This window comes from Phoenix dactylifera, unplaced genomic scaffold (assembly GCF_009389715.1).
Source record: "Phoenix dactylifera cultivar Barhee BC4 unplaced genomic scaffold, palm_55x_up_171113_PBpolish2nd_filt_p 000800F, whole genome shotgun sequence".
Classification (NCBI taxonomy): Eukaryota; Viridiplantae; Streptophyta; class Magnoliopsida; order Arecales; family Arecaceae; genus Phoenix; species Phoenix dactylifera.
Genome location: NW_024068167.1, coordinates 110,310 through 176,365, shown reverse-complemented (window position 1 = coordinate 176,365; position 66,056 = coordinate 110,310). Strand labels below are relative to the sequence as shown.

The 66,056-nt window shown below is 37.4% G+C and overlaps 3 protein-coding genes across 4 annotated transcripts; 1 reads left to right on the top strand and 2 right to left on the bottom strand.

The window, feature by feature from the left end:
- Nucleotides 1-6,965: 6,965 nt before the first annotated feature.
- Nucleotides 6,966-8,333, bottom strand: LOC120107220 (glutathione transferase GST 23-like). The gene is made up of 2 exons (XM_039120402.1): nt 7,847-8,333; nt 6,966-7,750 (listed from the first exon to the last, which is right to left on the bottom strand). The coding sequence occupies exons 1-2, from the start codon at nt 8,165-8,167 to the stop codon at nt 7,286-7,288; spliced, it is 786 nt and encodes a 261-aa protein (XP_038976330.1). The 5' UTR covers nt 8,168-8,333; the 3' UTR covers nt 6,966-7,285.
- Nucleotides 8,334-32,071: 23,738 nt separating this feature from the next.
- LOC120107223 (ATP synthase mitochondrial F1 complex assembly factor 2-like) lies at nt 32,072-44,747 on the bottom strand. The gene is made up of 4 exons (XM_039120409.1): nt 44,112-44,747; nt 35,445-35,619; nt 32,482-32,759; nt 32,072-32,372 (listed from the first exon to the last, which is right to left on the bottom strand). The coding sequence occupies exons 1-4, from the start codon at nt 44,553-44,555 to the stop codon at nt 32,265-32,267; spliced, it is 1,005 nt and encodes a 334-aa protein (XP_038976337.1). The 5' UTR covers nt 44,556-44,747; the 3' UTR covers nt 32,072-32,264.
- Nucleotides 44,748-53,916: 9,169 nt separating this feature from the next.
- On the top strand, nt 53,917-62,230 carry LOC103721790 (transcription factor MYBC1-like). Of its 2 annotated transcripts, XR_606353.4 has the most exons (3): nt 53,918-55,220; nt 61,625-61,700; nt 61,787-62,230. XR_606353.4 is itself a non-coding variant. In XM_008812128.4 (2 exons), the coding sequence occupies exon 1, from the start codon at nt 54,232-54,234 to the stop codon at nt 55,213-55,215; it is 984 nt and encodes a 327-aa protein (XP_008810350.1). In that variant the 5' UTR covers nt 53,917-54,231; the 3' UTR covers nt 55,216-55,220; nt 60,779-61,172. The 2 variants fall into 2 exon arrangements, 1 of the variants encoding a protein (XP_008810350.1); XM_008812128.4 differs by lacking the exons at nt 61,625-61,700; nt 61,787-62,230 and adding an exon at nt 60,779-61,172 and having other exon boundaries at nt 53,917-55,220.
- Nucleotides 62,231-66,056: the final 3,826 nt, after the last annotated feature.

The following is a 66,056-nucleotide window of genomic DNA, read 5'->3' as shown; positions in this document are numbered from 1 at the left end:
GGAAAGATAAATGCATCAAGATCTAGAAAAAACATAGGGCTGGTTGGAGCTCACAGCCATGATCATTTTTTCGTCATAAGTTGGATCGATGTTTGGGGAGGCTGTTGGCAGTAGAGCTGTTGGAAGTAGAGCTGTTGAAAGTAGAGCTGTCTGAAGTAGAGCTGTTATAAAAAGCTGTTTGCTGTTTGGTAACTACATTCGTAAAGTGCTGTGGTACTTTGTTTTGTGTTTGGTAAACAAACTGAGAAAGTACTTTTATATGACAAAATTACCATAAAGGACATTGTATAGTATTATACAACACAACATAATAAAACATAACATAAATTAATACATAAATATACGATATAGTATAATATTATTGTAATATAAAATAATATTATGTTAATATAGCATAATAGTAATATAATTATTAGAGTAAATTAATATTTGGTAATATAACATAATATTAAATTATTTAACATAACATATTAATGTATTATGATATAATGTAATATATATTATATTTATAATATAATACAATAATAAAAGTATAAAATATTATAATTATTAGTATAAATTAATTTCTCATAATATAACATAATATTAAATTATTTAAAATAACATATTAATGTATTATAGTGTAATGTAATATAATACAATATTTATAGTATAATACAATAATAAAGGTATAAAATATTATAATTAATATTATAAATTAATTTTCCATAATATAACATAATATTAAATTATTTAAAATAACATATTAATGTATTATAATGTAATGTAATATAATACAATATTTATAGTATAATACAATAATAAAGGTATAAAATATTATAGTTATTAGTATAAATTAATTTTTCATAATATAACATAATATTAAATTATTTAACATAACATATTAATATATTATGATATAATATAATATGATATTATATTTATAGTTTAATACAAAAATAAAGGTATAAAATATTATAATTAATATTATAAATTAATTTTCCATAATATACCATAATATTAAATTATTTAAAATAACATATTAATGTATTATAATGTAATGTAATATAATACAATATTTATAGTATAATACAATAATAAAGGTATAAAATATTATAATTATTAGTATAAATTAATTTTTCATAATATAACATAATATTAAATTATTTAACATAACATATTAATGTATTATGATATAATATAATATGATATTATATTTATAGTATAATACAAAAATAAAGGTATAAAATATTATAATTATTAGTATAAATTAATTTTTCATAATATAACATAATATTAAATTATTTAACATAACATATTAATGTATTATGATATAATATAATATGATATTATATTTATAGTATAATACAAAAATAAAGGTATAAAATATTATAATTATTAGTATAAAATAATTTTTCATAATAATTTTTCATAAAATAATTTTTCACGATCCAGGGGCTCTTCGTCATGGTCCACGCTCGAGGAGGACCTCAGCGTGGGCCGCGAGGTTGATGATAAAAAAAAAACAATAGATTGATTTTGGAAGGTATGAAAAAGGATTATAATTTTTTTCTTCTAAAATGTGGTTCAAGAGATGCATACAAAAATTAAAAAGAAAAATACCTTTTCTTACGGAAGGGAGTCTGACGGCTTGGGTTCTTGGCTCTAGCAGATTTTTAGGTTTATACAGGGATAAACTATGTAATTATGTTATTTTAATATGGGCATTTTTGTCAAAAATATAGCTTTCCAAAAAAGCTGAAACAGCTTCCTCCCAAAAGCTTCAAATTGGAGCTTCCTCCCAAAAGCTGTTTTCAGCTTTCCGCAAAAGCTGAAACAGCTTTTGAAAAATTTACCAAACACAGTTTTTCATCTAAAAGTACTTTTGGAGGCCAGAAAGCCAGAAAGTGCTTTCTGGCCCTCCAAAAGCTCCCCCAAACAGGGCCTTACTCTCAGTAAACATCACTTGCTCCTCACTCCTTAACCCCTTCTTGCACTCTCCTTACTTCTCCGATTTCTCTCTTCACTTCTTTATATTTTTTTTGTCTCTTCTATTTTTTTGTGTTTTCTTTCATTGTTTCAATGAATATGGACCAAGTTTTCTGTTTCTTTAATTTCACTTAAATTTTGCTTGCCTAGATTAAGAACTGATAGATGAAAATCCAATCTCAAAAGAAAATAGAAAGGTAAAGATATGGTCTCATTCTGTAGACATGCTTCTCTGCTCGTGTGTGCATGCATGCATTTGTGTTAGCTGTGTGCAAGTGTGTGGGCAGGAAGGGTTTAAAAATGAGAAAAGAAAGAAACCATTTTCACCACTACTAGAAGTAGGCTTCTCCTCATACTAGTCTACTTCTTGCTAGGAGCTAAAGGTTTGATGTGGCATGGTCTTCTATACGAAAATTACCATATAGAATTCTTATTCCCATGTAATAGACGCCTGAAAGTTATGAAGCTATAAGTTCTAAACTCCAGTATCATTAAACATCCATGATACTTCTTCTATATACAAACATTAGTTTTCTTTTATTTTTTAAAAAAAATTATTCATAGGAGCCATCAAGACATTCTAGAGCACAAACCAATTGCTAGAAGGCCAATGCCATTATTAGCCTTAAGCCATACCCATCAGTTAGAGTAAGCAGTGATCCAAAGATCCAAGTCCATTAGGTTGGTTCTTGGGCCTATAAGACTAATTTAAGCTGTGCACATAGACTAGGGTTTGCCCTAATGTTCACCCCAATCTGCTTGGCATCCAGAGGTTTTGGGTTGAGTCCTGGATAGTGTATTTACAAATATTTGGCCTAAGGTTATTATAGTATGGGTAGGCCTCCCTCTCTTTCTCTCCGAAATTAAAAATTGATGAGCCTCTCCAATTTGGTGGTGGAAGGAAGCAATTGAATTAGTTCTAGCATTTCTCTTAAATAGATAATAGAGAAAAAGAAAATGGTCAAGAAAAAAAACTTAATTCAGATATAAATAAAGATGCATTTATTGGCGGTGTCTGATAACTTAGGTCATGGATTTTATAGCCCATTAATTACATCCTGTCGGGATTCATTTATTGTCAAGTCCTCATCTTATTAGGATTTTTATTATAATTTTAATAATTTTAGAATTTGGACCAATGTTAAATTAAATTGATTCTTAGATATAATGTATTTGAGTTTGCTTTTTAGTTGAAGTAAAATTTATTTTATCTTTTAGTGAAAGTTGCAAGTCGAGAGTAATCTAGCTTGTGAGGAGGGACGTCATTGAAGAAAAAAAAAGATATTTATTATCTTGGAGCTAAGACATTTTACCAACTAAGCAAGCAAAACATTTTTTTGAGAAAGTAGGAGTCTTGGCCACCCAGATGTTATTGATTGAAATTGTTTACACGAGATGATGAAGTATAATGTACAATAATCATGTTTAGTTTCAAAAATCAGTTGCAACGATGAGATAGGGACTTAGAACAACTTGGTACATCTAGGGACAGATCAAATAAACCAAATTTCGAATGAGATGCTCGGCCATAGCAGAAGAACAGGATGAGGCCTCTGAAACAGGATATGTCAGTGGACAGCTGAACCTAAGCAAGCACTACATAAAAGGAGAAAGAAACCAAGTCAACACTTGGTAAGAAGTAAAAGTTGTTGTATATATTACTACTAGCATCCAATTAACTCGTGCCGGACAGCATGGCCTTCTGGTCATCGGGATTGACTTTGTTGAACCTTTCAAGTATATGGCTTAGTGTATGCTGTCAGAAGGCCATATACCTGAAAGGTCAACAAAGTCAATCCCGATGACCAAATGACCGTGTTGTCAGACACGAGTTAATTGAATGCTAGTAGTAATATATACAACAACTTTTACTTCTTACCAAGTGTTGACTTGGTTTCTTTCTCCTTTTATATTGTGCTTGCTTAGGTTTAGCTATCCACTGACATATCCTGCTTCAGAGGCCTCATCTTATTCTTCTACTATAGCCAAGCATCTCATTCGAAAATCAGTTGATTTGAGCTGTCCCCAGATGTACCAAGTTGTTCTAAGTTCCTATCTCATCGTTGAACTCATTTTTGAAACTAAATATGATTATTGTACATTCTACTTCATCATCTCCCACTTTGTTAGAAAATGAGGAAGAACACTCAAGAAGATGGTAGAAACTCTAAAGAACAAAGTTTGAAGAGGGATAATTTTCATTCAACTCACCCCTCTACAAATGAATGCTTACAACCCTTCATATAGACTTAATGTGACTCTAAAAATTTCTACATATAACTCATAACTCTTGACCCTTAATATTTCTAACTCATGACTCTTGAAATATGCATGATCCATGAATCTTAAATCTCATATAACTCATGACTCTTCACATTCTACAACTCATGACTCTTGAAATACGCATGATCCATGAATCTTAAATCTCATATAACTCATGACTCTTCACATTCTACAACTCATGATGACTCTTGTGACCATTAGCTTTTTACCTTTTTGACCTTGGCTTGACTTTGACTTTGACTCTCCAACTAGAATGCTAGTTGGATGCCACATCATCTTAGGAATTAAGTTTATTATCCAACACCCCGCTTTTAAACTTAATTCTTCTCCTCCATCAATTGTTCTAAGCTTAATTTTAATCTCTAGAAGGTGTCAACTTTGAGATGCGGCGAGTATATCCGCCACTTGATCTTAAGATTTGATATGTACAAGCTCGATCTCCTTGTCCTCCACGTGCTCTCAAGATGGAAGATTGCAATCTGGTAAATATTCTAATGGAATGTGGCACAAAATTAACGAAGTATGGTGATACAAAAAAGATTGATCCTACGTACTATGTTCAAGAGTCTAGTTGAAAATCTTAATTACTTGACCTGCACAAGGCCGATTTTATTTTTTTAGTTTTTTTTTTTTGGTGTTTATTCTGAATGTTAGACCAAGGCGTCCGATCTATACCAACCAGCATGCCTTTTGTACATATCCCTCTTTGGTTTGGTAAAGAGATCTAAGTTCAAATTTTAGTAGTAATCCTAATGGGTGATGCTCTCAATATTAATTTTAAAAATAATAAATGTAAAGTACAGATTGATAGTAACAGTCATTAGATTTTAGAGTTGGACTCCAAGTCCTCCAAGAGAGCTTTAATTTCCGAGCCCCAAATTGGACCATAATATTTTTTTATTTAACCGTAGTGATTTTTTAAAAAATCTTTTTAAAGAAAAATGTTTTACTTTCCTTGCTCTCTTCCAAGAGGGGTTCTCTAGAATATAATGCTATAATAGCCAACATATTATTTTCTTGAGAGAAGCCACTTGAACATTAAACAGCTATTATTTTCAATTATGGGTAGGGTTGGAAGTGGGCCGGGCTGGGGCGGGCTATGCTTTTAGCCGAACCTAGCCTGAAATTTTTTTTGGAGCTTCGAGCTAGGCTTAGGCCTGAAAATTTTTTAAATAATCCAGGTTTGAGCCCAACCCGAGCTCGGTTCCGAGTCCAACTCGAACCCAATTGAACCAGCCTAAATCATCCATTTGGGACAAAAATAGGTCTAGCCTGAATCAATTGAAGTTTAATATTTTATACTGCTGCTTCACAAGTAAAGGTGTTAGCCAAAAATTGGGCTTTCTACTATAACATAAGTAAATGATATACGATACATCATTCTCAGCTAAACCCATTCTAATTTATTCTTTACTTCCTCATCGTTCTCTCCAAATAACAACATACGAAAACAAATGAGTTTAGGCTTAAATTCGGGCTTTGTTTCAGGCCTTGCTCAAGTTTGGACTCGCGTTGGGCTCGGGTCAGGCCAATAACATACCTAAGTCTAATTCGAAAAATAAATGAGCTCTACACTTAAGTTCAAATCCAATCTGAACTTTTTCGAGCTTAGCCCATAGCCTGATCCGAAGTCGGCTGGGCTCGAGCTCATTTCTAGCCCTTAATAATGTGGGCTAAGAGAAGCCCATGCACACGTGTGTACTGGCAATACAGCTAAAAATAGCCTAAATTTCAAAAGCAAAGAGGATTTTCCCTGGGTGTCTGGTCGGTCTCCAGCTGTTAGCACATACTTTTGTGAATTGGCTTTAAAGTCTAACTACGAAGTTCAAAGTAGTAAAGAAATAATACTTTATCATAAATTCTCAAAAGTCCAAAAAGAATAATCAGGAACTACCATAAATACCCATACATGCTGCCACCTTACCAAAATTTTCACCAACCACTGCCCCTCCTAACTTCTTCTCATATCAGCTTTTCCTACCTTTGTTTACTCAATTAGCGACTTGCTGCACATCTGCACCAGAGTCTAATTCAAATCAGCTCAGAGTTCAGGTTTCAGCCTTCAAGGAGTTGGGCAGGTAGACCTCTTAAAAGAGGAGTTTGTATGAGTGCCCACAAGGAGAAAAGTAATGATCTCTTGTAAGTTTATATGAAGAAAGCTTTCAATAGTCTTCTCTTTGTATCTCCCTCGCTCTTCTCCTCCATCCTCGAAGTCTTCAACCCTCCTCCATATATAGTTGTTCCAGCCATGGGAGCTCAAGAACTAGAGATGCCTAGAGAATTGGACAACAGCTCTAACAACAACAAAATGCTTTAGTAGCTCATAGTGTAACTCAAAAGAATCACTTGAGCTGGTCCGCTGTTTTCTTCTAGAGAAATTAATGTTACGGTTAACTCAGAAAAGTCCACCAGGTGCCTTATGCCAATGACTTACACCACACTAGAAAGTGACTTGTGAAGTGATATTTTTCAGTTTCTAAAGCATTTTGGTTTCTCATTTGCTTGCTTTGTATTTGACTGTGAACAATGCCAGACGAAGAATCAATGTAAATGGTGGAAGACAGCCGAGTGACTTTTTTGAGTCATTTTTCTTGGTACCACAGCGTTCCTCTTCTCTTGCCACTTGAGCATTTATTTCATTGGAGAAAGGAGATAATTTTCTAATAAACTCTTCAGTTCACCAATAACTGCTTATATGGAACTTAGGACAAGCATTTAAGAAACCCTCGGCATCAACTTCGGATGCACAGATTTTTTTAGCAAGCATCTGAATCATTTATAATAAGAAACGAGCTGTAGACCGTTGAATTCAACAAAGCAGTCCCGCATGCCCATGTCATCCAGCAGAAGATTCTCTAACCACCAACATAAGAAAACTTAGATCTACACTACCAGAAACCATATTTAAAGCAGCTAATCACATGACATAACACAAGAAACTATGACCATAATATAAAGAGTCTGCCTGCTAGACTTGTTGTGCTCCCATACTAAAATCAAACCCAAATCTTAGAAAGACCCTACTTGTACCCTTTTAAACACCACTACCACTTTCAACAGCTACATTGCTATTGTCGTTGGTGGTTGTGGTGGTGGTGGTGGTGGCAGCGGGGGCAGCGGCGGTGGGGGTGTCCTTGAGACTAAGCATCATCTGACGAATGCCTCTGGCGTACTCGAGCAACCTATCAATGGCCGGAATGATCTCCTTCACCTCCTCCTGCTCCTCAAAATCTCGGAGCCATGCATGGAAGAGAGGGAAAGCTTCGGGGTCGACGAGCTTCACCTCCATGACCTCATCAAACACTGCAAGCCAGTAGGAACCGCATCCGAGGACAATGTCCAAGATACCGATCTTATCACCTCCAAAGAACCTCCTCCCCTTGAAGGCTCCCTCCCGGAGCTCGGTCTCAATGAGCTTCAAATTCTCATGGACTTGTGCCACAGCGGCCTTCTGATCCTCGCCTGCCAATCCAAACACGGCGCCGACTGCAGGGCCAAGCTGCAATGCCATCCAAAGCCTCGGCTATGATCCCAAATAAGGAGAAATGGAAAGGCTAATCGCACAGCAAGTCTAATAGATGGGCAAGAAGATAACCTTATCGTCGGCGAAGTAGCACCAGAAGCGGGCGACGGCCCGCTCGTAGGGATCGGCGGGCATGATCGGGCGGTCGGTCCAGGTCTCGTCGATGTACTGGAGGATGATGACCGACTCGACGATGGGGCGGTCGAGGTGGAGGAGGACGGGGACCTTCTTGTAGACGGGGTTGTAGAGGAGGAGGGAGGGGCTCTTGTTGTTGAGGTCTTCCTCCATGTACTCAAAGTCCAGGCCCTTGAGCTTGAGGGCAAGTTGCACTCGATGGGTGTAGGAGCTCGCCCATGAGCCAAAGAGTTTGAGACCAGAGGGGGCCTGCTCCATGGCTGGTTTGTATTTAGGAAGGATTGGTTGCCTTCTCTTGTGGCTTGCAAGCCAAGGCTTATATAGAAGATTGAGGTGAGCTTTGGGGTTAATGAATAGGGTCTAATAGTGGGGTTCACGCGCTTGTGCATGCCATAGGGATAGAAACCCTAGGTTGATTGCTAAGGATGACAAGCTTCTTCACCAAGCCACTCTTGTCAGTTCTAGCTTTCACTTCAAAAGCTTAATTAGTACATAACCAAATGTAACTAAATAAGAAAGGCATGTGAAAAAAATTATGGCCATAGTTACTGACAGTGTGGCCCCCATCTTGTCGTATATACATAAATATACCAGGCATCTAAATAACAGCCGTGGTACGTAGATCATTACTTTGGATGTAATAGTCAGCTGTTATCTGATCGTTTTACTGGATCAGGACAAAGTGTTTCCAAAGAAATCACCTTAAGTTAAACATCAAATGACTCCATAAAGTTACTGGAATCTTCCTTTAGTTTACATTTGTTTTTTTGAATGGTTCCTTTGGTCTGCAGTTATTATTTTATTCAGGAAAATATGATCAAAATCTAATCCATTCATGGTGGGATTCTGTAACTAGATTGTAGAAATATTAAAACCTTGAGGGATAAGTTACAGACAGATTAATAAGTAAATATATGATGATGACTAAGCTAGTGGAAGGAATTAAAAAAAGGCTTACCGCATGAAGAGGGTGAAGTGGTGGAGGACAAAGGAATAGCCGTGCGGTGGAGGTCAGCCTCATGAGCTGGGAAGGCCCTAATGTATGTCTGTACGTAGTTCACATGAAGCCAAGTCCCCCATCTCCTTTTTATTACGTCATGTATTGGATGCTTACCCAAACGGCAAAATATTGGTCATCGTTTGCTCCTGACTTGGTCTTGGTCATTGTTTGCCTGCGTCCCCTTAGCCTTGAACTTTAATTCTCTCTCGGAAAAGAACCAGCTGCTTTAATTACAGAGGCTTGGCTTCAATATATTACAGCACCCCTTTGGATAGCTCAATGGGGAGTTGGAGAACCATGCATCCTGCATTTAACCAAATCAAGTTGTGTCAGAAGGCTGATTAGATTCTGAAAGAGAGAAAGAACTCGAATCTTGCAATAGAAGAGCAACAACAATAATGGATGCCAAGTGCCAGCGGAGTGGTCCAGATAATAATTAAGAATTCCACTGGTGATGATTTATACCTTAAGGACCAAAGGAACCAATTAAGGGACACTCTCAGTAAACCTCATGGACCAACCACTCTCCATCATTTAGCAACATATGTCACCATAATTATTATGAATTTATATACGTCCAACAGGAACAAGCCCAAAATTTTATTGAAATCTTCTTCAAAGCATGGCATTATGCTCGTTCTCCCTTCACTATTTAAGCAGCTTTCCAACAAGGAGACACGCAGAAGAGGTGAAGAAACATTAGTTCCGGGTACACATGGATCTGAAAACCAAATACAAGCTCCCATCTAATGGGCCCCCAACTCCATTAGCACAATCCCGACATGAAGGTGGTATGGGGTAGGGACTGGTGTCACCATCCCTTTGTCTTGGTGCAAACTCAAGTGGACTCCTTGGTCCCAAATCCACGCAAAATCCACGCACAGAGGGATTGGTGGTCACGTCTACAGCAAATAGCATGGCCATGTCTAGCTTTCCGTACAGATATTCTCTCCTTCCAAGAGTCCCCTCCCGTGTCTCCTCACTTCTTCCATTCATAATGGATATGGCATACTATTCATTTCCCTGAGGAAATGGTAACGTATACCAGTGAACAAGTAAAAGGGTATTTTAAACATGAACAACTGGGTTCAAACAAATGTGAAAGCTTGCAAAGAGGCATTCTACTTTTGCAAATAAAATGGTAACGTATACCACTCGTTGGTGGGTCCCCCTGTTTACTCGGTGGAAGGACTTTCAGAGAAGTTCTGAGGTTATTTGTGAGCATGCATGGCATTTCTTCTGCATTGCATTAATGACTTTGTGGCAGTGTGAAACTATTAAAGAGTTTGGTTTGCGGGGGGGAAGAAAGAAAGGGTAGTACTTTACTGGAGCCACTCACTCATAGTGCTCGTGTACCTCCATGAGACATTTTTACCCAGCACAAGACCTGGCGAGGTCTTCTCTCTTGAGACTTCCCAGATGAAAGGTGCAACCTGCTCTGTGAGAACGATACAGGCCATTTATTTTGTATGGGCATGGTCAGGGCTGAATGTCATCAGTAATTTGTTGGAGTAACTATGAACAAACTGGTAGGGAGTAAACAGGCGAGCACAACCAAGCCAGATCTAGCTTAAGCCCCGCTTATCATATAACCGATTCAAGCTCAAACCAGTTTGTTTAATTTGAAGTCAAACTCAAGTTGTTGCTCAACAGTTTATGTAAGAGATATAGAAAGAGTTTGACATTTCCTAAAATTTTTTGTCATAAACTAACTCTTTTGACTACGAGTAACTTTCTATTATGTTAGCTTACAATAGTAATTAATTTTCAGATAAATTTAATATAAAAAGGGATATTACATAATTTATTCAAGCTGAGCTCAAGCAATCTAAGTCCGACTCTTTTTCGACTCTTTTGTTAATTGAGCAACTTGATGTCAAACCAAATTTCAAGCCAAACATGAGCTCACTCAAGAACAGCTAGCTCGTTTCACAGCCCTAATAAATAATCTAGTTCAAATTTGGATTTTTAAGTGGTTCAAGAAACAAGTTAATAAACCTTTAATCTATCCTGTACCTCACCCTACCTCAATCTTGGCTGCATCTAGTTGAAAGGACCTCCACAGAACTGATATAATCGGATGGATTCCGCTTGAGGTCGGAATATTGCAGTGCGGTGCATGCTTGAATCCGTATGGTCTAAGGGTCTACAAAGAAATTTATATATGCAGTCAGTACAAGTGAGAATTCAGACCATTATTATTATAGTTATTAGATGTTTATAAAAGGCCAGAGGGGGCATCTCAGAGTAGATGTGGTGTGTAGGAAACACATGGGATCACGGGGCTCAAGGAGAGGCAAAGGACCCAGGCAACAAATGGATGCTCTATATAGGTCATAGCTTTACACACTTTATAGGAAGGCATTCCTTTTCCTGCTGGCTTTGCATGCATGGTATGTGTATGTCTCCTATGGTTCGCTCACAACACTGTTATGAGCTTTCTTTGAGGCAATGCATGATGACATCTCTCCATTGTGCTGCACAAAGAAGAACTGGAGACGGAGTTTTCCACAAGTTTTAGAGCAAAGTCGCATGGATGCATATAAAGGCACAAAGGCACACAAGGTCCAAACAGTAGCTGTCTAAAAAAGTTTAGCCATGTTGGATGTGGTATTGTTTGGTCTTACTCCTATGCTCACCTTGCACTTTTACCGCTTAAAGACACGTGACAATACACATATCCCTACCTCTAGGGTTTTTCTATGAACTCCCGAAGGTACTTTAGTCGTCTTACTGCTATTCTATCCTGGCCATCTGATTCAACATAGATGACTTGATTTATCCTCCGTCGATTGAATAACACTAATGACACCTCATAATCAAGTTCTTAATGTGAAATTTTACTTTGTGAGTAGACAAAACTTATGTCTATTCCTTCGTCTTTTTATCACATGGTAATTACTAATTAGCATAAAATGGAATAAATGGAACTTTATTATAAAACCAAATGTAATTATTTTTTTACATAGTGTCCAATACATATCATTCATAAAATGAGCTAATGAGTCCCATGTGAGCTACATGATTTCTGAAAATCCCGGGCGTGGGTCCTTTAGTCAGCGGATTTGCAATCATCAGCGTCGTATTAATATGTTCTACAGACACTACATCCTATTTTATTCTCTCACAAAGAGCAAAGTATTTAACACTAATATATTTGCAGGCACTTGTACTCTTCATACTATTGGCGAACCCTACAGTTGAATTATTATCACAATATATCTTGATCGGTCTGCTAATAGAGTCAATAACTCTAAATCCTGTGATAAAATTTTGCAACCAAATGGCTTGTAAGGAAGTCTCATAATAGGCTACATAGTCTGCTTTCATAGTGGATGTAGTGACAAGATTTTGTTTTGCACTCATCCATGATATAGCACCTTCTATAAGTAACAAAATATATATAGTGGTAGACTTCCTACTATCGATGCATCCAACAAAGTCCGAATCCGAATAGCCAATAACTTTAAGACGGTCTACTTATCTATTTGCGAGCATGTAGTCTTTTGTGCCCTATGGGTAATGCGGGACCTTCTTTGCAACTTTTCAAGGCTCCATTTCTGGATCATGTTGGTAACACCCAAGCATTGATACAAAAAAGGCAATGTTTGGGCGTGTATAAACCTAGGCATAGTTCAAACTCCCAACAATAGATGCATAGGGTTTGGACTTTATTTCCCCTCTCTCGATCTCAATTTTTGGAAATTACAATTTATTAAGTTTATCACCCTTTACAATAGGAGCAACCTTGAAGGAACAATTTTCCATCCCAAATTTCTCTAATACTCTAGAGATATAAGTCCTTTGAAATAGTCCAAGTAACCCTAAGGATCTACCTTTGTGAATCTTAATGTCGATAACATAAGTGGCTCCACCCATATCTTTCATCCCAAAATTTTCAGGTAGAAACTATTTGGTTTCCTTAAGTAGATCAAAATCACTACTGTCAAACAGAATATTATCCACGTATAATACCAAAATTATGAACCTACTCCCACTGACCTTTAGGGCTCGTTTGGTTCGCGGGAAAAGAAGGGGGGAAAGTGTGGTCAACGGGAAAGTAATGAGATGCCTCTTGTTTGGTTGGAGTTTTCAAAGGAGAGAGAAGGGAAAGTTGTATTCCCATGGGAATGTGATTCCCACATTTCATGGGAAAGTCTTTCCCATGAGAAACATGGGAAAGTTACTTTCCCATGAGGCAGGAATCACTCCATTTTTACTTTTTCCCAAAAAGTCCCTTCAGCATTAAAGAAGCATTAAAGAGGCATTAAAAACCTAATTTTTATTAAGGGCATAATAGGAATTATATATAACTTTCCTAGGAAAGTGGATGGCCAACCAAACATAAGCACCTTGGAAATTTGTCACTTTCCCATGGTCAACCAAACATGCCAAAAGTACTTTCCTAGGCATCCTCTTCCTAGGAATTTGTTTCCCAGGAATCATATTCCTAGGAAGGAAAATGCTTCCCGCGAACCAAACGAGCCCTTAGGTATATACATTGATCAATAATATTTTTTTCAAACCCAAAGAAAGTGATTATCTCATTAAATTTGAGATACCACTATCTAGAAGCCTGTTTAAGTCTATAAATGGATTTATTTAGTCTGAAAATCTTATGCTCTTGTCCACTAATAACAAAAATCTTGGGTTGTGCCATGTAAACCTCTTCCTCTAGATCACCATTGAGGAAGACCATTCTCATATCCATTTGATTCAGCTCTAAATCAAAATGAGCCATTAAGACTATGATAATCCTAAAAGAGTTCTTTGATGAAATTAGAGAATAGGTCTCTTTAAAGTCAATGTCTTCCTTTTGTGTGAACTCCTTTGCCACAAGTTTGGCTTTATACCGTTCAACCTTACTATTAGCATTCCTTTTGGTCTTATAGATCTATTTGCAACCTACTGCATGCACCCTTTCAGATAGGTCAACTAAATCACAGATATAGTTATAATCCATAAAGCTTAGCTCTTCTTTCATGCCATCCAACCATCATAACGAGTTCTCACTTTTCATAGCTTGTAAGAATGTCTCAGAGTCATCATCATTTTCATCCATGTCAGTCAAATACACTGCATAATTTGAAGGTATAGCAAATGTACTTATTCTAGTATATCTCCAGAGAGCCGTTCTTTGATAATTGCTTATTCAATAGTAAGAGCCTCATAGGATGGATCATGATGAAGTTGTGATCCCTCCTGAATGTAATCTCAAGGAATAGCAATAGGAATCCTCACTTCAGTTTACTTTAAGGTGAATAGACTGTTTCCTATATTTCTTTAAAGATAATGTCTTGAGGTTCTCCACTTACACTTAAAATATCATCCTCTAGCAATCTAGCTTTGCTAGTTTCTACTATTTGCGATGTACAAGATGGATAGTAGAATCTATATCCTTTTGACCTATCTGAATAACCAAGGAAAAAACCATTAGTCATTCTAAAGTTAATACCTTTTCTTGGGGGTTGTAAAGCTTGACTTTAGCTAGACATCCCTATATACGCATATATCCCAAACTAGGTTTCTTACCAGTCCACAACTCATAAGGAGTCTTTTGAACTACCTTAGTGGGAACCTTGTTTATCATACCTTGAACTATATCTTTAACTATTCGATTCCTTCTTTCAACTATACCATTTTGATTTGGTGTGCTTGGCATTATGTATTATGGTACAATGAATTCTCTATTCCTTTAAAAATTTTGCTAATAGTCTTAGCCTTTGTCCCATCTTTATGTGTGAACCATAGTATTCACCACCTCTATCCAATCTGACCACTTTAATCACTTTTCCTAATTGTCTCTTTACCTCTATTTTGAATTCCTAAAAGGCCTCAAAAACATCAGCCTTATCAAGCAAATATACATGCCATGAATAGTCATCAATGAGTGTGATAAAATATTTTTCACCTATTATATACAGGGAAAATGGTCCGCATATATCAGTGTGAATAATTTCCAAAGATCCTTCACTCTCGCCAACTTTCTTAGATGTGTATGTCTGCTTTCTCTTATGCAGTCAAGACTAGTCAGAAAATTAGTGAAGTTTAATGATCCTAAGACCCCATCCTTCGCTAACCTTTTGGCTCTTTCTTTAGAGATATGCTCTCCGATGCCATAACATAGAGGAGTTTTCATTAATTTCACCTCTCTTTTATTATCAACAAACGAGTTTGCAAAGAAAGATTGCTCAAACAAGATCCAAAAAAAGTTTGTAAAGACCATCACATAGCAAACAAGAACCAACAACTATAGACTCCTTTATTAAATCAGATCTAGAGTTTCCAAAAGAAACAAGAAAAGTTATTTTGTCCAAAGTAGGAACAAAAACTAAACTTTTGAAAAAAGAAGAAATATAAAAGTTTCTATCTAAACCTAACATAAATCCAGAGTCCAAGACTATCCTGTAGCATCCAACTGCCTTGACATATGAATGTGACTAATTTCTAGCGACAATGGATCGTTTACTTTTGGTCGGAGGCCTTCTTGATTGGAAGCCCTACAGTTATTAGCAATGTATACAGATGTACCAAAGTCAATCCACTAGATAGAATTTGAAACATTTATTAAATTGGACTCAGAACACATAGAAGAGTAAAGAGTAACTATTTTTGTAGCCATTTTTTATACTTGATGCAGTTTTTCTTTATATGTCCCTTCTTTCTGCAGAAGAAGCATTTGATAACCTTATTACTGGCTTCACCTGATGCCACAACTAATGCTTCTTTCATTTTGCTTTGGGTGCACCATTTCCTTTACATGCTCTCCACTAACTTGATATGAAGCAAAGTTCATATTATCTATATTCTCTCCTCTCAATCTCTCTTCCTCTTGCAATGCTTTCTTCTATTTTGCTTTGGGTGCACCATTTTCTTTACCTACTCTCCACTAACTTGATATGAAGCAAAGTTTATGTTCTTTATCTTCTCTCCTCCAATCTCCCCTCCTCTTGCATACATTTGGTTAGTAGTTTATTAACTACCCAATCCTCATTGCATGTTATAGGAGATCTTAAAGAGATCATACTCGCATGAGAAAGAAGTGAGAATAAAGTAGACTAACAATGTATCAGATATGGAAACTTTAATATTATTTAACTGTTAGAAGTATGCCCTAGAAGCCAATTTATCAGACGCATTGTATTTGTTCTGGGGGCATAAAATTTGTACTTGACCTTTTTATTAATTAATAAAATTAGGCATTTTGTTCATTCATGTTATTATGTGTCCATGAATTGTCCTAGAAATTAATAAGAAGATAATAAATATTTTCAAGAGTTGAGAATTTAAGACATATGTCATTAGATAGTTAATTTCTGAATTGCTCCTGATCGATGGATCATTACGAAGGACGGTGATCGAACCGATGAAATTAATGCACAGATCACTTTTCTTGATGGACGAGTCTTAAATTTATAGTGTGGGGACACTGAAGTGATTGTGCAAGTGCTTGTTAGAGAACAAGGATACTGAGTGTGACCAAAACAAGAAATCCCTTGGATATCTATCCACTCGTCAGTGACTTACTTGATGTTGCAGTTGTATGACTAGTACTTAGATCTGTGATGCCTCAGCTAATCACGATGAGGTTGCTATAGTTTGACGAGCACATAAACATGGGCCCTAAGGGTTCTTGTGGTGCATATTGGCTGCAGTAGGTTTACTGTCGGATTAGGGTTGCATCTAGATAGGATCTATCGACCTTGATAGATTAGGAGTGATCCTATATGATTTATGAGACTAAGTTCGAAAGACCCTAGCCAAGGCAGTTCTGGAAAAAAAAATTTCCAATCTCGAACTTAAAGTCAAATAAATTTAACATAAGACAGACGATGGAGTTTGACGAGTTATCCATAACCTCCGTCATGTCGGAATGTACAATAGAGGTATTGTATTATACGCTAACTACACCTAAAGGTTCATTCATTCCGTTCTGCTGGATTGCCACTATATGTTGCTAGGTGTCACTAGTGAATTGTGGGACTCGAAGGCATTCACTTGATGATCAATAAATCCTAAAGAGTACTAGAGTTGAAATTGTTTCAACCCATTGAAAGAAGTTTCAATGATATTGTAAAGGAGATCACAATATACCTCACTACCAGATAGAATAGAATTTATGGGGTCACACATATTAGAGATTTTGATTGTTCTGATTTAGAATCGCAGTAGATCTTGATTGTCAATTTGATTGATAATTGGTTAACCCACTAAGAGTTAGTGAGTTAAAAAAGAAGGATTTGCAATTGGATTGCAATTTGATTGATTCAATTAGACTTAATCAATTAGGCTTAAACCTTATTGGATAAGGATGAGAAGTCCTAATTAATTAGAACTCCTTATTAGATAAGGAACTGACTTCATGAAGTCCAATTTGGATCCTAATTGGATTAGGATTCATATGAATCAATTTGGAGACACATTGGGTCCTAATTAGATTAGGATTCAATTAATTAAGTGGGACCATATAATTCCTAATTAGATTAGAATATCCATGCATGAAATCATAACATGGAAGGAAGGAAAAAATTTCTTCCTTCATGCGTGTGAGGCAAAGAAGAAAAGAGGGAGGGGCGTTCGCCCCTCCTTGTCACACGCCCAAAGGAAGGAGGGGCGTCCTCCCCTCCTTTCCTTTTTGGTTCCACACGCCAAGAGGAGGGGCGCTCCTCCCCTCCTCTTCCTCCTCTTTTATGCAGATTGCCACATGGCGCAATGTGAGCCCATTGATTCTCTTCAATCCCTTTTAAGTAAGGGGTGTGATAGAATTAAGTAAGAAGTATGGCAGAATTTGGAGGGATGAATCAAGGAGTGATTTCTCATTAAAATTATTTCTTGTTTAGCTAGGCATGAGATGCTTATAAAAGGAGGGGTAGCATGGGGCATTACAGAGCATTGGATGCATTGGAGACTCCTCTCTTCCAGCCGCCCACCCCCTTCCTCCTTCTCCTTCCAAGCATGAGCAAGAAAAGGGAGAAGAAGGCCAACGTCATCTTCCTCTTCCTCCTCCTTCTTCATCCTCTCAAAGAAATCAAAGGAGTTAATTGAAGAGAGAGAAAATCAGCCATCAAAGGTGACCTCTGCAAGGGAGCTAGCACCCCGATGAGATCTTAGAGCGATCTGTACCTCGTGTGGATACTTGTAGAGGCCGGACGCTTGTGCGGCTTCAAGCGAACTAAATCCAACGCTCATCAGATGGCGGTGAAGATCTACCTGCTCAAAGGTAAAGATATAATCTTTATAATTCTGAATAGTAGATCTGAAATTAATCTAATCTTTAATTTTAATATTTTTTTAGATTTTATAATCTTCTCAGTTAGAGAACTCAGAATTTTTTTAAAATCTACGTTCCCTAGGACGTTCATGAGATGAACGACCCCACACATGTCTTTCCGCTGCGATCGTTGTAATGCGTGTGGGGGTAACCTGACATTAACTACACTGTAATATCCCTCATCTCTATCATATGCTCGCATATACCAACTTTCATGGAGCTAATCTCGTCATTAGGGTATTGGCCTTAGTCTTATTAGAGCTTACAAATTGCTGCTCCACAACATCCAAGAAATCACTTGCCTTATCACATGAAGGGATGGATATACTAATATGCCTAGACATGTTAGATTTCATTAGGAGCAAACTGAGACGATTAGAACACTCCCATTTCTTAGGAAAGCTCTTCTATTCGGGTGTACTTTCAACTATAAGTGATGAAAGTTCATCCATTTGGAACACTAAGTCAAGGTCAACATATTCTAATGTGAGCATTATTGTTTCTTTCTATTCCAAAAAATTTGAACCATTAAGAAAAATAAATTTTCTTACGTCGCTATCAATAATTATGAAAATTAATGCTGCTAATAATACATGCTTATGTTATCATCAAACAATGATACTAAGGTCCTGTTTGGGGAAACTGTTAGTAGTAGAGCTTTTGGAAGTAGAGCTGTTGGAAGTAGAGCTATCTGAAGCAGAACATTTATAAAAAGCTGTTTGCTGTTTGGTAACTACATTTCTAAAGTGCTATGGCACTTTAACATGTGTTTGGTAAATAAACTGAGAAAGTACTTTTGTGTGACAAAATGACCATAAAGGATATTACCAGTATTATATAACAGCGCATAATAAAATATAATATGTATTAATACATAAATATATGATATAGTATAATATTAATGTAATGTAATATAATATTATTATAATATAGTACTATAACATTATGTATTATAAAATAAAAATTTAATATAATATTAAATTATTTAACATAACATATCAATGTATTATGATATAATGTAATATAATATTATATTTATAGTATAATACAATAATAAATATATAAAATATTATAATTATAAATGTAAATTAATTTTTCATCATTCTAATTATATACAATAATACAATAATAAATATATAATTATATTATAGTTATTTTATTTATTTATTTATTTATTTATTATTTTATTTCATTGAAATATAGAGGGGTCGCCGGCCATGGGTGGTAGCCGGCATGGTGGCTGCCACCGTGGGCAGCCACGAGCTTCCAAAACAAAAAAAAGAAAAAAAAAGAAGAGGAAAAAGGAACATAGGCGGCGACGTTGAGAGGAAGAAGAAGATAGAGGTAGGGGGAGAGGATGGGAGAGAGAGGAAGAGGCGGGATGAGGGTTTTAGGGGAAAAAGTGTGGTTTAAATGGGGATATTTTGGTCCAAAAAATAGCTTTCCGACAAAGCTGAAAACAACATTTTCAGAAAGCTCCAAATTGGAGCTTCTCCCCTAAAGCTGTTTTCAGCTTCCCGCAAAAGCTGAAACAGCTTTCCAAAAATTTTACCAAATACCATTTTTATCTAAAAGTATTTTTGGAGGGCTAGAAAGTGCTTTTTGGCCCTCCAAAAGCTTCCCCAAACAGGGCCTAAATAATAATGATACTAAATAGCAATTAAACTTTATCCAAAGTAAATTAAATTTCTTTATATTTAACTTTGGCAGGCAACTAGATGCATCATTATGTTTCTCCTTTGGGTGAGTACAATAACATGCTAGTGGTTATACCCAATTAGTGAGATATCATCGTTTTTGTTGAACCTCACAGGACATGTACATCGGGTACAATCAAACATCATAACTTTGGGTATGAAAGTGCACTTGATCTAATGCACACTCCTGTCATCTCACCTGTCTAAGCATCAAACATAAAGATGCTTCTTTAGAAAAGGCTCAATATTTTAATAGCTTACATGCAATTATGGCACTACTAAAATTTTATTGGATCAATTTTATTTATAATATATATATTATAGAAAATTTCTGTTTTTCATGCCCAGGTTACTTTGGCAATCACACCAAGCAATTAAACCAAAAAATTTTCATTCTTTAAAAATAGTGGCAATCACTTTTACATGCAAAATATGGGATGAATATACAAATAATCGATCACCAATAACATGATATCCGGCTTACAACACTTTATTTGCACATAAACAAATTAAACAACACATTGTTATTCAGTCCATAACTAGAAAATCTGCAATGCATAGTTAAGGACTTTTATGCAATAAAACTATATTACAGGAATGATAACATAATTATCGGAGAACCACTACATAATAAAACTTTATTACAGGGACAAAATATTCATCTAGGAATCTTTATGTAATAAAGTTTTCTATAGGGACCAACATGGAATTTTCAGGGCTTTTTATGGACTAAAACACTTCAACAGAGACTAAATTGCAAATTTCCCTTTTCCGATCTAGAGCTACAGCGGGATCCGGCATCTCGTGCGCCGCCTAATCTCTACCGATGGCCCACCGCTGGGTCCTCAACCGGCGGCCGTCTCGCTGGATCGTCCTCTGGACCGCCAATTTGCCGACGATCGGGAGGTTCTATGGGAGATCGGTGGAGGAAAAAGAGGAACGAAGAAGCCGGAGGCGGATCGGTTTAAGTGCTTCCCTAGGAGCTGGCGCCGCCAGCCGACGTGCCTCGAGTTCAATCTCACCGCTAGTCGAAACGAGGTCGACCGAAGGAGAAGAGGGAGGACCGTCCGGCAAGAAGAATCGGGAGATCACACCATCGGCATGGATCTTAGAGGCCACATGACGGCTGGGAAGAGGACGCCGCCGGCTTACCTGGGTGGCTGCTGGAGGCGGAACGAAGGCCCGTCCCCAGCCATCTTGATCGGAGGAGGGGGGCTTGATGATGGGAGATCCATGGGCGCCGCTTCCTTAGATGCCTTCCCGCCGTCCGTCCTCGCTTCCCCTTTGCCTATTTATTTATTTATTTATTTATTTTATAATGATTTAGGCCCATTAGAAAAATGTAGTTTTTTTTTTTGTGCATATATACCCTCTAACATATATAAAATTATGTGGATATTCTTATAAAATTGCTATTTACATGTATACCCTCATCAATACTTATTTTGCATGCATACTTTTTTTTCTTTTTTATATATATATACGCATACCATCTAAAGTTGCAAGGGTATTCATGTAATTATGCATATTTAGGAGCGTATATACTTAAAAAAATCTAATAAAAAATGATCAAATTTTAGTAAAGATAATCTAGTTATTCTTATTAAAAAAAGATCAAAAAAAGATTAATATTATGATATCACATGCTCTCATGTTAATATCATCTCTTATAGAATGAATTATGTTGCTTTTATAAAATTCTTGCTTCAAAAACAAACAATAATACAACATTTACAAATCACTAAAAAAATATTTTACTAATCTAAGCATCTATAATTAATTTAAATTTGTATGTTTTAATCTTTTAAAAATAATGAAGAATATATAGATGTCATAAATTCAATAATGATAATTATAACATAATTAAATGGAGAATAGCATTACCAAAATAATCACCTAATATTCCAACCTGACCAAGTCATGATATTAAAAAAGAAAATTGATAATATGACTTAATCTTTCTTTGACTTGTCGATCCAACTGAATAATAAAAGACTCAGCTAATGAATTTTTTAATATATACCCTTCTAAATATGAGAAATTGCATGAATACCCTCATAAAATTATTATTTATGTATATACCCTTATAACTTTTTTTGCATATCTACCCATAAGGATATTTCAGTCATTTTAGTTTTAAGCCATTTATTTTTTAACGATATTAGATGGTACAGATACATATGCAAACAAGAAAAAAGAGAAGGATGTACATGCAAATAATAATTTTATGAGGGTATTCTTGCAATTTCATATATTTAGGAGGGTATACATGCAAAAAACACAAAAAATATCAAACACCTTCTTCACCATGGCCATGAGGTCCAAGTAAGGCTCCTTGGATGAGCTCCTTAGATGGACTATGAGGCTACGGCGACTGGTCACAGATTTATATCCATGAGATCTTAATGTTCAATATTTAAGTTGACAAAAAAAGGGCTTTAATCTTTCAAGCCTAATAACCCTAGGCTCTGATACAACAATGTTAATTAAATGAGGCAATAAAACTTACATGAAGACGAAGTGATTAATGTGTTGATCTTTCAAACCAGCGTGACTGTAATCATGAGAAGTAATCCGAATGTGCTTCTCGCCACCCATGAGTAGCACCTTGATTTCCTAAACCCATCTCCAAGTATTTCTAACGGATGACCCTCACAAGCACTCTCGGATGAGTTGGACACCAAATTTGTATGGTCTCTTTTTATAATGTACCTCACCCATCAGTATCAAAATTAGTTATGGAGACTAAGATGGATATCATCTCCCCTATGATTATGTAGAATTTAACTTTATCGCAACCACTACAAAATATATCCCATCACCATATCGGAGACTTATCTTGAATCAGAGTTTAGATAAAATTAAAACAACTAAAACAAATTAGGATATGTTAATGTGGGCAACATCCAGATGGGCTCAATTGGATAAACTTTCAACATGAGGACCTCACGATCGTTAGCTTCTTGATGTACAAGCAGATCCTCACCTGTTTCGTCCTCCACCACCTCTACTCCCTTCTCTCCTCCCTCACCAACACCGCTACTACTTCATCCTCGCCCTCTCTCTCCAGCACTATCGCCGCCCCTGGCCACCGCCCACCACCTATGCCTTGGGGGGCATGGCAGGGCAAAATGTCTCCCACCTATTTATTAAAAGCTATAAAAGAGGATCATAGCACCTCCCCCTCTTGTCTATGCGGGCAAAGTTGTTCTTGCTAAATTACACACGCAAACATGGCATTTGTTAATAGAGAGCGTGCTTATGCTAATGTAGCTCTACAAACTTTCTGTAAATGGCACCACTAATTGGAGACACGTCCACATGTTAGCCGACACACAAACATAGGAACATTGTAGTTCACTAGCATTTTGTTTATTGTGAAGCATTTGATTGCTAAGGGAGAAACACCGAGCCCCTATCCATCTTTGTCTCCATACATGAGTTGTCCAGATTGCGAAAATGGGTCAAATATTATCCTCTGTGCAGTCCCTCTACCTAAGGACCAGTTCTAAGACAACAAAACCTAGATATCTTTTCATTCTATATCTCTCTAGGTCATAGTTTTTATTTTTATTTTAATTTATTCTATTATTTTAGTAACCCCGAATATTGTAAAAACTTAACTAGGCAAGTTCATAATTAGCTCTCACTCCAAGGCGCTCATTGACTAACTTGGATTGATACATTCTACTCATTGAATCACATTGTTGCACCAAGCTCTATATTTTAGCCAATACATTAGCATCATATAGACTATATCTTCATCCTTGTTAAGCATATTTGCTATCTTGTTGTTGTACTAGTCCAAATATGATTGATGTTTCCTTATTATTCTAGATACACTTTCCTTTCTGACCACATTGATAGGCTATATATTCATGTACACATTACTGAAATTAGAACACTAAATACAAAGAATAAATATATTCTCTCTCACTTACATCATATCATTCAAGCCACCTTCGAAGGCCTTTTTTTCTTTTGGTACATCGGCAGCTCACAGACAATGGGTGTGAGTACAGTCCAAAAAGTTAGACAATAAAATACACTGCCATAGAGCTAAAACAGAAGTATGGTTTTCCTAGATAAAACTTTCGAAGTAATGAGCAGCATAAGACGCCACCCAATCCGTCGCACTGTTGGCCTCTCTGAGCACATGGGTAGCCCGAGAGGCTCCGCATTTGCCTAAGAGACAACGAATGTGATGGAGCAATCCCATCTCCCTTCATCCTTTGAAGGCCTCACTTCTTCATGACTGTGTCAATCTCTGCAACTTTCGGCAACGGTCACTAAAGCCCTATCAAGGACCTGTTGATCTCCTCTATTACTCACCTGAAATAGGAGTGTCTGCTCCCTCTTCACTATCCCCTGCTAGTCGCCTGAGGTAGGAGCCCCTGTTGATCTCCTCTCTCTCTCTCTCCACCACTAAATAATAGGTCTGGTGATTATGCCTACGACTAGAAGGACGTGCCCCAACCTATACTCTACAGTGAGAGCAATCGAGCCTTGTCGTCCCACCACTCCATCCTCGTCTTTGAGGGAGCATCATCCATAGCTGTCGTTGTGGTTGATCCAACCGCTGCCCTCGGGCCCAACCTGATCTACTTCTTGGAGGCCCCACTCGGTCCTCATCTTCGAGGAAGTATCATCCACCGCTATCACTGCGGTTGATTTGGCCACGGCTCTTGAGCCTTTCCTGACCTATTTCCTAGAGGTCCCACTAGGAGTTCAACGATTAGAGTTCGACAAGCTCTCAAAACCATGGCAAACCTTAGTGAGCCCTAGACACCCTGATTCTAAATGGGGTTCTCTTTGCAGTTGCCTCATGACTTGCCGTTGCCTTGCAATTAGGGCTTGGATCCAATTCTTCACAAAGAAGAAGGACTATACCCAAGAAGATCAGACTCGTCTCAAGCAAATCCAATTTCTGGATCTAACTCAAGACTGAATTCAATTAACTCAAGTAGGGCCTAGTTTAGATAGGTACCATGTTAACAACCATGTCAATTGACACATCAGCCTGTCAGGTCAGCTGACATGTCAGCCCGACACATCAGTTGACATGTCAGTCTGACATATCAACATCTGATCTACCATGTCACATGATTTGCTTCATTATCATTTGCTATTGATCGATTTAGTTAGTGTCGACCAGATAGATCTAGTTTCTTTGATCATCTAATTCACCCAATTTTGATCCAATTTTGAATCGGTTTAGATTGGTTCCCTACATTTTCAAGTACGCTTTTTCTGTTTGGCCTTTGTTTGCCATAATTTGGCCTTTACAATTGGTTTTTTGCATCTGCTTCATTTATTTTTCATTAGTTCATCATCGCATACTTGCAATTATGGATAAATTTGATGTCCCTCTATATATTTATACTATGTTAGATGGACCCAACTATATTTCTTAGGTACAAAGGATGTCTAGTTTCTTAAAAGGATGCAAACTTTAACAGTTTGTTGTTGGAGATATCCATTAGCCTATTTAAAAATCGGATGAGGATGAGGAATAATTTTATAATTGGCTTAAGGATTGGGATAATAAAAAAATACCAAATCATTACATGGTTCAGGAATACTTCGATTCCTTTTATTCATCTTCAATTTGGTCAATTTGGATAGCTAAGGAGGTTTGGGATTTCTTGGTCAAATAGTATTCCACCTTAGATATCACATCACTATTAACTGTTGTTTGACCTACATCACATGAAGCAAAAACCTAGGTAGTTTATCCTTGAGTTTCTTTCTCATATGCATACTATATGTGATTAGTTAACTTGGCCTAAGCCTCAATGAGACCATGACAATGATGCTAAGACATTTGCTTCTTATAGAGATCACATATGCTTGATACAGTTTTCCATGACTCTTTGAGATGATTTTAAACCACTAAGAGTATCACTTCTTCATCGTGGTACCTTACCATCTCTTAAGTCTAGTGTTTCTGAACTTATCTCTGAAGAAACATGATTTGCTTACTCAAATCCCAATGCACCGAGGTTATTCTTATTACACCCTCTCAAGCATTTGTACATGAAATAGTCTGCAAGTATTATCATAGGCCTAGTTACTACATGATCAACTATCCAAAAAGAAAATATAAAATATGTTAGAAGACTGGCCACTACCTTAATAACTATCCACAAAATCAAAATGAGCAAACCTAAATCCAGTCAACTAAGGGGTTCTCAATCTAAATCTGGCAATCAGTCATGACCCGCTTCTTGTTCTGCTACTGTTGTTGCTAAAGTTTTTGATACTGATAACTCTTCTTCCACACCTTCCACCTCAATCAATGACCTATCTATCAATGATCTCAAAAATCTAATCAAACAAATTCTATCTAAATCTAATACTTTCACTTTGAGTTCTTTTTTTGTTACTTCAGGTAATTCCTAGTATTTTGATTCAATCACATAACTTTAAATTCTACTCCTTTTTAATCAAAAACTCCCAATCCTCTTGCACCCTCGATTTATGCTACGGATGGTTCTATTATGCATGCTGGTCATATAGGTCATATTTCCATCTCTTCATTATCTCTAACTAACACTTATTTGATTCCTAAACTTATTTTAAAACTTATTTCTGTCATCAATTATGTGAACTTGGTCTTGATGTCCATTTTTCTAGTAATAGTTGTTGTGTGCAGTATCATCAGACAAGGTAACTTCTTGGGACCGGCCATAAGATTAGACGCATGTTTGAGCTCATCAATCTCCATATTTTGCCTCAGGTATCTTTTTGATTTCCTTTTCAATCAGCTACCTCCACCTCGTTTAATTTATCTTTGAGTCTTTGACACTCTCATTTGGGTCATATTTCTGTAAATAAATTGCGTACATGAGTCTCGAGTGGTCTATTAGGGTCTGTTAAGCATGAAAATTTTGATTGTTTATCTTGTTCACTTGCTAAACAAACTGCTTCATTCTTTAATAATAGTGATTTTGATTTTGTTTCTTCTGTACTATTTGATTTGGTCCATTCTGATGTATAGGGACCTTCACCCCATGCTACTATGTGAAGGTAAAATATTTTGTAATATTTATTGATGATTACTCTCATTTTGCATGGCTATATCTCGAGCATCATATGTCTAAGTTACTTAAAATTCACTATAATTTTGCTCAAATGGTTACAACTCAATTCTCTTGCTATATTAAGGGATTTTGTTCAGACAATGCTATGAAGTATAGGGAACTAGAATTTCTTAATTTTCTTCATCAACAAGGCTGAACATCCCAACAAAATAGGCATGCTGAGTGTAAACCGAAAGATATCATAGAGACTATTCGTGCATTGCTTGCATCCTCTTCTTGTTCTGAACGCTTCTGTGGTGAAGCAGCTCTTATTGTTGTTTATACAATTAGCTGTCTTCCCTCATCTATCCTTGACAACCAATCTCCATATGAACATCTGCACAGTATCCCTCCTAACTATAGTACCCTTAAAGTGTTTAGTTATGCATGTTTTGTTCTTCTTCAACCCCATAAATATACTAAACTAGAACCTCATACACAGTTATGTTGTTTCCTTGGGTATGGAATTGAACACAAAGGGTATATATGTTACGATCCCGTTTCAAATTGGCTTCATATCTCTTGCCATATTCTTTTCTAGGAACATAAAATATTCTCCACGACATCATAGTTTCAGACTCCTACATCTCATCTTCAATTTCTTACTAATTCTTCTGTTAAGTTGTTTCTAAAAGATTCTCCTGACAGCTCTTTTAATAAGCTCATTCATATCACTCCTACGCTTTTCCAAGCTGCCAGCTCCGTTGGTTGATTCTGACAACGATTTCCTTCCTCCAATACTGAGTCATCTTCACCATCTTGTTATGCTCGCCATCATTTCGATGCTCTTCTTGAATAAGAGAACTATATATTCATCTTTGTGATTGTCATTATTTTTCCATCCATAATTTCTTACATGAGCCTCAATCGTATTGTGAGACTAGTACTAATCCTATTTGGTAGTAAGCAATGGTGAAAAGAAATGTAGGCCTTACACAAAACTCATATATGAGATCTAGTTGATCTACCTCCTGGTAGGATTGCTATAGGTTGCAGATAGATTTATAAAATCAAACAAGGTTAGATGGGGATGTAGAGCGGTACAAAGCCCATCTTGTGGCCACAAGCTTTAAAGCTTTTATATGAGAATATGATATTAACTGTGAAGATATCTTTGCACTAGTCACTCGTTTAACTTTTATTCAAAGCTTGCCAGCAAAGTGGCTACCTGAAAATAAAAATTGTATCAGATGGATATAAAAAAACACTTTTCTAAATAGCAGTATTGCTGAAGAGTTATACATGCAGTCTCCTTCTAGTCTTGATCATTTTCTAAACAAAGTCCATCGACTTCGAAGAGCTTTGTATGGTCTCAAGCAAGCTCCACAAGCATGGTTTGCTAACTTCAGTCAAAATGATAGCCAGTTTGGCTTTATTTCCAGTTTATATGATTCTGTATTCTCTCTCTCTCTCTCTCTCTCTCTCTCTCTCTCTCAATCCTTTACCTGAAAAATAAATTAAGGTCAAGCAATCTCAACTAAGATTGCAGGGGCTTTGATACCCCTCTCAGAGGGGATATCTTTAGCTCCATATCATAGTTGAAACAAGAGCTAATGGATCAGATACATAATAACTGGCCTAAATTAACAATCTAATCCACCTTCTGCTTCCTTAAGACATCCCTCTATCAATATCCACACTTAGCAATTAGCCACTTCCCTCTGTTATATCATTGGCAAGTGGGCACAGGCTGAACAGTGCTGGGCGGTGGGTGTGGCTCCAAGTTGACAGGCAGAATAGTAGTGCTTCAATTTAAGGACGCCAGGAGGCCGGTGCTCCGCCAGACACGGCACACTGTTCGACTAAAGAGATGCCATCGGCCCCCCATCCCATATCCTTTATTAATTCATCAGAATTTGGACCTTTGGCTGCATGGGAGACAGAATCCAGGACAGACTGAGCCTTGACCAAAAGCCAGCAGCTCCTAGGGGAAAAAAAAAACACAAAGACTTGAACACCAAGTTAGCTTACTGCATACAAAAGGACAAAGCCTATGCCCCATGAGTATACGAGAAGAGAAGAATGAAGCTGGAAAACAGCCGAAAACTATGACACTGAAAATTATATGGTCAAGTAAAATGTAACAGAAACCTAGATAACAGCTTGGTAAACGTAATGGGAGTGTTAAATAATTCTCCTCCATAATTTCAATCTCAACAGCCAGATAACTTGTAATATAATTTTTATGGTATGCATAGATGTATGTAAATATGACAACATAAAATCTTGAACATAAATGCTGTTCTCGAGCTAACAATGCAGCAGTGGTATGTGCTATCTAATACACCACTAATTTGTATCCAAGGACCGCGAACCACGATCCGTACCAATCGGTGGTCGGTATGGTTTGATACCGAACCAGAATTAGTATAGTTAGGACAACAATGCCCCAGTGCCCATAGTCAATCTAGTTCAAAACCGAGTTGACTCAGTGCGAACCAACTAGTTCGCACCAAATCGGCATCGAACCGGCCAGTTTCACAAAAAAAGAACTCCTATAAACATACCATTAAATGATGAAATCTGCATATCTTCTCCAAATCCTATTCGGTGACGACCTTAGCAACTTCTAGGCAGGATTGGCAGCTAGAGAAAACGTGGCAGAAAAGCTGTAGTTGTATACGGGATCTCAAATCTCAAATGCGATATAAAGCAAACTCCCGAGTGACAGTCAACCAACTGGTACTTCACCATCCTCATCTTTTACCCAGTGCTTCTGTAATCTTTTTTGGCTAAATGTACGTGTCTTGTTTGAACTCTCTTTTCTCCTTTTAAAAGAGAAATAGGAGCATTGCAATAGTAGTGCATTTGTCAGGTTACATAAACAACTGAAAATTTTCACAGCTATCCATTCTTCTGCTCACATCCATATCACATGCCCGAGATCTTCTCTTTACTAGGGTAAACAACTCTCTTGGTATGTCAGGATTCAAGTATTATGAGCAATTGAAGCTTATAACTGCAGGACAAGCCCAGCGATACAACAGTTTATCTATCAGATAGAATTGGAGACTGAATAAAGTACAACGCGATTTCGTGATGAACGAGAGGTTGGTTAACATATAGTTTGCAGGTAGTTTATTTTTGCTAGATATCATGTTGAAAACAACTCAACACAAAACAACTTCAATGGGCATGTCAATGAAGAAAGATAAATATTGCAAACAAAAAAGTATTTGTGAACATAAAGCAAAAACAGTACAGATATTAAGTTCATGAATGCTTTTATATACAGTAAAATTGATCACATATAGCCTAAGGTCTATTTTAGCAATCCTGACTTAAGAAACTAATCAGTAATAAACCTTAGCAATTGAAGTAAATGCGAAAATATAGCATATGATCCCACCTTCATACTTTCCCACTAACAGGAAAATTATCTGGTTCTAAATATATAGTTTAAAAAGGTTGAGGTGATTAATCACTGCACTTACCTAACTTTTGACCTCATGCCCATCAATGTGATATTACTGAGTTGTGCAAGAGAACAATTTTGCTGAGCACAGTGTCAACTTGTTGGGTACTATAGTGTAAGACATATTCTTGAATCACAGAACTCTTTCAGACTATGCTTTGTTGTGCAATGACAATATCGCAAGCCTAGAGTAAAGAAGAAACTTCCAAGCCTTGGAAAGACCAGAATTACAATTAACTAACCCCAGCTTTAGCATCCCAGGGATGATTGGAAAGTAAATTACCAGAAAAGATGGAAAAGTGAGGATGACGAATTATCAAATACAATACGAGTGCAGCACAAATTTTAAATATCTAAAACGTTGTTGTTTTTTCTCTGCGTCAATTTATATGTGCTAGCTTTCTTTCAGCATGGTGAACAGGTAAGCTATTGTCAGTTCAAAGTCGCAAGATTTCTCATGCATAATTAGTGACCTTCGATGGCTAGCTATCTAAGTTGGTTATTCAACTCACCAAGTAGCTTTTCTTTCTTGATGATATAGAGTTGTGATAACCCAATATGATGAATAGGCGAGCTGATAACTTGTCATCATCATAAATATCAAATATCTATGTTTTCTTTTCTTTTCAAATATTTAAGTGTTACATAAAATGTTACTAATCTACAGTAAGTATTCTTTGTTATAAATATGTGATTATAATACCGCAAACTATTTTTTAAATTTAATAAATTATCATGGTCATGCGATGAATAATTATAAATGTACAAAATCTTTCATAAAGATATAATTCTTTATGCATTTACCAATTTTTTCATTTGATACATACAAACTTTGGTTTAATAAAGTTTTACATGACATGCAAGAAAAATCAACATGTTTGGAATCTGTTGTAACATTCTGCTCTCGATGAAAACAAAAGTATTTGTTGCTATATACGCACATGATATAAGAGAAGAGGACATCTTACACATTGAAAAAAGAATGCATCACCATTGGAAAAGAACCAGCAAGAGCCGAGAACCAGAAAATTTTGGGGGTCGTCCCTGTTGTTGATCCATATCACTACCTGAATTACAGATACAAAAGTTGCCAATATGTAGCCTTCTAATTCAACTTTTCATGCACATTAATGGCCTGTTTGGATGACTGCATGCTCTGTTCTAGGAATAAAGAATATGGGTTGGGTTTTAAGTGAGACGTTAGCAGCAACGTGAAGTGTAAATTGTGAAGAGCAAGGGATACTCCTTTCAGCACCTTTACCTTCACAACCTAAACTCTTTGGGAACCTTATTCCGCGGACATGGGTATGAGACCACCCAAAGAGGCTACAAGTTGATGGGTAAGCATTTTGGAGGCTTAAGAGTTAAGATAGAGAATAAGTTAATATGCAATCCTTGAAATAATCATCAGATGATAAGCTTATGATATCTTAACTAGTGAAGCCATGGGAGGGACATAATCATAACTATCAATCTTTATCCCCTATATTTGTCTATTTGGCATTCACTTTATGGATCCTCAATTTTACATTTGTATCAAAGTCACTGAAGTTTCAAACTTTTCCATAATTTTAAGCTACCGAGGACCATTGTCAGATATTTTCTCATATATATAACTAGGACAGATCTAATTCTGTAGATGAAGATCAAGCACACCTTATATTTTAATATCAATCACAAAATAACACAGTTCGAAATTTCACTTGGAATCTCATGGCATTTAAATTTTGCTTATATTGACTTATCTCAGATATCAGGACATGTAGCAAGGATTACATTTTGGGTCCCATGATAAGCAGCTACCAACATCATATGAAGCTTGAAACAAAATGAAGAAACTATTGAAGAGTGATAAATCAATCAGCACTACAACAGAAAATTTGGGATAGATCATGGTATCTGTGAAAGTCCAAGAAACACAGCAGCAGATGACATTTGCACTTGCAGATCAGCAATATCAATATCATGACCTCCTTCAACCAGGCCCCATCTGTCAACCTGAACAGATAAACAACATGGGAAAAGTGAAAACTGACAAGTGACAAGGAACAAAAATGGATTACACACTCACAAGAAAAAACATGAGAAATCAATATTCAATGCAAACCTGCAAGTCTTCTTCAAGCCTGATCAACTCAATGGCCTCCTCAATCCCCAGCCTTCCGTAAAAAATTCCTAGAGGAATGATCAAAGAATGTGCAGAAGCAGCCATTGCATCAATTGCTGCTAATTCAGAGTCACTTGTTTTCTCCAGAACGTTTTCAATAGCCTTAGTTAGACCATCATCCTGCTTGCCCCCAAAAAAGCTGGAGTATACTACTGGCTTAAACCCAAATTCAGATTGTACCCAATCAAGTATAGGGTCAATTTTCTCTTCTTGTCTTCCTGCAAATTATTTCGCAATAATAGGAGTCAAAAGGTCAGAATTATCATTAGTCTTCACTAATCTCAGTACATTTTATGCTGACCTGTCTAGTTGTCGTCTGAAGCACTGATAAAACAATTATTCAGAACTTTACAGGATTCATTTTTAGTAAATCAATACATCATAAAGAAAAACTCATCCGCATACTATAATTTTCCCAAGAGAAACAGCTGATACTGGTGCAATGCACGTTTAAACAATTAAAGATGCATCTATTCTCAAGTTATATAAATTAGAAATAAGAAAAGTAGTGGTATAACATAGAAATGCCCAGGTGGATGCAGGTTGCACATGGTGACTAGTTTGTGAATTTAGTGGACTGGATCAGGCCGTGTGCCAATTGAGCAAAGGGTGTGTGGCAGCTGTTATGTAGATTTAGAAGACTGGACTAGAGATGGCAGCAGACACCATTCTAGATAATTTTTTCCCACCTCTACTCCTCCTTCCCCTCCTCTTGTTGCTCTCCACCTCTCCACCTTCTCCACTTTCTCTATAATAATTCTTAGTTTTTCTAAATATTATTAATTTCTTCCTGATTTTCTATTTCAGCTTCTCATAAATTTTATTTAGTTTTAAATATTCTCAAAGACAAGCTACCTACTCATTGGCCTATGAAGCTGCATACTGCCTAGGATCTGTTCAATAACCAAACTGCTTGTAGATTTCAGCAGCCTATTAGAACTTTGGAACTTCATTAAGGAAACTTACACTTAGGGATTACACTCATTTGAAACCTCTTTGAAAACTTGCTCCAGACCTGCTTACTAAGGTCCTTTCCCTTTTCGAAGATTCACGTCCGACACCAATTTTTGATACAGGTAGCCAAGCCTTAGAGATAATAAATATTAACAACTTGGCTTTATAACATTGACTTGTTTTTATAGATCATGGACATTTTTCACGTCAACTAATTTTCTTTGTTTTCGTCTACTAGCTTCTTATTTGGTGTATATAGAAAGTACATGCCTATGATATTTTCAGAGGTTAAATAACTTAATAAATGCTTGAAATTTTATAGTATGTTGTCATATAGAATTATATCTTCTACATGTTTTACTTTTCTTAGTGGCTTGAAAGTTTAACATTAATTAAAACAACTTAATTTAAATTAGCATTTTACCTACATAAATCGATAAAGACCAAATAGACTGGGGTTCCCATTACATGACAGTTTAATCCCCTTCATCATTCCCTGCCCCTTTGATTATCGTTTTCCTAGGCGCATTGCATTCATTTTCTTTTGATCAGCTCAATTATGAATAGTACAATTCAAACAGATTTCTTTGTGATTTTCAGTCATTACGAACCATAATACCCATTCTTTCCAAATTTTTATGTTTTATATCTTAAGTATTACTTTGATAACTTAATAGAAAAAGGAACCAATTTATGGGGTCCACTTAGAAAATATCTACAACGACACGTGTATATCATAAGGAGCCAAGCTGATTTACAAATTTACACCTTCAATAAGAATACATTATTGCATATTAAATAAGAAGTTAAATTAAATAAAGATGTGTTTGTGCCCTATATGTCTTTTAATGTAGTATTGCATAGTAACTTAAATGTTGATCATGGCATATGAAAACTAAAAAACAAGTTTCACAAAATTAGCATCGTGACTCATGTCGATCAAGTACCAAGTTGGCATCATACCATCTTATACTATACATGGTGCGCACGTTGGTGCCGATCAAGTACTAGTGAGAGCAAACGAGGAAGAAAGAGAGAAGGCAGAGACAGAGAAGGGGTTGAAGATCCTACAAAAGAAGGGGAGCCAGATCGAGGACTAGAGCTCATTGATTGAAGGCCGGAGACCATCAATTGTAGCTGGATCTCATAGAATGGGTTTGGAGGTTGTTGATCCGGGGCTGAAGGTCATCGATCAAGGCCGGACATCATTGATCAGAGCCAAACATTGTCGATCAGGGTCGGACGTCGTCGATCGAGGCAAGAACCATATACGAGGTCCCCCATGACGTCTCTGGAAGAGAGGAGATTAGATGGATGGTGATGTAGCTGGATCGGGAAGAGAGCAAGAGATCTCAGCAATGGCTAGGGTTTGAAGAGGAGATAAGCGAGAGAGAGAGAGAGAGAGAGAGAGATTGAAGTATCAAACACAAGAAAGCGGTCAATGTTTTATTTATAAAAGAGTCGGTTTGCTGTCAAGATTTTATTTATAAAAGAGCCAGTTTGGCATGGGTGAACCAGCTCAAAACCATCCAAAACAGGACCGAACTAGTCCGTTGGGCTCGATTTTGTCTGGTTCTAACCAATTCCATGGTATTTCATTTCAGGTGGCCAAACCATCCTAGTTTCCAGCTGGTTCGGTTTGGTACACCCCAAACCACCCAATTTAGGATGGTTCGGTAGCCCTTCTAAAAAAATCTTACCATCAATTGCTGTTTAGAACCTATTTGCCATCTCACATGGAAGGATTTTCTCGTATTTTATGCATTATCTTTTATAAGTTGCCAATAGCCAATATCTTAGTTGGTTGGCACCCATCTAAGAGGTCTCAAGTTCAAGCCTGAGTGATGATGAAATTCTTCAAAAAAAAAAAAAAAAAATACAGTTGCCCCAACATAGTTAAAAAAAATAATGGCAGGTAAAAGAAAGCAAGTAAAATGAAATAAACTTACTGAGAACTCCTCTTGTCAAATCACTATCACCCGGGAAACGGCAAAATACTAAATCTTGATGAAACTTCTTCATTAAATTTTTAATAATTTTCACACGTGTTAATGGAACTCTTTCCAATGCAGTACAAGCCAGCTTCATGAGAGGCATTGTGAAAGGTCGGATTCCATCTGTTTGCTATAAAAATAAATAGTTTATTAAAACTGAATCTATGAATAATAAGGAAGACTAAGAAGAGAAAAAATGAAAAATATTTGTAGCTGGTTTCAGGAAAACTTAAGGTTACAGCGAGTTCAAGAGAGAAAATAATAGAAACAAGTACAATTTTACAGGATCAATACATGAAATACTATTTGTAATGTTTCTAAAGTTCTAAACCCTCCAACTAAATAATAAATTTTTACTCATCAAACAGTCACTAAGGTAGGGATTGTTTCAATGGAAATGGCTTCAATTTTGACAACATCAAACAAAGCTTCCAACCGAAAGTGATAATAGATATTCAAATAATGCTCCAAGGATCATAAAACTAAAGCTAACATAGATAAGACCTACAGTTATTTAAGTGAACAATAGCATAGCCTTTCATTCCGTCCCTGATGCTATAATAGTGGACACAACTGTTACCAAAACCCTGCACTCTGCATATAGGAGAATGGTTTATCTAGCATTAGGCCAAATATCTGAAGAGTTTCTCTCTCACTCTAGTTTTTTTTCGTTCTTTTTCTCCTTGTCTTTACAAACTGAGAATGACATGTATCTTTCAAAGTACTTTTTTCTTAAATAACCCAAAGATTTCTAACCTATTACTTCAGAAATTTGCAAAGCATGTTCAAATAAATCTTTATAAATAAAAAAAAAGATTATAAGATCAATTCTATCTCACCTAAACATGCTGCATTTTTTATGGATGAGTGAAGGACATCAGTGATTGTAGAAGTGTTGTGGAGTAAAGCTAGAGCACAACTTGTTAAGCCTTAAAGTCCAGAAAGAACCATAGGCCTAAACAACCATGTTCAGACCCAACCCATGCAAACATTGGACACGTATTTGACCATTCAGTTCTTCACGAAAGAAGACATCTATGGTTTTAATTTTCATCAAAACCAAATCATAAGCCAAAACTAATTGACTCTGGGTAAACCCCCACAAAAATCTACTCAGTGCCAAAGTTTGGTTTCAGATATTTGGGGAGGTGCATCAATTTAGCTGCAACAGAAACTAATAAGATGATTTGGGAAAACCTGCTTGAGGATTGGCTAATAGTTAATTCAGATGGTTCCAAATCTGCAAATTACTTTTAGACAACCTTTGCAGTCCCCTTTTGTCTTACTCTGCACCCATTCATGGAATAATCAAATTAGTCATTGAATTGAAAGGTGTTATAGTTGATATCAGGCCTTTTACCCAACTCAGGGGCATAATCTTAACATTTGGTTGAAGTAGGTCAACATTTTTTATTGGATGGATGGTAAAAAAGTTTAGGCCATCTCGGAACATTGAAGCAATTGTTCTTGAATTTGGAATGCCTGTATTTTTTTAGATGACTTCAGAGGCTCACATTGGCATGAAGGAAACAGAGCATCTGAATTACTTGCAAAGATAATCCCTAGTGGTTGGCCCAAAGACGGATTATTAGAAATATCTTGTAATAGTGCTATTCCCCTTGAACTTAGCAAAATCATTGAAGAGGATAAGCAGGGGTAAATTGCATTTTAGATGTTAGCTTGTTTTGCTTTTCCCTAGTGCAATATAATTTAGCTATTTAGGTTTCAGCAGAAATAAAAATTTAGTTTTGGATCAACTTTGCAGCTAGAAAAAGTCGACCGAAACTCAGCCTAGTTAACTTGATTTAGCAGGTTTTCGAGTCAACCTGAAACATTGCCTAGTTTATGTTAAACTCACCCCTAGGTTTGTTTCTACATTGAGTGACTGATCAAATAACTTGAAACTTAGATCAAATCAAGTGACTCAGCTAAGTTTAGGACTATAAAAGTATCCACCAATTTTTAAGTTCTACCAACTCAACAAGGATCTCACTTGTTAACCGCAAATAAGTAAGTGGATTTCATATTTAAAGTTAGAGATGGCTTGATGCAGCACAGGATGAAACCAATACGTACTATAACTAGCAGGACCATGCCAAGCTTCGGAGGAACTAGTGGATTCTATATTTGTAGTAGAATAATTCCAGGATGTTTCCTTGTTACTGAGTCCTATTTAAAGAATAATTCTATATTGGGTTTAATACCTAAATTAGGATTAGCGGTCATGTCCCAAATATATGCATATAATACTTTGTATAGGGCAGCCTTTTGAGATATTAATAAAATTTCTTTGAGAGAATTTCCTTCACCAAACAAAAGGTTCTACAATCCAATTTGCGTCTATTTGTATGTTAGTCTTCGAAGTCAAATCCCAACGATCAAATTTCCCTTCATCCTTTCTCGCTGCGTCATGGCTTTATAGCACTGCAAAAGCTCCATCCCAACCCTCCTCTATGTTACATGCCATCCGCCCCCTTGCTGCACACCTCTCTTGCTGCCTATCACTTGAACAGTTAGCCCCACCCAACCATGCAGCCAACCCACCCCAGCACTAACAATCAACCTACCCAATGATCAAGAACTAAAGCCAGAAAGTCATAGGATGCCCTTCACCATAGAATGCCCTTCTCTCTTCTCTCTTTCTCCCCTTGCCTAATTTTTACAAGGCATAGTCACGCTACAGGTAGCCCACCTTGGCAGCTAGACCCTCCTTTGCCCTTGTTTTTGTTCTCCACCTCGCTTCTTTTTGTTATAGCCAGAGCCATCATTTGTTTTCCCCTATCCTCCCCTCACTCCATTCTGCCCCACAGACACACAGGCAGACAGAAAACGAACCCCACTACAAATACATCACAAGCAGCAGCACCACTGCCACAACCCAAAGAGCTTTGAAAAGCCCGACTTTGATCTCATCTAACCTGATCCAACCAAAATCATAGTAATGATAGACTTCTTAATTGAACCAAATTTAACCTTCCTCAAATTAAAACCCGACTTTGATCTCATCTAACCTGATCCAACCAAAATCCTGTTTTGGTTGAGAATTTCATTAGTCCAGATTGGAAGATTGCATCCATTGTCAAATTGAGTTGGATAAATCACTGAAACACCCCTAAGTCCCTCTAACATCCCATTTCCCTCCATCTCTCCATCTTAGTTCCCTTTCCTCCAAACCATTGTCCTTTCTAATTGCCCCTCAACCAAGATGTTGAGATGGGCCAAGAGAAGGCAGCAGTCATATACAGTAAGTGGTTCAAGCATTGGGTATGGGTGAGGAGAAAGTACAGCAAGAAGGTGCATCAAAACGAGGGAAAATGGTAGATGGAGTAGAACATGGAGGAGAGTGTATTTTCGTGGGCACTAAGATCCAATAATCATTTAATACTCTCTTTTTTCATCCAATAACACAACTACATGTAATACATATATATACATACATACATACATATATATATATATATAGATATATATATATATGTGTATATATATATATATATGTATATATATACAAATGCATAGACATAAATAATACATGTTTGTACACATAGCATCCTAGAGTTTAAAACTAAGTTTGATTCCACAAGGTGTAGATAGCTATTTTTAGGCCTAGACCTAGAAAAATTTCACCAAGAATTCAAAAATAAACTAGAAAAAGGAAATTATGTTTCTTCTACAAATATTCCATAGGAACCCCTCAACCCCATAGCCAAGTGGTGCAATCAAATGAACTAGCTATAACAGATCAACTTTGCATCAAAATTCAGCTCAGTATGGGCTTCCTCTAATAGTAAACATAGCCAAGCCTGAGCCATGACTCTTATTTTCAAATACAAACGACTGGATAATGAGTTGCACTTTGCTTGATCGTATTCAACTTAATTAAATTCAAGATAAACATAACTATGTCAATCTTATATTTATTTATAAAACATATTTTTCTCCTTCAATCATAATCCTTCTTAGAATTATGGAGTGAACTCCTCTAAGTCCTCCCTTGCTCCTCACCAAAGTGGCCTCCCCAACCTTCTCTATTGTCTTTCCTCCCCTCTAAAGTAGTGATCCTCTTTGATACCACTACCTTTCTCTGTATCTAGATCGCATCCTCCTTAATTTTGCTGCCTTAATTGATCGATCTTGACATCCACCTCCATCATTAGATCCATGTTCACCTCCTCCCTCCCTTGCACCACATAGTGCTCCCTAATTCCAGCTCCAGCTGTTGATCTTAACAACCTGCACCATTGGTAACTCTGCAGTTCACCCTCATTCGCCTCTCCTGTTCAACATTGAAGCCAGCCCCTCCATATGCTTCTTTGTTTATTTCTCCAACTCAACAATCTCTCAACCATCACTCCCACATAGTCACCACTCACCACAATCAAACCATGGTTCTCTAACTCCTATCGCCATCTGATCCAAGCTTAACGAGCCAAGCTTGAGCTGGTTCAAGTGTTAATGAACAAACTTGTGCCTGACATAGTCAGCTTGTGCCAAGCACGGGCTAGCTTTTTTGAAAATCAAACCAAGTTTAAGCTGGCCTTTGCATGTTTAAGCCTGGCTTACGCTCTTATATCTTAGTAAACTACTTCACTACCTTAAGTAGTAGGAATTATCCCCTGGTACATTTTCCTTATAAAGAAAAATAAAAGTTAATTTTATATGTTTTGAGGTTAGAATTTTTAAAAAAATCCACATATGATGGCCCCTGCAAATATTAATTGCTTCCTTTATTTTCCCCTAAAGTATCCATGCAACCTCTATTTCTCCTAAAAAGTGCAGTAAATTTCACTTTTGTTTAAATGTGCAAAGCCTCATAAGCTGTCAACCACCAAAGGTCCATTCATTTGGTTGATTTTCATGATTTAGTTTGGAAACACTACTAAATTAGAGGCCATTATAAGATTTTTTTTACCTATAATTTTTTTAAAAAAAAAAATCCATAATCCATCACATTCTTAATCCTAATCCTAATCCCAAAATCCAAATATGATTACTTAGAGGAATCAATGGGCTCACCCACGAGCCTATTCAAAATTTTAAATATGTTTTACCTAGACTCAGCCCATCAAGATACCTCCTCATGTTCATCAAATTCATGTAGATCGGCTAGGTCTAGCCAAACTCAAAATAGCCATAATGGTAGGGCTGCCACCAAATTCAAAGGTGAAGAGGATAGATCCATGCATACCTACACTCCAAAGCCAAAAGTCAGATCTACTACAAAGTACAAATCCACAATAAAACCAAAAGATCTAGTTGGAAAAATATGTCTTATTTCCAAACCTAAAGTATTCTCATACCATTGTTGGTTGAAGCCAAACCAAATGCCCATATGGTAACCAGGATAGATCCATGCATATCTAAATTCCAAAGCACAAAACCAGATCTACTATAAACATATAACAAAACCAAAATATCTATTGCAAAAGTATGTCTTATTTCCAAACCTAAATTATTATTATATCACTACTGGTTGAAGTCAAACCAAATGCCCATATTGTAACAAGCATAGATCCATGCATATCTATCAGTGCTTTAAAAAATGCTGTGCATGTGGCTGCACAGGTACCTGCATATGCAGATATGGTCCATTGACTGCACCGAATGCTTATATACAGTTATGATATGCAATCATACTGCACATGGTTTAAAAAGGCAGCCCACATAACATTGTACAGTCACATATGTAACTTGCTTAGCATTGTACCACAGCATATATGAGCCCTCTTAGCAATGTCAAGCTACATAAATAACCAATTCTTATGCGCTCATGCAGATGAAGCATATTCAAGCTGAAGAAGGTTTTCTGTGGGTTTTAGGTGGGCCTTATATGGGTATCGATAATGTTAAATGTTGACAATGTAATAGCTAGTGCTATTAGGTACAATAATACTGTCATTATTGTTCTTGTTATTATTTTAATGTATTAGATTTACTTTTAAATAGGTAAAAAATAGTAATCACATATGCACCTACATATGCAGCCCGCATACCTTATGTGCACTATGCGGTCTCTTGATTGCCTGCATAACGCAACCACCTTTTAAAACATTGAAAGCTATTCTCCAAAGCTGAAAATAAGATTTACTAAAAACTACAAATATATAATAAAACCAAAAGATCTATTGGAAAATGTGTCCTATTTTCAAATTTGAATTATTCTTAGACCATTATTTGTTTACTGTTGAAGACAAACCAAATGCAGTAGAATGGAAACTTCGTATTTTTGTTGCCAACAATAAAGCATCAATGCATGATAAACAACATAAAAAGCAAGATCAGATTATGAAAATTCAAGGATTATACCACCTAAGAAAACTCAAGCCCAAATAACTATCATACATGTCTAACAACCAAGATTCTAAAGCTTCTTGGTGCACCACTTAGCAAAGTCTTCTTCCTATGTGTTTGTCACTCTCTCTTCCTCTAACTTTCTTTTCAAGAAGGGGGCAAACTACAAGGTTATCCAAACCTCAAGCTTCATCATGGTAGATTGAGATATTCCCTCAAATATTAGGTTTAGCATAAATGTATATAGACACCCCAATTTGATACACTTAACCAAAGTCATAATTTCATAAACCAGTATTGCTCGTTAGTAAGGAGGATCCTTGCCAAGGTATGTTGTACCGGCCCGAACCGAATGGTACGGGCCATACTGTATCAGTTCGGTACCGGTACCCGGTATAGGTGACGTACCGACACTCGATACGCCAAAATAATTCTGTATCATACCATACAGACACTGCTAGTACGACATCAATACAGAGTCCGGTACCGAGACGGTGAACCTTGATCCTTGCAGGTGTATTGAATCCTACATCTAATAGGTTGGGAAAGTCTTGGGTATATATGTAAAGCCAAAGATCTCGGGTAATATTGTTTTCGGATAGCCTTTGTTTGGATTAGGTCTAGCTTGTTACAAATGGTATCAGAGACGACCCATCCAAGGCATATGTGGCTAGGGGTGCTACATCAAGAGCCCTTTTGGGATGACCACGAACTAGTATTGGACTTTTCCTCTGAAGATGTCAAGGCTTAAATGAGTGGAGTATATGAGAACTCACATAGGTATGTATTTAGTCTCATATCAAGTGTGCATTGGGAGGTCTTGAATACTTAAGCAGGTCCAGGAATCTCAATTAATGACCTTCTATCTAGTCTTTTTGGATAAGATTTTAGATCATTATAAATGGTATAAGATCTGACCCAGCCCATAGCTTATGTGACGAGGGGATACCACGACACAGGCCCTTTTGAGGCTAATCATAAGCCATTTGTGGTGTTTGTGATTAGATATTCCCATAGCATCAAAGCTAACATAGGGGGAGTATGTGAGGACTAGCATAGGCATGTGTGTGGAATCCCCCAATAAGAGTGTTTTGGGAAGGTCTTGGGTACTTCAGCAAGGGGGGGGCCAATTATAACCTTTTGGCTAGCCCTTTTTGGGTAAGATCCTAATCATTATGTTATAGGAACGTGATATATCTTATTGGAAAATTCCTAGAGAAGAGAGTTTAGTATCAAGTACTTTTGTGCACAATGATCTCATATCATCTAGTCCCTCCACCTACCAAGACCCAATGGTAGTCGTCTGAAAGAAGTTAAACACATTGTTGAACTAATTAGACATCATGAAGTTATTACAGTACAAGGATCTCTCAAGATGGTTTCTCTGCCATTTAGGGTGGCTCTTCATGCAATCAAGCTTCAAAAAATATTGCTTGTTTTGTCTTTCATTCGAAGTGCAATAAGCACCTTTTATTTCTGAAAGAATGGTGTCAGAAACCTCTAAGTTGTTGCAGTGTGCTACTACTAATAATTAGCCATCCTAGCCCCTTTATTTAAAACTACTGATTCTCACAACATGCATGAGGTTTTTGCACCAAAAATTATTGACCACTATAAGATTTTGATGCATTGTTACTTGTTCAAAATATTAATTCATTATCGTTGAATGCATGATATAATGGTTATACAATCTGTCAAATGACCACATGTAAATTATTTTCTATAACAATCAAACATTACCAACAACTTGTCCCATCTAGGCAACTTTGTCTTAAGGATCAGAATATAACCAAACAAAGTTTAAACATGATGAGGAAGCCCTACCTGCTAATGATCCTAACAACGCATTTGCCCACTCACTCAGGCATCCTGAAAGGCCATTTACCATCAAAGTCATGTATATGACTATAATTTGGCCAAGCAAGAAGTAAGCAAAACCATATTTTGATTAATGGAAGATGCATCATAAAACTATCTCTGATTACCATTCCAATTAGAATTGTTCTAAAATACAATCTGCAAGGATTATGAGCTAATGGAATGGTTTAAATGTCAAACAAATTAGAATATTAGAATTGATCCACAAACATCAGACCTCAAAATTAGTGCCACCTCCCCCCATTTAATACAAATATCGAGGTACCAATAAAATTAGTCATCATTCTTCTCTGAGTAAAAATAAATTAATTAATTAAATTAACTTATAACCAAAATTGACCAAAAAGAAGGCATTTTGAACAATCTTACGAGGTCCAATGAACAAAAGAAAAACGGAAACGTAGAATTCAGAAAAGCAAGGCAAAAGAACAAAGGAGCAGAGACGACGCGAACCTGGTATTCCCACTCCGCGGCGATGGCCTTGGCGAGGGCGAGATTCGGGAACTTGAGGGGCCTCTTGGAAGGGCTCTTGAGGGTCCTGTAGTCGAGCATCACCGTCCAACCATTGCCGTCATCGGCCAGCCGGGTGGTCACCTCCTTGTAGAAGCGCTTCCCCACGATGGATCCCGTCACGAAGGACATGGGCATCGTCACCGAGGTCGCGTCCCGGGTGGCTGCCTCCGAGCTGGGCTTCTTCAAGTATATGGTGTCTTCCTTCTTCTTCTTCTCTTCCTCCGCCGGCGAGGCGAAGGAGGGGCGTTCCAGGTCGGGATTCGGTGCGGCAACGGCGGCGAGGCGGCGGCGGGCGGCGGAGGGAAGACGGTAGGAGGAGATAGACGGTCGGACGGAGAGAAGAGAGTGGAGGGATGTGAGGATTCGATTGGCGGAAGAAGCCATTTCGATCGGTCGCTCTCGGGATTGCCGCGGCTGCTCTCCGATTAGACGTTCGAGAAAGCTGGGGTTTAGGCAGGAGGAAGGAGGGAGGGAGAGCAGCTGGGGGCAAGACGCCGGTTTGGTTAGGGTTTCGCTCTGGCCCGATCAAGATCGGAAGAGAGCTTCTTCTTCTTCTTTTTTTCTTTTCTTCTTTCTTTCTTTTTTTTTTTTCTTTTTTTTTTTTCTTTTTTTTTTTTTTTTTTTTTTTTTTTTTAACAACGCAGCCCACATATGTCGGGCACGAGAGCAGCCAGCAAAACCAAAGTAAAATATAACACCAAGCGTGAGGCACCGCCACAACCCACATGAAGCATCCAGTGTAGTAAGCTGCGAATGAAGCCACTTAGTCATTCGCGTTGTTCACCTCTCTATAGACATGTATGGCTTTTAAAGGCTCACATTTAGCTAAGAGCCTGCGAATCTTCCGTAGTGGCGGTCTGAAGCCAGCGTCACGACTCCGGCTTCGGATTCACTCGACCACCATGGATGAGTCATCTCAAAGAGGATGCAGTCCACTCCCAGCATCCGTCTTGCAAAGGTGACTCCCTCCTATGCTGCTCTGATCTCAACACCAAGAACAGAAGTGTCGAATATCCTCCGGTCTCCAGCCGCTATCAACCTGACCTTATGGTTTCTGATGATGAAACTTACGCCACTAGTGCTCCCTCCTGCACCGACACTACAGATCGGAAGTTTTAAAAGTAAATCAAGAAATTAGCATATCAATGCACTGGGTATTCCTTTTTTTTAATTTTATTGTATATAAAATATTTCAAATTAAGTACTCTTTTTCGAGCAAAATGTACATAATGGAATTCGGTTGTTTAATCTCACATGCATCTATTGTTAAAAAATTTATAGATTGAAAGATAACATTTCAATCACATGATATAAAAGACTACTCAATTCACGTAATATAAAATTTATAAATTTTGTTTGAATAAGAAAATAAAGTGTAATTGGCGGTACTAAGTATTCTCAATTGAAATATAAAGTTAAATTGTTTAAATAGCATTGGTCGAAACTAACATAATAGAAACTTCCAGAAATTTTTTTTTTTTCTTTTCTTCCTCTTTTCTTTTCTCTTCTCTTCTCCCCCTTATCTATGCCTTTATTTATTTTTTTCTTTTTTTTTTCCTTTTCGTTTCTTCTCTTTTTTTTTTCCTTTCCTTTCCTTCTTTTTCTTTCTTTTTCTTCTTCTTTTTTTCTTGTTTTTTCTTTTCTTTTTTCTTCCCTTCTTCTCCTTCCTTCTTCTCTTCCCTTCTTCTCCTTTCTTCTCCTCTCGCAAGGTCGGTGGCGCCGAAAAGGGGCCGGGCTGCAGCGGCCGCGAGAGGGGGTCGGGCCATGGCCAGCGGCAATCTCGGTAGAAGAGAGTCGAGGCAGCTTGCCCGCCCCCACCACGGACGGACATCGCCGCCCCACAGCTCCACCACGGGCGCACGTCGCCGCGGGCGGACGCTACCGCCCAAAAAAGCACCCCACGACCGGCCACCGTGGGGGCTTCGCTGCGACTCGCCTCTCCAGTCCTGTGGCTGGTGGAGGCCTAGCCACTCCACGGTCGAGCCCCGCCGCGCGCCACGGGTGGCGTCGCGACGACCTACGGAGGGTCGCCGGCCACGAGTGGTGGTCGGCATGGTGGCTGCTACCGTGGGCAGCCATGGGTTCACCAAGAAAAAACAAAGAAATTGCCGGCGGCATTGAGAAGAAGAAGGAGATAAAGAGGGAGAGAGAGAGAGTGGTGGCCGGCATAGTGGCTGCCATTGTGGGCAGCCATGAGTTCACCAAAAAAAAAAAAAGACAGTCGACGGCGTTGTTAAGAAGAAGGAGATAGAGAGGAAGAGAGAGAGGGAAGGGTGAGAGAGGAAGAGGCGGTCGGATGGAGGGTTTTGGGAGGAAAAAATGGAGACTTTTAAATAGGGATATTTTGGTAAAAAAAGCTTTCCGAAAAAACTGAAATCAACTTTGTTAGAAAGCTCCAAAATGGAGCTTCTCCTAAAAATCTGTTTTCAGCTTTTTGAAAAAACTAAAACATCTTCTCAAAATTTTTACCAAATATCTTTTTTCATCTAAAAGTACTTTTGGAGGGCCAGAAAGTGCTTTTTGGCCCTCCAAAAGCTTCCCCAAATGGGGCCTAAATACAGCCTTGGCAAGTATATCCCAATTTATTTTAGTGATTGACCTTAACTCTTATTAATAGCTATAGCAAAACATACGGTAAGAGAAAATTGTCTACGTTTCAATATAAAATGCTATTTGGATTGACGATATGATACGGCATCTCCACATGCATCCTCTTCTTCCTCCCCATCTCAAATAGAGGGAGGAAAGAAATAATACCTTAATCATATGGAAAAAGATGAAGCCAACGAGGGTTCTTTATGTGCGTTAGGATTCTTGAGAGCACTCTTCTTCTCCTTTCATTCGCACGATTCTTTTTTTGGTGCTTTATATTTTAAAGGGATATTTTCTGTAATTATATAATTTTATCATGAATTTTTTGGTCTAAAATGAAAAATTTTATAAAGCTAAACTAGCTTTCCGAAATAGCTAGATAGTAGTTTTCTGAAGAAACACCATTTTGGAGCTTCTCCCAAGTAAATATTTTCAGCTTTCTGGCAACACCAAAACAACCTCTGTTTTTTTTTTTTTACCAAACACCATTATAACCATCTAAAGTACTTTTGGAGGGTCAAAATTAGGGATGCAAATAGGTCGGGTTGATCCGTGACCCAATCCGACCTGCGTAGACCCGATCCGATCCAAATTTTAGGATCCGGGGGTCCGAGTCGGATCCTAAAATTGGATCCGAATCATTTTCTGAGTCGGGTTTGGGTTTACTGAATGGACCCGATCCGACCCGACCCGAATGGATCCGAAAAGAGAGAGAGAAAAAGAAAGAAAAGCCCTAAGGCTCAAGGGGAGTAGGGTTCAAGCGTGGAGGGACAACAACAAGCAAAGGTTCACAGAATGCAAAGGAACCTCGGCCCGTCCGGATTCTCTCTCGATCTATTACACTGTTGATGCCTCTAGTGTCTCGATCGCTTGCATTTTTTTTTTCCTTCTGTTTTTTGGTTTTTATTTCTTTTAACTTTTGAAGGGAGAAAGTGAGGGAACACCGAACTGAATATGAGTCATGTGCCTGTTTTCTGCAATGGAATTGGATTTTGGAAGGTCTGGGATTTTTTTTGCCCTCGTGAGAGGGGAGCTGGGAGACACCAAGTTCCGTCCAATCAGTCATATGGATAAAAAATAGTGTGATATGAAATTTGGCTTGTAGACCGACTTAGTAAGTCATGGGTGATCTGGTTAATTGCAAGTCTTTCGAGTCATGGGTCACCCAGCACCTCATAATTATGATATGACCAAATTAGATTTGTCCAAATCTTTTTCCAAAGGACAAAAAAAAAGTGGACCCGATTTAGACCCGGATCCGATCCGAATCAGACCCGGATCCGATCCGAACCCGACTCGGACCCGATCCGAACCCGACTCGGACCCGATCTAACCCAACCCGATCTTCAACCGGATCGGATCTGGGTCCAAAATTAGAATCCGAACAAAAAACGGATCGGATCAGGATCACTCAGGATCCGACCTGGTCCGACCCATTTGCACCCCTAGTCAAAATGTGCTTTTTGGCTTTCCAAAAGCTTAGCCAAATGAGGCCTAAGTCAGTTTGAGGATACCTCAGCATGAGGATTGTTTGACAAACTAAGTAAAGAGAGACGACCGATGTAAACTATTACGGGCAAACTAAATGAAGATTACTTATGATGAGGCCGATAGAGCATGAAACTTTCTATCAATCTGATAGACGATATGCGATATGGCTGTTGTAACAATATAAGTAGTGGAGGGTAATTGGTACTATTAGAATTCTTAGAAGTAGAGGCCAAACATGGACTACTACTGTTGAAGTAGGCGATTACCATATTGTTTGTCATCTTATATAAATAATAGAATGCAATCTGAGCAAATGGGCTTCTTTTTCCCATCAAACAACTAATTTATCTTTATCTTTATCTTTAAGATATCCTTGCTTTACCTTTCAAATTCTATGCTTTTAGTTTTCTAGTAAAACTCTAGTTTACTAGCAGCAATAGAGTAACTTGTAGCTTTAACTACTACACCCACTTCTCCTCCTTCAAGTAGGTATGATACTGGTGAAATCCTTTAAAGATTAAGATATTTAGGCCCACGCTACTATCACTATCCTTTTTTTCTTATCTCATTTTCGACTATCCATCACTGATGGCATGCTTGCATGATCAATAGACCTAGCCACAGAAATTTGTCATCCCTCTCTCAATCACCCCAAGAGAAGGGAGGTGAATAAAAAGTAATTTATAGAGATTACGTTTTCTTGGAAGTGGAAAAAGCTAGGGGAAGGAACATGTAGGGAGAGTAAAGGATTTTTAAAAGAAAATCTGTAATTTCTATTTTCTTTCTATTTCTCTACCTTGTTAAGGAGAGAATAAAGGAGTGTTTGTAGAGGAAAAGAATGGTCTAGGGGATAGGATTAAATGAGGGATAGGATAGCTCTAAATTTAAAGATTGTCATAAAATGCTAAATGGCTAAATGCTATTAGCTAAATCCTATTGGCTAAATCCTAATGCTTAGGGTTGTCTTTCGATATGTTCATTCATAACTTGGAATTTATTCATAATTATCAATTACACTCTAGTTATTGTGATTTTATGGGGGAACCATGCAAGAGATATAAGAGATTGATTGATTATTATGTTTTACCTATTTAAGAGCCTATAATACTAGGATATGCCTTGAAGGCATCACGATGCAAATGCAGTTTTTTTTAGTTATATATAAATAAAAATTAATTTTCTCAAATTGAGAGCTTGATTTATCTACAATTGCCTTTAGCCAGATAATAATAAATTTAAAAGTAAAGGAAATAGAAGAGATGTAGACATTGTAACATTTAATGTATGTAGTATAATATTAAGGTACAATTTTGATAATATTTTTTATGCTACAAAAGATGATTGCATTTTTTTTAGGTCCAAAAGGATGTTTGGCAATATTTTTTTTTTATTTGTATGGACATAGTGGGCTGTGAGCTAAAGCTAAATGTGTCACACTAGAATTATATAAGATACTGCAGCCTCTTCTATGGTAATTCATTATTAGTATAGATTCAAGAAATTTATTAACAGAATATGTTATTATTTTGAAATTTATTATTGAACTTTTTGTAGCTTTCATATTTGGGAATTGATGCATATGTTTCTCACCCTATACACAGAAAGAGGGTTGTGGTATAATGTGTGCACTGAGTGTTGCTAGACTATGTTAGAGGTTGAGTACTATGATGCAAATAAATTTTGCATAATTTGGAATCTATAATTTAAAACCCAATCTATCTTTATATTTTATTTTCTTCATTTTTTCTTCTATGTTTATTTTTTACCTCTCGCACATTATAGGGAAATTTGGCTCATAAATTTTGCTTGTGTGAGCCTGAGCAGCACCTTTCTTTTCTAATCCACTGACTAAGCTCCCATGGAAGCATCTAAATCATTCATACTTCTTTGCTCTAATTGCGCCCACCACCCCACATCACAAATCTTAGTGATGGCTACCAATAGAGTTCACTAAATAACCATCTAATCTAATCTCCTTCAGCTAATCCTTGCTCCCAATGAGCCAAGCGTAAGTTTTATTAGGATGCCGAGGAAGGAGTGCTCGGTATCATTAATCTAAAGGATTTCAACTCGGCACTCCTAAGCAAATGTGATGGACATGGGGATCCATAAAAGTTGAACTCAATGGAACTTTAGAAGCTTGCTCATAATATATCTGCGCATAGACTTTATACATGTTGCATTTAAGATAGCAAAACAATTGCAGATATCTAAATTTGTGGAACCTTTCGACATGTAATTGCACTGGAAATGTGGGGTCGCATGATTGGTCTAGGATAGCTACAATGTTAGTGCAGATGTTTAAATGAACTGTTGGAAGTCTCCTTCCTTTAGTAATTTGTAATGTTGAGAGAGGTTTTAGTCCCACATTACTTGTGTAGAGTTTTTTTAGATAGCTTTATAAGCATTCATATCCTACACATGTTAAAGTAACTTTTTGGTGGAAATTTGTGGAGGAAAAGCCAATATTATATTAATCAAAGATTGGCACTTGTAAAATAAAATTCAGATTGGCAGTTTTTATCCGTTTTGCACAAAATAACTGCACGAGCAGTTATGTTTTGAACAGACACTGTTCCAATAATTGTGTTGGTTCGGAGTTTAGTTCAAGGTTATAAATAACCAATGTCCTTCACAGATTTAAGCAACTTCTTCTACAAAATCTTTCATTCAGTTGTTCTGGGGAATCCTAGTTTTGTTGGCTAGGATTTTATTTCGGTTTTGTTGTATCCTGGAGCGAATTTGCTGGATCACCAACAGCAATATAGTGAGGGCAAAATTTGCTTAAAGACAATGTTAAATACGCTTTAAGACCGGTTTTAGATAGTAGAGTTCCTTTTGCTTCAACATGAACTGTTGGAGAAATTCATTGCAAAGCCTGGGGGAAGCTTTCATATGTCATAGTATGCTAGAAAAAGATTCACAAACAAGTGCTCCACCAACAAAAGGAAGCCTTTCTGTGAAAGCTTTTCCTCAATGACCACTTGATCCATCCCTAGGTAACATAAATTCTCACCATTGGTATGCATCTCCAAGTTGGGTCTTCACAATCAAAAATTCTAAGGTCTGATTTGTCGAATACTGATTTGCTACCAAGAGTGTGTATACTGTTCAGTGGGACAGATCCATTAAAAAAATAATTGTGCTCATTGGAGCCTTCATGACCAGCTTGACTTACCTTGTTTTTCTTGACCACTGCTTGCCATGGCATATCATTTAGCTTCTTTAGATCCATGCATTGATGGCAGAATCCAAAGCATAAATTGTCTTTAGGCTCATCTTATAAACACATCAAGCTTGTACTGTCACTCACTCATGGATAAGGGATACAAACTTTGAAGCAGCTTGAGAACTGGCTTGCTCTACAAAATTTCATGTTAGATGTCACTATCTCTAAGTTGGAATAATATTGGTCAAAAGTTTCTTACTTTTTACTTCCATTTAGGCTTATAGGAACCACTGCTTTTTGAAATCTAGAGTCAAAGAAATGGATCTAGAAAGAGCTTTAGACACTGATTAGGTCACCGAAAAGATGACCTCATCCAATGAAACAATGCTAAGGCTAGTGTGAACTTTGATCCCATGTGCCCACTCCAATGAATTAGTAGACTTTTGATTAAAAAACTATCTAGTGGCGTTAGGGAAAAGTCCCTATCATTTAGAAGTCAATTATAATAATAATCAACTCGCCTAATCCTAAGGGTTATTTAATGGTCCCAAATTGCTGACTAAATCAAAGGCAAGATTGGTTTAGACTAGATATGTAAAACAATAATGGTGCTTTTTTTATGGAAACACTCTTTGCACGCACTCTAATGAATTAGTAGACTTGTGATTGAAAAACTATTTAGTGGCATTAGGGAGAAATCTCTTTCTTTAGAAGTCAATTATAATAATAATGAACTCTGCTAATCCTAAGGGTTATTTAATGGTCCCAAATTGCTTACTAAATCAAAGGCAAGATTGGTTTAGACTAGATATGTAAAAGGATAATGATGCTTTTTTTTATAGAAATACTCTTTGCACGCACTCTAATGAATTAGTAGACTTGTGATTGAAAAACTATTCAGTGACATTAGGGAAAAATCTTTTTCTTTAGAAGTCAATTATAATAATAATGAACTCTGCTAATCCTAAGAGTTATTTTATGATCCCAAATTGTTGACCAAATGAAAGGTAAGGTGGGCTTAAGGCAACAAATATAAAGAAATAATGGTGGTGGCTTCCTCATGACAACACTCTTTTGGCACTTACCTGACTTGTCTATAAAAGAGCATGAAACATCTGTGATGCATGATTGGTGATGATAGCTAAAAGCAGGATTTGGTACAGTGATACAGTGATGCTCGTCACCAGTAAATGGACGGCCATTAAATAAAGCTATCCTGGTATATTATACTGCGCACACTGCACTGCGGAGACTTGTGGGTCCCCATGAAGACCCATGAAGACCTCCTCGGGTGCAATTTATTGATTAGAAGGTGACAGATACGGGAGGTGAGCAGAAACGCATTAAATGATTGGCCCTGAAATTTTTGTTGTCAAGGGAGGTAGTTCGGTAAACTTGTACACTTCGTACGGGTAGGATGGTCATTTACACGCTGGCCACCTCGGATCGCCAGGTCCCTGAAAATTTGAAAGGATGTGCTTTCACAACTAATTCCGGCTGTCTCTCTGGATTCCAGGGAGGGTACCAAAAATCCCATAATTGTTCATGCTGTCTTCATTGCCCCCTCCCAACCGTCGTAATATCAAAACTGCCATCAAATCTAATTTCCTGATGTCTAAATATTGTCGTCCATGACACAAACCAACTCTGGAACCAAGGAATTCATGCTACCATTTATGTCATGTACCAAGTTAAGAATGCACTGAGAGACACAACTAGTTCAACTTCAATGGGTTGTTTTTGATAAGTTGGAAACCAAGCAATGAATAAAAACAAGCATCTTCATGTATTTAAGTGATATTTGTTTTTCATTGTTATATACCTATAAAACATAACATTACACAAATTCATTTATTTAGTCAATTTCATGTATCTTTATGTTTTAACACCATTTTTGCGAGCATTTGTTTCACTCCTTATTTCTTATCATATTATGTTGTCATCTATAATCTATTATAATGGCATCCAAAATCTATATAAAAGACAATTTTAAAAATATTTTTTTAATATTTTCTAAAGTATGCTTCCGTGTATTGCAAGCTTTTGTGAGTTTATGTAAAATGTAAGAAAAATATATAACTTTTCGAGTGCACAATTACTATTTGGCCCTTATATAATTAATCATTTTATTTTTTTTATTTCTCAGGCATGGTTATGTTAATTTTTACATAAAATTATTCTGTTATACTTACATATAATTATATATAAACTGGATGTGAAGCCAAAGGATGTTTAATTTACAATTTAGGGCCTCGAGTCTCCAAACCCGTAATTAAGTTCAAGACCGAGCCTAGTTTCGGAGGCTCCCGGATATGCCCGCTCTGACACGTTACAACCACCCCGGCCAGCCAAAAGGACACACCCCCAAAAGCCGGAATAAAGGAGCCCACACAAAAATAGAAAACAATTTCCAAAACAACAAACAAACAAGACATGGGATAAAAAAATACATTCGCACACTGTTCACACACTATCACACCATACTCGTAAATCAACACCCGAAATTAAAGATTCCCAAGCGTCAGAAGGAAAGAGGAGAGAAAAGAGAGGCCAAACCCGGAGAGCATCAGCGGAAAACACCAAAAAACAAAGGAGAAAGATCCACCTCGAACCCCTCTCCCCCACCATCTCCCAAAGCTTCTCTCTCCTCTATCCTCCTCCTTTCTCCCATAAATCTTCTTCTTTTTCTTTGTCTTCCTCGTCCGGTATCACTCGATCCACTTTGGATCACCAAAGCTGGAAAGAAGGGGAGAAGAGAGGAAGAAAAATTTTAGAGAGGGAGAGAGGAAGAGAGTTAAGAAGGGAGGGATGAGAGAAGAGGAGGAGCCTAACTGGTTCGCGCGGTGGGAGGAGCAGCTCCCAAGCCCGGAGGAGCTGATGCCGCTCTCCCAGACTCTCATCACCCCCGACCTCGCCCTCGCCTTCGACATCCCTAGCGTCCTCTCCAGCCCTAACCCTAATCCTTCCCTCCATCACCACCACCCCGCTCCGACCCTCCACCCGCCACCGCCCGCGCCGTCCTCCCAGCCGCCACCGGACTTCGACTCCCCCGACCACCTCACGACCGCCTCATCCGGTGGTGGGGCCTCCGGCGCCGGCGCCGGCGAGGAGCCCGCACGCACCCTGAAGCGGCCGCGGCTGGTGTGGACCCCGCAGCTCCACAAGCGGTTCGTGGACGCGGTGGCCCACCTGGGGATCAAGAACGCCGTCCCCAAGACCATAATGCAGCTGATGAGCGTCGACGGCCTCACCCGCGAGAACGTCGCCAGCCACCTCCAGAAGTATCGCCTCTACCTCAAGCGCATGCAGGGCCTCAGCTCCTCCGGCGGCGGCGCCGGCGGGGGAGCAGGCGGCCCCATCTCTGCCGCCGACGCTGCCACCGATCAGCTCTTTGCCAGCGGCTCCGTCCCCCACCACTTCCTCGGCCGCGGGCCTGGGCCGGAGCCTTTCATGCCTTTCGTGCCGGTCGCCGCGCTGCAGCACCACCAGCAGATCACGGCCGCCATGCAGCAGCAACATCAGCAGCAGCAGCAGTACTATCAACAGAGGCATATGGGCCATTTTGGTTCGCCAACCGGCGGCAGCGAGGGATATGATCATGGGTTTCTTGCACGGACCGTGCCGCAGCCGGGGATGCATCGGATGGTGGGGCCGGTGGCTGTGGGCATGGTGCCGCCTCCGCCGCCGTCCGCACCGTCAGCAGCCTCGTACGTGGAGGATTTGGAATCGGGCAGCAGAAGAGGAGGTGGCGAGAGGAGGATGTTAACGCTTTTTCCAACAGGCGAAGATTGATTTTGGTATTTCATTCCTCCTCTTTATTCACATTATCAAATGCGTTATTGTGTTTTGGGGGAAATTATGATTACAGATCAAGTACGCCAGATTTTAGGAATCCAGTAAGGTTTTCTACAGTCTTCGCTACCATCATCATCAATGTTGTTGTTCGTTGACGTCATCGTCGTCGTTGTTCGTTGACGTCATCGTCGTCGTTGTTGTGATTACTTGAGCTCGGGGCAGAGGTGATTAGGCGGGAAATGATTATAATGTTGTAGTTTCTGCGTGTATTTAGATAAAATTAGGTAACAGAGGTTCTGAACCAGGTTGCCCACTCCTATTGCTTGTCGTCCATTGCAGTTGAGTGAATTCCTTTTCATTTTAATATCTGGGTACGGCTCCGGATGCAGGGCTTAGGCTTGTTTGCGGGGCAACGGTAACTGGGTTTTGGCTAAAGTAGAAACGACTGGATGCTTTATTTTTGGACGATTACAGTAGGAGCTTCACTAATATTCTGGGCACATTGTAATAAAACAAGCAGGAGTGCAGGGGATTAACAATGTATCATACTCTGACCGGCCTGTGCATTTGGTTGTTCCTTTATTCTTAGGACTCTGCTTCTGGCAAAAGGAGCTCAATCCATGAGAGGCTGTAGAACTGCACGCCACTCTCCACCTTTTTTCTTTTTATCTCTTTTCTGTCTTAGCAATTGGTATGTAAGGCTTGTATTATTAAATGTATCACATTTGGAAGAGCAACTTAAATGAAGGTGTTTCCTTGGGGTAGGTAATTATTGTTGTAAATTGCATCACCTGAAAATTTGGTTGTATGTAGACAAATGCAACGTGAAGGGTCTCTAGAACATTACAGCTGTTGTCAGAATGTTAAAGTGTAAATCATTGCTTTCCAGAAGTCAGAATGTAGCTGGAAATTTTAAAATTTCATTTAGTCATCAATCTTTGCAGATACGTTTATCTTTTCCTTAATTTGAAGGCTTACTAGGAAACAAATTCAATATTTACCCACAAATTTTGTTGATGCTCCAACTTTATTATATGTATCTGCGGCAGTTTTCGAGTTTCTTTTCGAGTACAGCCTTTGTGGAATAGATGTCCAAAAGTAAGATACTTGAGTTTTGTGATCCTTAAGAAGCATTATATGTTTTTTGTTTTTTTAGTTTATTATAGTAGTCTCCATTTTAGTGGTAGCAGAATCATGCATGATGATCGTAGGCCAGACTATTGTAAAATGGCACCACATATCTAGATCAGCAAGGCATGCCAACAAAGATTTCTATAAAGCACTTAAGCACTTGCTTTTGTTTGTCATATGTTGTATCATGTACAATTTTTGGTAGGTCAATACACTGACATTACTCGGTTTCTTGCCCATAATAAACATTCAACTGTTCTTTGATAAAAGTTTTATAGAAATCCTTGAAGTTCATCAAAACAAAAAAAAATTATATGGAGGGCAACTTTGATGAAAAACTGCAATATTGAATGGTAATCCCATAACAGCTCGGGGACACTGTTTTATCTATTCTGCAGAAGAAGGGTTAGATAAATGAAGATGTCTCATGATCCATGCTAGTAAGGTGGTTTGCTAAGATTAGAGAGGAAAATTTTATGATGTTATTACAAAATTTGCTATATTGTTTTATCAGTGTGTTGCATGATAAATAGGACCAATAAGCGTTGAAGTGGATTTATGGTGAGGATATAGGGCAAGGTTACTGATGAAGCCATCAGAGAATAAGGTGTGGTAAAACCATTTGAAATGGTTGGGTATGTGCAACATATACCAAAGACAAACCTAGAAAAGTGAAGGACTGGAAAAAGGAGGGTCTTGATCAAAGGACTTTCAAATGGTGTTGATGATAGATAATTCAATGGGCGTTGCATTTTTGAAGCCAGCCTTGTATAGGTTTCAGCAAAGAATGGAGTAGTATTCTGCTTATCTCCGACCCAAATTAATGAGATAAGTTTTTCTGTTTATATTATAAAAATATAAAGAGCTTTTACAGGAAGAATTGCACGATGAGTGTAGGTTGATTTTTGTGTAGAATTTTATTTTCTTATGTTGATATGGACCTTAAGATCAAATTACTTGATTGCAATAAGCAGCAAGCTTACTTCAGATTTCAATTGCTTTTAAAATGCAGAGCCTTTACTCTGTAAATTCTGTAAAATGGCCTCATATATGTTAGCCAGTTTCATGTAGAGAACAAGCTGTACTGCAAACTCGTCCAAATATCATTTGTCTGGAAATCAGCAATGATCTGCTGTGTAAAGCAATGAGCCATCACGAGAGAGGATGAAAGAAGAGAGTGAACACCAAAAAAATGCTAGAATATTGAGAAAGAAAGCAGGACACAAGAGAAGAGGAGAATAAGAAGGATGGAAATAATCTATTTATAATATGGTTGCAAGAAAATTGCCTGGAAAACTTATTTTCCTTGGAAAATCTATTTTTCCATTTGTTTGTTTCAGGAGAAAATTTCACAATTTGGAAAGCTTATTATTATATGCCCTAAGAACTTTTTTTTTTCTTGGAAAAGTTCTACTGTTCTTTTGTTTAGATTTCCTTGCATCAAGACAAATTTTTAGAGACTGAGCTGGACATCTTTCCTACCTAACTAGAGGATCTCAACTAAGAAATAAACACCAGGCTGCTCAGCCAGTCAGCTGATTAAATCAGAAAATAAAGACAGCCACCTTTTTGAATCCCTTTACAAGTCCTAAATAGGGAACGAAACTGATGATAATTTCATCTAATAAAAAGCCCTGATCAGTGTTCTTAAAAGCATAAGTTGAGTTCAAACAGAACTGTTAAAACAGAAAGACATTAAGGTCTATTAGGTGTCAAAACTATACCATATTGACATTCATTAAACCCCTATTAACTTTATGAAAAAGATCTATTACAATAATGAAATGAAACCTAGCCGAACTAAGACTCTAACATAACTAGAGGCCCAAAGGCTGGACCAAAATGGTATATGGCAAACATAATGCTGGCAATCTTTAGTTTCTTGGAGTATTTGGCAATATGAAAATGAGCAGTTTTGAAGGAAATTTGATGTTATAACAAAATATAAATTGGAACAAATTTAGTTGGAAACAACGTCTTATTTTGAAGGCTTAAAATGCTCATAAATAGATGGCACAATCTTAAATGGGAAAATCAAATATGTCCCTCATATGAATTATAAAGAATCAAATGGGAAAATCAAATTCATAACACAATCTTAAGCAGCTAGAATAGTTTTGCTTATTCTCTTTTACCAAGTGGAGTTACTATCTGTATGTCAGTTACAGCATTGGGCATGTGGCACAAGTTTAGTGATTAATCTGTCCTAAAGGAATTGTTAAGTAACAACATTATGCCAAGTTTGCAATAGTCTTTACTTTTGGACTTGGAGGTGAACAGACTTAATTTGGTGTTGGTATTGCTATTTGATCCACTTAGATCATCCATATGCTTATGTCATGCACTATATGCAAGATATATATGTAGACTTTTAAAATCTGTGGTATTGATATGATGGTGTTTAGTTTGTGTAGACAGATATTAAAGAATAAATCTATTGAATTTTTGTTTGAGGTATTTAATTAGGATATGCTATCTAGGAGTAGCCAAAATGATTAACTTTGCAAATTTCTCCCAAATAAGCAAAGATCAAGGGTAAAATTGGACCTGCTAGGTGCTTGACATGGATCTTGTTCTGTGCCATTTGACAATAATTGATTCAGCTCATTCTGTTTATGAACACATGAATCTATGACATAGATCTAACTAAGGCAGAGTCATGGAAATTTGTGTATGAATTCGTAGCATTGTCTATGTAGGATATAAAGCTTTCCTCCACCTCACAAGATAACCAAAACTCTTTATGTCTTGCAATCTCCTGCTGCATGATGACTGTTCTCTGATAAATATAGGCATCTACATTATCACAAATTGTGAGGAGCTAAAGGATCTGGAGGTGAGATTCTTTAGAACTTGTAAACTACATATATGATCGGCTCAAAGGCCAATTCACACCAGCTTGATCTAGGAATATGGGAATTACTTATGTCTCCTATGCTCAACATCGGATGTATGGAGTGCAAAAATAGATAGAGCAAAAATTTCGCCATCATGCATCCTTAGTAGTTCCTTAAAACTCTAGGATCTTCACGTATGGAGTGCAAAAACAGATAGAGCAAAAATTTCGCCATCATGCATCCTTAGTAGTTCCTTAGAACTCTAGGATCTTCATTGGAAATTTGGGAAGCATGGAGAAGTCAAAACCCAGGGAGGGTGAGTTCAACTGTATGGGCAAGGATGGGGAGGATGCAGCTTATCAAGAAAGTCAGGGAGGTGTGTGTTGATAAAGACCAAAGTTTTATATTGTTTCGTCTAAGGCACTCCATATTGCTTACCAAAAACTGAATATGTGGCAGTCAACTGGGACAGGGCAGGTCAAACAGAGATATTTGTGAATATGTGAACACGCACTCCTAATCATAATTAAGGGGATGAAACTAAGGCAAGACTCCAGGAGCTGATGTTCTTTGAGATAGACGTATATGAAATGCCTTAAAGCCTTGGTGCACAAGGGCGAGTCATATAACTTGTAGTGATAGAGGAGGCTAAATAGCTTGGCTTCAAGTTACCCAAGACAGGATTAAAAAGGTCTCATGAATAATTACTGTCAATTCAGAAATCACCAAGGGAGTTCATGTGTATGCAAGAGATTGTACCAGAGATTTTTATTTGCTTAGTTTTTTATTTTTCCCTTGAGAATGTACCTGGTGTTGTTGGCAGGGGTGGGTCCATGAGGAACTGGAGGGGCCATCATTTTCCTCAGATTTGGAAAATTTTCTTTTGATCTGCTTTTTCATCTATATAATTAACATACCAAAAAGGCGATTGTCACATATCTAATTAACATATCAAAAAGGTGATTGTCACATTTATTAGCCATCCCTAGGTAAACTTGAGTATTCCTTGTGACCACGATAAGGTAGACTAAGGTTTGCTGTACCTATCGGTACTATACCATACCGTATTTGTTCTGAGTCAGTATGTTGTTTTGTACCATACCAACACTCAATATGCATTGCCGTCTCATATCATACCACGTACTGATACTGTAATAGGACGGTGCCGGTATGAGATCCGCTACCGGGACTGTGAACCTTGAGATAGATTTTATGATTTTTTCTGCTGCCTAGAGTTCCATTTTTTATTATGAAAACTAGATTTTTTGTGATCTATATATGAAACATACTGCTGCAAAAATTGAAGCCCACAATCTGTTCAGTATTCTAAGATCTGCATATTTGAGTCACCCCAGTTCCTTCCCATTCACAACCTGTTTATGCGATTGTATGCGTACCTGTTTATGTGATAGTATGTGTACTCTAGCCAATGGGAATGGGGCTGAGTCAGACACTCACCTGCATCATGGATTCAAACACTTGCAACAAATGTCTATTGCAATGAATTAAGTTGGTCTGCCTCTCAAAATTCAAGCAGCCATCATATAAGACTATTCGTTTTGACTTTTGAATTTTAAATGATTCCATTGTAGGACTCACCCTAGGAAGGTGTGACTGGGAATGGGGAGGGATGACAACTTTTCTGCAGAGGATTATTCAGAATAGGATGGGAGCATGTATGGAGGAGTGGATCTGCTATCTTTTAATTACTTCTTCCTGATAAGGATTCAACTCAAAGCAAGAAAGAGTGAAACTGATTTCAGATGAACAGTTACCTTATAAATTGGGGTTATAAAAAAGTTTATCTGAATTTCAAGATTAGATGCAGAAGATGCTTAAGAACTATAAGGGGCTTCTGTTTTAGCTATATAATGGTAGTGGCAATGTACATATGGATATCAGAACTTATTTCCATGTGTAGAGCAGCAAATGGCATAGCTGATGTTTGCAAGTCATCACTGAAATAGATAGCTCATTTGTTTTTCAGTATGCTGTCAAATTTATTTTTCTACTGGAATTTTCTTCTAGTTACAAAAAGTTCATTTATCATGCATATATATTTGTCTACCTGAAATGCTATTCATAGCAAGCAACCAATTCATAATGGAAAGTAGTATTGAAAACTTTGAGGTTAACAAATTCAGAACTTGCTGGTTTTATTGATTAAGAAAAAAGTACTTCTGTGTGGGGTCAAACTGCCCTGTTCATGTAGCCTTTCAATCTCTAAATCTTGTTACATTCTGAAGCTAAATCCGAAGCATGTTTGAAGAAGCAGACCACTTTGCCATGACCCTAGAAAATTAGTTTTTTAAAATTAAAAAAACACTTGGAATCCAACTTTTGTGCAATAGCGTGATGTTTGTCTAGGATGTTGTTTTGCAAAACCTACATATTAGCTTAACCACAAATTACTAAGCCAATAGTGAATGGTTAACAAGGAATGCTTCATCTGTGTTGGAGCGCACCTCTGGATGACATGCTCAAGCCGCACCTCTCTGGAGGCAGCAATTCAAGGTGATGTGTGATGTTGGTGATGGATTTTTCAGGTTAGAACGTACATATATAGTTCTTTGAGACTCATTTTATAATCTATTCTGCAGTGTTCCACATTTAGCATTGCCACTCAGTAGCTTGAAATTAGCCCACCAACATCAGTGCTGGTGATCAGTCTGTGACCTGAAGGTTCCCATTGGAAACTATCATTGCCTCCAATTTGAGTTATGTTCCTACATCTCGGATGTTAATGTCAAGCTTTGCACACCCAATTTGAAATGATGCAGTTGTGATGTTTCTGAGGAAAGATTGGTTGGCGCAAGTTAATTCAAGAGGTATTCTGAGGGCCTTTTGTTTCCAGAAGATGGTCTAATTCTGTAAACCTGTTTTGTTGCAATTCTGCAAACTTTTGTGCATTGTAGGAACTCATGCACCCTTTTAGTCCATAAGATGGCCGTTTTCCTTCTGCGGTTCTGCCCAAGGATATCTCTAAACTAGCAAAATGCGTTGCATCCTTTTATCATGAAAGGCTCTGTATCTCTTGAAGCTCATTAGGCTGCATTCTTTGTGATGAATGCACTCTTTTTCTAGTTGTCTTTGGAGGATCTCCTGGTTCCGAAACACATCCGTACTAGAAACAGATCTAACAAACGAAGCACTAGCGTTTAATTCTCCACTCATCTCACTACAGTTGTTTGATGTCTTTTATTTGCTACTTTACATTGCAAGAGTGTCGCATCTATTGGGTTTTTATATCGTAAGTAACTGGACGTTGGCTTCCATTTTAGTGATTCTCCTAAACTTTTGTACAATGAGAATGGGTTCGTGCAGCTAGCATGAGTTTTGCATGTTTTCTCTCCAAGCTTACCACAGCATTGATGGATGATAATATGATGTATTTAGGGTGCGGGTAGGGCCAGGTGTAGAAGTTGATAAACTCCTTGTGGATTCTCTTGCTTGGTCAACTGGAAAGTTGTTTGTAGAAGACGAGAAGGCTTGGGAGTTTTAGACCTCCGATCCTTTAACCAAGCATGCATGCAAAGTGGCAGTGGCATCTACTCTCGAAACCATCTCCCCCTTGCCATTGCAAATTGCTGATGCTCACTATGGAAGAAGGGAGTTCAACTGGTATAAGATAGGTCTCGAATTAGAGAGCTATGGATGACTTTTAAGAACTTTGACTACTAAGATACCGCTTTCTCAAAGAAGAAAATGGCGGTTTTGAAACTATATTACATTTTATAGACTAAGAATTACTAAAATCCAGGATAAATGAAAGTAACTGGAAGATAAAATCAAGGAACTAATAACTTCTGATTGGTGAAAGGTCCCTTCTCTAAGTTGCACTCTAATATTTATACAATTTATTATTAACTATAAGACAATTGCTTGCTTTCTGAGTTGATACATGTCGTTGCTTGTTCTTTCATTTTCTTCTGACGGTTTCAATAGTGAATTCCGGTCATTTATTCCATTTTCTACATCTTATTTCCTTGGTAATTACCTATGTTCTATATTCACATGCTAGGTTAACGATTGAAGCTAGACAAGTAGCAAGATTTGATCAGCCTCAAGTTCTAGACTTAGCCTTGAATAGACAATCTTCAACCGACCTATAATTTCCATCTTTTGAAACTTGATCTATACTTTAGGTTATCCCTCAGCTTGATTTGGCGGACGCTCTTTAGGTGGCATTGGTGACCCAAATGGGATCACCAAGATGATCTTAGATCATTGGTAATTCTTATTTTAGGTTATTTTGATCCTGATGAACTAAGATAACGATGTTTAGTATGCTATGTTCCAGTGATTTAAGATTTCCGGATATCCACGAGTAACTCATTTGGCACTCCATGGGAATCCAAGATTAACGATCATACAATAGCAAAATTGCCTCTCATATATTTTATAAAAATATATTATAATAAAATATTAATATATTCCATAAAATATGTTTATTAGTCCGATAAATTATTAATCCTATAAATATATATTCATTATTTTTATAGAATTAAAATTTTATTTATACTCATAATATATTATTTTTTAGTACTAATATTTATTTTGATTAAAAAATAAGGCAAATAGAAGTAATATATTAAATAATTTCATTATATAAATATAAAGCACAATAATATATTTTTACTATAATTTTGAATTATTATTGAGTAATAATATGATTAATAATATATTATAATATAATATATCATAAATATAATATATAATATCAATATATATAATATAATAGTATACTGATATATCAATTTTTTATGTTGGACTGAAGAGTATTTTTGTCCTCAAATTTCAGCCCAAGACCACTACCTTAGGATGATCTTGGATACTCGATCTCAAGGATGGGTATCCTATCACTGGGTTGGACGGTGATTTGAGGAGTTAAGGTGACTAGGGATCACTCTCATATACGATCACCATGGTGTAACAAAATATGGTGATCTCATTATCTTCATCCACATCATCCTTCATTTTGGAATGATCATCCCATACCAAACGCTCCCTTAGATGCCATTTGACCTATTAGGTAGCACGTGGTAGTTTAATCAGTTGAGTTTTCAATGATTTCTTTCAGCTCATTCGACCTGCCCATATAGCCCCTATCTAACTGACCTTTTAAATTTACATTGTAGGTTAGGTTATGGTGTAAACACGGTCTCTTATCACCATGCCAAGTGTCCATATAGCTTCCTACAGTAATAACGTGGAGCCTCTCTACTTTCTCCTCACATTCCACTGTAATTTTTAATTTTTTTTATTTCATAAAAAACTAAGATAAGGTGAAACGTTATTATTTTAAATGCTCAAGATAATATCAAACTTAATCTACCTGTCACATAGGGACCCTCTTATGGGATTGAATTGGGCCACCTAGGGCACCTCAATTTGGGTCTAAGATCTAAAGTTCAACGCTCCCACTCGCACATAATGAGCTCAACATCGATTAAAATTGTATAGTTTCTCGACATCCACCCATTCTAGAAGCCATTCATATTAACAAATGAGCTGCGCGGCTGTAAGTAAACTAAGCACTCGGGAGCTCAATACTATACGAATCTACCTTTATGGTCATGCAAGCATCCTTTCACCATGACAACCTAATAATGCTTATACACTAATTACATTTCATTTTCATCCTTTCATCTTTCAGAAAATTTATATATGTCAATGTGATCAGTATCTTGAGTGCAAAAAAAAAAGAAAAAGAAAATTGAAATAATCGATTTTTTATTGGCTAATATATTCATATAAACATGAATATCAACCATCATTATCTTAACCAACATAAATTAATATATTTCAAGATAATGACCAACTCTTTTATTATTTTTTTTTAAAAAATTACATATTGAAGAAGCTTTTGATTAACAACTATTGAAATCAATGTCTAAAAACTTAATTATTACCTCTTTTTTTCCTAGTCCAAGCCATTGAAAATCAACTGTGATCATAGGATATGACACACGCACAAATGCGCGTGGGGGAAGTAATATAGGAATTATAGCGGGTGGCTTGCATAAAGTGGTATCAGAGCCGGGTGGTGCATTTTGCCGAGGAAAGTAGCAACCTCTAGCATTGTGGCAAAGGGGAAGGCTAGATTCTTTGTGGCACGTGGAATAGTAGTGAGTCTCATGTTGTGCCCGTTTGAGCGAAAAGGGTATATTAAAGGCTTTTAGAGACTGTGACTAGTACTCTTTAGAGAATCACGGCCAAATCAGAGCCATGGCTAGAATCATTGAGTCCCTCACTAAGAGCAACACCAGGACTGATGATCATGAGAAACTCGTACTTATTAAGACAATGTCCGTGAAAAACTCTCATTCTATATATTTTGAAGCCTTAGAAAAAAAATATAAAAAAATCAGAAAATACCAGAAATACATGTTAAAGAAATATATTATCAAGGTAGTTTTCTATCTAGAGCCAATTATTATATTAAAACTATAGAAAAAAATCCTAACCATAGATACAACCCCAAAGACAATCTAACTTTTGGGATCAAAAGATCTAAACGGGTCCAATCTCAGTCAAAATACAACTACCTCCATATAGGATTAGTACAGGTGGTTGTGAGATCTTTAACAAGAAATATCTTAACCATTCTTGGATGCCTAAGAGACTGCAGAAATTTGAAATTTTCTGACTTCCTCTTAGGACTATTAGTAGCTGGCCTCAGCGATAGGCTGGTGTTTTTTAACACCTTTTCTGACTCGAGATACCGTGAGGTGACCTAGAAATATACTTTTTGTCTAGTAAAAAAAATATTTTAGACAGAAGATTTTTTACTTTATCAGTACCGATATCCGATAAAGAGAGAGGACAGGACATAGGGAGTAGAGGGGCGCAGGGTTAGGGATCCGAGTA

What these genes read in the sequence shown, in the direction of transcription:
- LOC120107223 (XM_039120409.1), bottom strand. Translation starts at nt 44,555, where the DNA reads ATGGCTTCTTCCGCCAATCGAATCCTCACATCCCTCCACTCTCTTCTC. An exon ending in TTTGACAAGAGGAGTTCTCA is followed by an intron (nt 32,760 to 35,444) that starts GTAAGTTTATTT and finishes AATAATTTGCAG; the next exon opens with GAAGACAAGAAGAGAAAATT. An exon ending in GGCTTGAAGAAGACTTGCAG is followed by an intron (nt 32,373 to 32,481) that starts GTTTGCATTGAA and finishes TTATCTGTTCAG; the next exon opens with GTTGACAGATGGGGCCTGGT.
- LOC120107220 (XM_039120402.1), bottom strand. Translation starts at nt 8,167, where the DNA reads ATGGAGCAGGCCCCCTCTGGTCTCAAACTCTTTGGCTCATGGGCGAGC. An exon ending in GCTACTTCGCCGACGATAAG is followed by an intron (nt 7,751 to 7,846) that starts GTTATCTTCTTG and finishes ATGGCATTGCAG; the next exon opens with CTTGGCCCTGCAGTCGGCGC.
- LOC103721790 (XM_008812128.4), top strand. Translation starts at nt 54,232, where the DNA reads ATGAGAGAAGAGGAGGAGCCTAACTGGTTCGCGCGGTGGGAGGAGCAG.